The sequence below is a fragment of the Aotus nancymaae genome, unplaced genomic scaffold (genome assembly GCF_030222135.1).
Source record: "Aotus nancymaae isolate 86718 unplaced genomic scaffold, 86718_ANA_hifiasm-v0.15.2.pri h1tg000012l, whole genome shotgun sequence".
NCBI lineage: Eukaryota > Metazoa > Chordata > Mammalia > Primates > Aotidae > Aotus > Aotus nancymaae.
This window is the reverse complement of record NW_026988423.1, coordinates 34,931,294-35,003,382: the sequence shown is the minus strand read 5'-3', so window position 1 is coordinate 35,003,382 and position 72,089 is coordinate 34,931,294.

The window sequence follows — 72,089 nt, the reverse complement described above, 5'->3', positions numbered from 1 at the left end:
CTTTCCCCTCTCGTGCCCTTCCTCCTGCCTGATTTCATGCTGTGGTCACCCATTGCTGTCCCTGGATACCCCACAGGCCCTACCACTGAGTTATCTGCCCTACCGTCCACTTAGGAAATTGGAGAGAAAGGAATGCCCTTGTCTACCTTGTCTACCTCACAGAGACTCTTTTCAGTAGGAAAAGTGACAGATTACTATATGCAGACTATAAAATTTAGCCTACAAGAATTTATTACAAATGTACATTGTCTGGTATGCCTTATAATTACTTTTCAGATGGTACATATGTTTTATACACTCTTCTAGATATATGATACATTTCACAATTATTTAAAATGTTTTAACTGTTTGCCTGCCACGCTAAGCCCTCAGTCTACTTCCCCTGAAGCAACCACTTCGAACAGCTTCTCATGTATCCTTCTGATATGGCTTGGATCTGTGTCTGTGCCCAAATCCCATGGCAAATTGTAATCTCCGGTGTCAGAGGTGGGACCTAATGGGAGGTAATTGGATCACGGGGGTGGCTTCTCATGAATGGGTTAGTGTTGTTCTCATTCATAAGAACAACACCATCCCCCTAGTGCTGTTCTCATAATAGTTCTCAGGAGATCTGATTGTTTTAAAAATGTGTGGCACTTTCCCCCACCCGCTTCCTCCTGCTCCGGCCAGGTAAGACCTGCCTGCCCCTCCTCTGCCTTCCACCATGACTGTAAGTTTCCTGAGGCCTCCTCAGAAGCAGAAGCTACTATGCTTCCTGTACAGCCTGCAGAACCATCAGCCAATTTAACCTCTTTTCTTTACAAATTACCCAGTCTCTGGTATTTATTTATAGCAGTGTGAGAACAGACTAATACACCTTCTGAAAATTCTCTGTTCCAATTATAAAAACATACACACCCAATTGTCACTCAAATGAAAGATAACTGTACACATCATTCTTTGCCTTCTTTTATTTTTTACTCAACATGGTATCTCGGAGATATCGTTTCATACCAACACATAGTTACCATATTCTTTGTAGTGACTGCACAGCTTCCATTGCTTGGATAACTTGTAATTCTTTGATGCCTATTGATGAACACTTAGGTTGTTTTCAGTCTTTCGTTGCTAGTAACATTGTTATAGTGAGTATCTTGTCCTTGTATATCTGCCCATATGTATCAGTATGTTTGTAGCATAAATTCCTAGAATTTTGAATTCTGAATGTCAAACTGCTTCCCACATAAGTTAAATTCATTTATACTCTCAACACTAGCAGTGGATTAGCACTTTTTCTCTGCCTTGCCAACATTTGCTACCATAATATTGTGTATCAAAATAATGTATGCCAAAGTGTAAACTAAAGTTCCATCTCTATGCAAAATGGCACGTCGATGGTCACCTCTTCCATGAAGCCCTTCCTGATTGCTCACTCTCAAGCCCAAGATGACTGCTTCCCTCCTCCCATCCCCACAGCACCAGTCGGTCCATTTCTTGCCACTTCTGTGTCCTTCCACATACTATAGTTCCATATGTACTGCTTCTGTCCTACCAAACAGGCTGAACTGCCTCGCTCAGTGTCTGCCTACTGCAGCTCATGGTACAGCCCTTGCACATTAAGACTTGCGGGGTTAAACTCAGCTCCTACCCAAGCAGTTTCTCAGTTTCTGACTGAGCTCTGGCCATGCTGACCAGGGGAGGACACTTGCCATCACACCTATGCAGTGTGTTATTGGTGTGTGGTTATGTCTCCCATTACCTTGTGTGTTTCAGGACAGCAGGCTATTTCTGATGTTTTTAAATGGAGCCAGAGTGTGCTTCCTGGGTATGTGAGCCTCATCAGGAGTGACAAGTTTCATTGTGGACTTGTGCTTAGCAGGTGGCAGCTTCACTCCAGGGAAGGGAAAACAAAGCGGGTGGGTGCTTTTCTTCCTTTATTCCATGATGCCCCACAGGTAATGTGGACAGACTTTTTTATATTATTATTGCACTTTAGGTTCTAGGGTACATGTGCAGAACATGCTGGATTGTTGCATAGGTACACACATGGCAATGTGGTTTGCTGCCTCCATCCCCCCATCACCTATATCTGGCATTTCTCTCCATGTTATCCCTCCCCAACTCCCCACCCCACACTGTCCCTCCCCTAGCTCCCCACTACACAGACCCCAGTGTGTGATGCTCCCTCCCTGCATCCGTGTAGTTCTCATTGTTCAACACCCATCTATGAGTGAGAACATGCAGTGTTTGATTTTCTGTTCTTTTGTCGGTTTGCTGAGAATGATGGTTTCCAGGTTCATCCATGTCCCCACAAAGGACACAAACTCATCGTTTTTTATGGCTGCATAGTAATCCATGGTGTATATATGCCACATTTTCCTTGTCCAGTCTCTCATCGATGGGCATTTGGATTGGTTCCAGGTCTTTGCAATTGTAAACACTTTTAAAGGGAGTGAAAGCCAAGTCCTGCCCACGCCTTTGGCCCCAGCCATCAACGGCCTGGGGCTAACTGGTCCTAAGCCTTCAAGAGAGTAGCTGCTATTACACTACAGTGGACAGAGCACCAGTTCTGGAGTCTCATGAGTAGCCTTTGAGCTGCTCCCGCACAGGGCTCCTCTTCTCTAATACAGTGACACGTTCCTCGTTGGCTCCTGGTGAGGATGGGGATAGTAATATAAAGCTTTGCAGGCTTTAGAAAAGATTTTCCCAATCAAGTTTCACTGATAAAAATTTAATTTTTTTCCGAGACAAGGTCTCAGAAAGTTGCCTGGCTGGAGCACAGTGGTGCAGTCGTGGCTCACTGCAGCCTCCAACTGCTGGGTTCAAGCCACCCTGCTGCCTCAGCCTCCCGAGTAGCTGGGACCACAGGCACAGGCCAGCACTTCCAGACAATTTGTTTTATTTTTAGGAGAGACGGGGTCTTGCCATATTGCCCCGGCTGATCTTGAACTTCTAGGTTCAAATCATCCACCCACCTCCGCCTCCCAAAGTGCTGGGGTTACAGGCGTGAGCCACCGCACCCAGCCCACTGATGAAAACTTGAAAGCAGAGCAGAAAGCATGACCACCCCGCAGCCTAGTTGGACCCGGGTCTGCCCCTACATGCCCCGCCTGCGTCTGTCCTGCCTAGGATGACCCCTCTCCTCACTCACGCGCATTCTGCGCATGCGCACTGCTCTCTGCTCTCCTCTCCATCCCGGGGGCCCTGGGGGACCAGCCCCGCATGGGGCTCCAGAGGCGGGCACGTGGCAGCCGCAGGGCCCAGCAGGGAGGCCCTCAGCTCCTGTCAGCCTCCCTGCCAGCGAAAGCAGGGTGACTGCCAAATAGCAGCACTCAGCGGCTCTGTCCAGGTCCAGCCCACCCAGCACCCATCTTCCTGTAGCTGTCGGGGCACCCTGAGCTTTCAGGGCTGGGCCTCAAGATCCTGTCGGGAGACTGGGAATTCCCACAGCGCTCCTGGTCCAACCACCTCCCTAACCCCGACCCCCACCAGGTTTCCCAGTCCAGTGGCCCACGAGCAGAAGCAATGGGGGACCCCAGAGTCCAGAGCCGCCACACATTACAGAGGCTGCTGCTTGCTCCAGCCCTCCCTGGTAAATCCCCACTCTCCCTTCCCTGCTCTCTCAACTCTTCATTTTTCTTCCTCTCTGTCCATACTCCTTGTCAGTTTCTCAGTGCCTCTTCCTCCTCCTCTCTCTCCCACACACACACCCTCCCACTGCCTCTCCCTTCCTCTTTCTCCCCACTGCTCCATCTCTTTTCTCCTGGTCACTTTCTGAGCTTCTGAGCATTGGAAATAACTGTTCTGGAGCCAAAGCAAAGCCGGGAAAACCCTCAAGGGGGAAGCTCAAACTCTTGCTGGAAACTGGCTATGTCTTCAAAGGGTAGTTGGATGAATGTGTCTCACTCATCAGACCAGGAGACGCAGTGCACACCGCTAGCAGCAGGCATCTCACTGTCTCCTCCTTGGTGGCTTTCCACCATCCCCTGCCTCCCTCTCTTCCTTCTACACAGGGAAATGCAGCAAACCCTTTCTCACTCATTCACCAGGCACACGTTCTTGACCTCCAAGCCCTACTCCCAATTCTCTAACTCTTATTTATTCTGGAGCATAGTGGATCAGGGAAAGTGGTGATGGTAACATGGTGCAAGGAAGGACATGCTGGCAGACCTGCCCAAGGAGGGAAAGCTACATCTCAGAATAGAGTCTGTTCACCATCACTGGGTGTGTGCAGCCAGAAGGTAGAAGGCAAATTGAGTTGTCAAAGGCAAACAAGCATCAGATGGAAAGAGAAGGCAGGAACAGGTGAGGGTTGATCTAGGTAGCCTTTTAGCCAGTACACTCCCTTCTGTACCCAAGGCTTCAAGATCAGAAGTTGCAAGGAGCTCAGCTTGGTGTGGCTATAGACTCTCAGAGGTCTTGATTTCAGATTCACCATGGTCCCTAATTAATCTGGCCTTTAGTAGAAGGGCTACTTCTAAATTAGAAATTTCCATCTCTTCCCCAGTTACTTGCAAACACCTCTACTTTTTCTAGCCAATCTGGTTGTCTTTACTTCTGTTAAATGCCCACATGGCATGGGGCATGAGGACAGCAGTGCTCTGTTCTTGTTGTTACTGATGGCGGTGGTGTCTTCTCTCTCTCTCTCTCTCTCTCTCTCTCTCCCCCCCATCCCGTCTCTCTCTCTCTCCTCTCTCTCTCCTCTCTCTCTCTCTCTCCTATCTCTTTCTTCTCAATAAACTGTGTAATTTGAAGATGAGAAGCTTCCAACCCAGAAATGAGGATGAATTCCTCAGAGATGGCGTTAGAAAGTTGACTGCAAGACATGCTGAGCTGGGGAGTTGACACAGCCTGAGTGAGGTAGGGATTATGGAGCAGAGACGAAGAAAATGTAGAACTAATTGCCACCGCAGGCTGGCTGGAGGTTTTCTGCTTGGGTTGCTGTATACAGATGGCCTGAGACCCCAAATAAAACTTCAGAAAGGGACTCCCTGGGCCTTTTATTAACTGGAAAATAAATCGCTCACCAACCCTCCTCCTGTGACCCCTTGCCTGTCTGGCAATGCAGAGCCTCCTTGAGCAGCATTTACTGGAAGGGCCGAGAGGAAAAGGAGCATCTGGCTGTGGTGACTCTCTCCCTTTCCGTTGTCACTGGTGCTTCCTCACATGGAGTCACTGGGGCAAGTACTCTTGGCAAGCTTAGTAACCAAGCCTCATCAAGCTGCTATACTTCCTAACAGAGACGCAATGTTAGGCTAAAGCAAAACATCCCAATGCTGTTCACTCCTCCTGATAGTTGTCTACAGTCAGATTCTTGTGAATTAGGAGTTTCTTTGATTCCATTGGATCATAAGGATTTCTTGGGCAGTAGAGACGTCTCTGTTTTAATGGACGAGTAACTAGAGGCAGAATTCAAACAAAGGCAATATTGCTAAGGATGAGAGTACTGGCTTTGGAGTCAGATAAGTACAAGCTCACGTCTCTTTGACTTTCCTGTGAGGTGTGGGACATATTCTTCTACATCCAGAAGAGATGATGACGATGGTAATAACAATACCAGTCTCATGGCATCATGGTGAAAATTCAACATAATAGTGTATTTAAAGCACTGAACACAGCACTTGGCACAGCCAGGTCTGTGGTCCATAAGTGATGTTTAAAAGGACAGAGCAACTGTATACCAGAAAGCAAGCTCTTGTCTGCCTGTTCCTGGGCCAAAGACTGCGTAGAGTTCTAGGGTTTTAGAGGGATTCACCTGGAGTCCTAAGGGAACATGTGTAGAATGTCGATAGGAACACATGCTTCTCAAGGCATATAAAGTGCAGACCATCTCTTTATCTACAATATTAGACAATTAATAGAGACTTAAAGAGTAGCTGAAAGTAACCTCACAAGTGTTTTCAAAAATTAGCCTTCTGGTTTCAGGAAAATTTAAATTTCTTCTACTTCAAAAATCTTTGAAAATGAAATTGACCTCCACACCATAAAATGGAAACACGGTTTGCAACCATGATAGTAAGTAAGGAGCAACCATGACAGATGGTAAGGGTAAAGAAAGTATTGTTCAGATATATCAATAGCCATGTGTCACCTAATGAACGGAATACATTCTGAGAAATCCACAAATAGGAATATCATTGTGCTAACATGAAAGCGTAGATTTGAACAAAACTATATGGTACAGCCTACTACAGACTGTAGGCTATACGGTATAGCCTATTGCTCCTAGGCTACAAACCTGTGCATCATGTTACTGTACCGAATATTGTAAGCAATTGTAACATGGTAGTGTTGCAATTACTATTGGCAATGGTAATTGCTGTAGGCAATTGTAACACAATGACTTTCAGCTTGGCCACATGACTTGTTTTGACCACTGGAATGTTGCCAAATACAAAGTAACCAAAGGCTTAGAACACGATTAAGGGATTTGCCTTCTGTGATCATCTTGAAAAGAACAGTCAAGCTGTCCTGCTGGTCCCATGAGAAAAATGAGACACACCAGGAGCAGAAATACCTTTGCTGGGTACAGCCTGAACCTGCTAACCCAGGGAGGCATGAGTTAAATAAATGCTTTGCATGTCATTAGATCTTGTGTTTATTTGTTAAGCACTATTGCTAAAACAATAATTAAATCACCTTCTGAGTAGAATCAGAAGGTGATACTACTCACGGAGAAATTAGGTTTTGCTACCACAGAAGGCTCAGCTATATGGCATTGGGCTTTGAAACAGGACAGTAGGTAGAAGCAAAAAAAAAAAAAAAAAAAAAAAAAAAAAAAAAAAACAAGGAAATTGTTACAGAGGTCAGGAAAAAAATGTCACCTTGTGTTATAAGGTGGTGAAGTATTTGGTTAAAATGTACCCAGCAGTAACTTGGAAAATGTATCTAATGAACTTGTAAACTTGGACAGTGTTGAAAACCTGAGTTGACTTCTTTTAGCTATATATGCAAGTATAAAAAGAGAGAGAGAGAGAGAGACAAACTTGAGAAAGAACTGATCAATCTGAACTCATAATCAGAAGAAATATAAACAAAACAATTGTTATCTTCAGTCTCTTTACCCAGTAAAAATTCTCAAATATAGCCCAGACCAAATTAAATTATAGCAGAGACCAAATACAGGGATTTGCCAATAAAGCATGGGGACCCCAGGATGAAGACCAAGTTAAGGACGAACCTCTCTGTTAGGGCCTCTAGGAGAATTAAGGTAGTGCTAGTAGAACCTCTGATCTGCACAAAACATATTCTAGGAATCTTAAAGGCATGGTTTCTCTAGAAACCATAGAAATGGACATCACATGTCTCCAACTGTACAACACTGACCACCCCAGCTACTGCCCTCTGAACTCAGGCCACATATACTTTCCACAGCTGTTCCAGGCTAAGGACCAAGCACACCAGGCTCCTGAGTAGTCCTGTACCCAGAAGACATGGGGCACCCTAACAAGCTACTTTGGCTTGATCATCCCCTGCAGCCTTGTGGGGCATTCTTAGAACTTTAATGTAGACTATCAGCCTTCTACCCAAACTTCCTTCCTTTCCTCTCACCTTCAGCGGGGATAGACCTGTAGAACAGGCTGATGGCTCTCGAAGCCCTTCCTACCTCCTTCCTCATTTTCTCTAACCCCATCTTGGCTTCTGCTTCTCAGCACTGCTAACACAAGTGGTCCAGGAGTGGTCCAAGAAAAAAGAGGACGTTATTTAGGGATTTAAGATTTGAGCTGGTCTATCCAGACACTCTTGTTGGTGGATGAAACTCAGATAGTCTCTGGAACAAAGTGGTGGCTCAGATTCCTAAACGTTTCACGAGTGGTACCATAGGGAATGTTGCGGCTAAGGGGAATGCTATAGAGTTTTTAAAATATGTAAAGGTCAATACCTATAAAGACAACAGAGTTGGCTAATTATTGTTACATTACATAGAGCCCCTTTATAAATGTATAAATTATAGAGAATGTAAAGACTGAGGGCCATTAACCATTAGTGGCTGTGTGAGAGCCACTAGTCCTCTTTGTGAGCTATGAAACCCTTATCTCCGGCAGTGGAAAAACAGACGAAGCTTAATGGCAGGGCAAATATCTAACTCTCAGAGTCACAGAGCTCCAGCCATATTTAAGTACTTAGCCAATATGGATTTCTTATGCAAAAGTAGAGCCCTGGTGGACAAAACCTGGTCTCTGAATATGGTAGAGGAACTTCCTGATGGAAGATATTAATGCTACAGGCATCTCCTCCTCCCCAAACTCTCTGGGCTTGTAGAGATGGCTCACCCTACTAGCAAGAGCTGGCATTTTAGTAAGGCAAGATGCTCCAACAAGGTGACAGGTGCAGATGCTGCAGGGGCCCCTCCCCACTCCCCAACAAGGCGACAGGTGCAGATGCTGCAGGGGCGCCTCCCCACTCCCCAACAAGGCGACAGGTGCAGATGCTGCAGGGGCGCCTCCCCACTCCCCAACAAGGCGACAGGTGCAGATGCTGCAGGGGTGCCTCCCCACTCCCCAACAAGGCGACAGGTGCAGATGCTGCAGGGGCCCCTCCCCACTCCCCAACAAGGCGACAGGTGCAGATGCTGCAGGGGCCCCTCCCCACTCCCCAACAAGGCGACAGGTGCAGATGCTGCAGGGGCGCCTCCCCACTCCCCAACAAGGCGACAGGTGCAGATGCTGCAGGGGAGCCTCCCCACTCCCCAACAAGGCGACAGGTGCAGATGCTGCAGGGGCCCCTCCCCACTCCCCAACAAGGCGACAGGTACAGATGCTGCAGGGGCGCCTCCCCACTCCCCAACAAGGCGACAGGTGCAGATGCTGCAGGGGCGCCTCCCCACTCCCCAACAAGACGACAGGTGCAGATGCTGCAGGGGCGCCTCCCCACTCCCCAACAAGGCGACAGGTGCAGATGCTGCAGGGGCGCCTCCCCACTCCCCAACAAGGCAACAGGTGCAGATGCTGCAGGGGCGCCTCCTCACTACCAACAAGGCAACAGGTGCCCCCTCAGAAGCTGATCCTATTGCCTTTCCTGAGTGCTTGGCCAAAACCTAAAGCATAGCCCAGTAAATTTCAGGATAACTCAACTGGGCATACACTGTACTTACTAGGGGAGGAAAGAAGATATACACTGAAAGACTTGCAAAATTTAGCCTCCATGTGCCAGCAGGAGCAGGGAGTGCTCCCGGGGTTGCATTTTGAAAGCACTTGGTGGCCAGAATGAAAGACTTAGTAAGCAAATGTTAATTGACTTCAGGGAATTCTCTGATTGATGGATTTAACACCCTTGGAAAAACCTCCAGTGATGGCACAAACAGCTGCTGGATGGCTTTTAAAACCCTGGAAAAATGATGGTCACTCATCAACTTGGACATGCCTGAGTTCCCCTGGCAGTAGAGGAAGGCATGAAGAGGCTGAGAGAAGTGGTCCCGCTGGAGTGGATGTATGATATGAGGCTGGAAGACCCACCAGAGTACTGTGTTCCATAGGAGGGCCCCCAAGACCCACTCTCTATCTGGGCCACCAAAAGAAGGTTGGTGGGGATGATGGCTGCCAGATTTAGCAAATAAAAATTCAGGATTCCCAGTTAACTTTGAATTTCAAATAAACAATAGTTTTTGTATAAGTGTATTCTATGAAGATTTTGAATTATACTTTTGAAAATGGCACTGTTTATCTGAAATTCAAAGTTAATTGGGCATCTTGTATTTTTTCTGGCAACCTTCATGGTGGCTTTCCTCTGCATGACTCACGGTAGGAAAGACAGGAACAAAGCTGAGCTTGTTAATATCCACAAAAATGAAGGGGCTCCAGAGAAATAAAGGCAAAGAGTGCTACTGAGACATCCAAACTGAAAAGGGGAAGTCTTATTGCCCCTCTTTGCTGATATTATGATCTTATAGCTAGCCAAACCTAAAGACTCCACCAAAAAAAAAAAAACCTTCTTTGATTTGATAAATAAATTCAGTAAAGTTGCAGCATACAAAGTCAACATACAAAAATCAGTAGTGTTTCTATACACCAATAACGATCTAGCCAAGAAAGAAATCAGGAAGACAATCCCATTTACAATAACTGCAAAAATATATAAAATACCTAGCAATAAATTCAACCAAGGAAGTGAAAGATTTCTACAAGGAAAACTAAAAAACACTGATTAAAGAAATTGATGTTTAAAAAATATTCCATGCTCATAGATCAGAAGAATTAATATAGTTAAAATGGCCATATTGCCCAATGAACTCTATAGTTTCAATGCAAGCCCTATCAAAATACAAAGGTCATTCTTCATAAAATCAGAAAAACAAATTTCTAAAATTACTATAGAACCAAAAGAAAGCCTAAATAGTCAAAGCAATCCTGAGCAAAAAGAAAAAGCTGGAGGGATCGCATTACCTGACTTCAAAAATATGACAAGGCTATAGTAACCAAAACAGCATGATATTGCTAGAAACATGGACACAAAGATCAATGAAACAGAATAGAGAACCCAGTAATAAAGCCACACATTCACAGCCAACTGATCTTCAAGAAAGCTGACAGGAATTTGCATTGGAGAAAGAGCACTCTCTTTAATAAATTTTCCTGGGAAATTTGTTTTGTTTTCGGTTTGGTGTTTTGGGGTTGTTTTGTTTTGTTTTGTTTTGAGACGGAGTCTCGCTCTGTCACTCAGGCTGGAGGGCAGTGGTATAATCTCAGCTCACTGCAACTTCCACCTCCTGGGTCAAGCAAATCTCTCTCCTCAGCCTCCTGAGTAGCTGGGATTACAGGCCCACACCACCGACCCCAGCTAATTTTTGTATTTTTATTAGGGTTTCACCATGTTGGTCAGGCTGGTCTCCAGCTCCTGACCTTAAGTGATCCACCCACCTCTGCCTCCCAAAGTGCTGGGATTACAGGTGTGAGCCACCCCACGCAGCTGGTGCTGGAAATTTGTATACCACATACTGAAGAATGAAACTGGACCTGTATATCTCGCCAGTTTTATACTCATTTCGAGTATATATTTATACAAATATAAACTCAAAACAGATCAAATACTTACATAGAAGACCCAAAACTATAAAAGTATTAGAAAAAAACTTAGGGAAAACTCTCCTGGACATTGGTCTAGGCAAAGATTGCATGACTAAAACTTCAAAAGCATAGGCAATAAAAACAAAAATAGACAAATGGGACTTAATTAAACTAAAAAGCTCTGCACAGCAAATAAATAGTCAACAAAGTGAAGAGACAACCTGTTGAATAGGAGAAAATATCTGCAAACTGTTCACTTGACATATGACTAATAACCAGAATATATAAGGAACCCAAACAACTCAACAGGAAAAAAATAATAATAGTCTCATTAAAAAGTAGGCAAAGGACTTGAATAGACATTTCTCAAAAGAAGACATACAAATGGCCAATAGGTATATTTAAAAACATTCAACATCACTAACCATCAGAAAATGCAAATCACGACCAAAATGAGATAACATCTTACCCCAGTCAGAATGGCTATTAGTAAAAAGACAAAAAGTAACAGATGTTGACAAAGATGAGGAGAAAAGGGAACTCTTACACACCACTGGTAGGAATGTAAACTAGTACAGTCACTGTGGAAAACAGTATGAAAATTTCTCCAAAAAACTAAAAATAGAGCCCTATGATCCAGGAATTTCACTACTATTTATCCAAAGGAAAACAAAACAATATATCAAATGGGTACTTACATTCAATTGTTTATTGCACCAATATTCACAATAGGAAAGATATAGAATCAACCTCATGTTCATCAACAGATGAATGGATAAAAAAATGTGGTATATACTCACAATGGAATATTATTTGGTCATTTTAAAAGAATGAAATCATGTTGTTTGCAGCAATATGGACAGACCTGAAGGTCATTATCTTAAATGAAATAAGACAGGCACAAAAAACAAAAACAAAAACAAATATCACATGTTCTCACTTATATATAGAAGCTAAAATCTTTAATCACACAGAGGTAGAGCACAGAAAGATAGATAACAAAGACTGGGGAAGGTGAAAGGAAGGAGGGAGGAGGATGAGGAGAAGTGGATTGAAGGATACAAACACACAGTAAGATAGAAGAAGTAACTCAATGTGCAATAGCAAAGAAAGGTGTCTAGAATTAGGAAAAGTGCATTGTACTTGGGTGATGGATGCCCTAAATACTCTGACTTGATCACTATGCATTATATACATGTAACAAAATTTCTCATGTGCCCCATAAATTTGGACAAATAAAAAAAAAAATTTAAGAGTGCTGCTTAATATTTATAATCCAAAAGGGGCAAAATTGGAGGAGCAGAAGGCTGAAGCCATAAGAAGTTTACCCCAATCAAAATATTATCCCTTGCTCATTTCTCAGACCTGACTGAGACCCATTGACTGGAGACATAACTGGATTCCTAAGAGGAAACACCTTACCCACTATGGCAAATGTGTCATGATAGATACCATGTGATTCTCAGAGGGTGCTACAGCCATCTTCTCATGTGACTGTATACCAGGGAAATGGAATAACCAGAATTTTCCAGGACAATTGAATGTAGGCTCTAAGTTTACATTGACACCCAGAGACCCACAGCATGGGACTGGCCCATGATACGGTTTGGATTTATGTCTCTAACCAAATGTTATGTCAAATTGTAATTCCCAGTGTTGGAGAAGGAGCTTGGTAGGAGGTGATTGGACTGTGGGAGTGGATTTCCCCCTTGCTGTTTTCATGACAGTGAGTGAGTTCTCATGAGATCTATTTGTTGAGAAGTGTGTAATACCACCATCACCCCCCAACCTTCACTCTGTTCCTTCTTCTCAGGTCATGTAAGGTGTGATTCCTTCCTCTTCACCTTCATCATGATTGTAAGTTTCCTGAGGCCTCCCCAGCCATGCTTCTTGTATAGCCTGCAGAACTGAGTCAAATAAACCTCTTTTCTTTATAAATTACCCAGTCTCCAGTAGTTCTTTATAACAATAAGAGAACAGACTAATACAGCCCACCTGTTAGAACTAAGACCTCTGGAGCCAGGTAATAAGTGTGGTCCTGGCTCACAACAGGTCTACTTCACAGCACAGCTCACAGTGGGCCCACAGGGTCCACAGATGCACACTGTCCACATGCATATTATTGGAATTGTCCTGCTTGCCAGCTGGAGTAATCCTGATGGGTCCCTGGCTTATGAGATAGGAGCTATCATAGTAGGAAAGGTTAATTGGTAACTTCTGAATTGTTACCCCAACTCCCTCAGCCAGTGTCACATCCCTTGAGGGGGTGGCATGGTATGCATTACCATTAACAACCTATAAAATGCTGGGTCTGTAGTCTCTATGATATCTCCCATTAATCTACCAGTCTGGCCCCTGCAAAAGCCAATGAACCCTGGAGAATGACTGTACACAACCACAGGCCCAAGCAGGTAAGAACTCCCAATTGTAGCTGATGTAACCAAAAAGATTTTATTGCTAGAGTAGATGAATAAGGTATCAGAGTATGTGACCATTGATTTTGCAAATATGTTTTTTCCATTCCAATTAAAAATAGAGAATCAGCTGGGTGTGGTGGCATGCACCTATAGTCCCAAATTCTTGGGAGACCGAGGCGGGAAGATCACTTGAGTCCAGGAGTTCAAGGTTGCAGTGAGCCATGATCACACTTGTGAATAGCCACTGCACTCCAGCTGAGGCAACAGAGTGAGACTTTGTCTCTTAAAATAATTAATTAATTAACTAATTTAAAAATGAATAGAATCAGAAACAGTTTGCATTTGTGTGGGCCAGAATATGACATTCCCTTACAGATTTTCCATGGGGCCACATTAACTCTCCTTCTCCCTGTCACAATAAAATCCAAAGATATCTGACTGCCTAGATAGCTCACAGAACATGGCACTGACCCTTACATCACAAGCTCATATTGATTGGGAAGAATGGGCTTTGGGAAAACACATGTGCTCCAGAAGTAGGTTATAAACCCTATGAAGATTCAGGGGTCAGCCACTTTAATGAAGTTTTTAGGGGTTCAGTAGTAAGAGGTATACTAGGATATGCCTTCCAGAGTAAAAGACAAATTACTGCATCTTACATCCACTACCACAAAGATGGAAGCACAGAGCCTGGCTGGCTTCTTTGGGTTTTGGAGCCCACACAGTCCTCACTTAGAAATATTGCTCTTCTCCATATACTGGATGACATAGGAGGCTACCAGCCTTGAGAAGGGTCCAGATTAGGAAACGTCTCTGCAGTAGGTCCAGACCATGGTGCCAAAAGTTTTGACACTCAGGCCATGTGATATGGCAGACTCTGTGGTGCTGGTAGTGTCCATTTTGGGGAAAGACATAGCACGGAGATTTTGATGAGCCCCAGTAGAAAATCATGATATACGCCTCTGTGATTCTGGTGCAAGGCCATCTGAGAACAGCTCTTCGCTTATTATTGACCCCTGGTAGAGACAGAATGCTTGACCACAGGACACCAAGTGAGCCTTTCTACCACTTGGAACCCCCATTATGAGGTGAGCTGTGCTCCATCAGATATAAGCCACAAAGCTGATAAGCCAACATAAAATGGAAGTGTATTTCTGAGACTGATCCTCAGTAGGACTGGAGGGCATGAGTAAGCTGCATAAGCAGGTGACCCCAACTAACTCAAGCCACTAAGTTTGTGGCAATTTGTTACAGCAGCAAAACCCTTCTCACTGTCCCATGGATTCTAACCGCCATGTTGTGAGGCAACCCAGGCCATGTGGGGAGGCTACATGTAGGGGCTGTAGCTGACAGCCCCGGCTAAACATCCATGCCAGTCATGCCAGCGAGCCTTCAGGTGATTCCAGCCCCCACACTCCCAGTCTCCCAGATGAAGCCCCAGACATTAGGGAGCAGAGACAAGCCACCACCCAGCTGTACCCTGTCCAAATTTCTGACCCACAGAAACTAGATTACATTGCTATTGTTGTTTTCAGTTACATAATATTTATTTAGCTTGGGGATGATTTGTTGTATGGCAGTATATAACTAACACATTATAATTAAAATTTTATCTTAAGTAAATAGTCTAAAAGCAGACAAGATCTTGGAAACTACACAAATGTCCAACCATGAAATGGCGGCTAAATGAATTTTGATACTCCATATTATGAAACATTGTGCAGCCAGTAATAGCACATTTTTGATAAATGATTCATGATGAGATAATTTTCATTTTAGTAGTACCCTGAAAAATAGATATGTACTGACGTTTTTGAAAGCCAAGAATGTAAAGGAGTGTTTATTTTCCTATATGCTCACTCATCCAAATCTTTTACTTTTGCCATTTTAATTGTTAATTCATTTTATATTTTATATTTTTATTGCTGAGAGGTTAAAGACTTTTTCAAATAAATTTTTCCCATTTCTAGTGCAACATTCATCGCTTTTCTTACTGATATACAAAGTTTTTTCCATGTTCGAGGTATTATTCCTCTGTATATGTTGCACATTTTTTCCAGTTTTGCAATTTGCTTTTTCATTTTGTTTCTGGTTGTTCTTCTTGCCCTTTAATTAGAGTCCAATATGAGGGACACATAGGGTTTGCTGTGTGCTATGAGGATTGTAAATGAAGCAGAATGTCTTCACCACCGACTCACTTAGGATGTAACTGGGGAGTGCCAGTCACACATACACAGATCAGCAAGTAAGAAAGTCTCTAACCCAGCATGTGACATATTCTTTAAGTCAGATTTCATAATCAAACTGATTTAGAATCTATTAGGATAAACAAAGTTCAAAACATGTCTCTATCATAGGACAGCACAGAGTCTTTCATCTGCAAAACTGCATTATGGTTTTTCGAAGTAAATGGGGGTGGGAGAGGGTAATGACAGTGTGTGTCATGCGAGGTCGGGATGGGCTTCATGGAGGAGGTGAAGGAGGAACTGGGCTGCAAAGGCCATATAGGCTTTGGCTTCATAAAATAGGAAGATAGGATAGAGAGGGAGACAAGAGAAGGTGGAATAAGTCAGGACTAACAGATAACACTGATCCCTGAAACCAACTGGAACAGGCAATGGGAAGACAGCGCAGGGCTATTCTATTCATTTTGTTCTCATTGTCTGTCTTTCCTTACACTTACTGCCCAAATTTCTTACAGGAAAATGATCTGGGCCTATTTCTCTGGCCCACATGGCCAGAGAAAACCCCACATCCTGGGATCAGTCATAGCCCTTAAGCCCTGTGCCAGGGGGAGATGCCTAGACAGACAGCAGTCCCTGAGGATCGAGGCCCTGCCCCTGGTGGCTCTGAGCAAGATTTCTTGACAGCCTTAGCTTTGCGCTCCCTCCCTGCCCTTCCACCCAGTTTCAGTGATTGAGTTCTCTGGCATCCATGCCTCTTAAATATTTGCAGAATGCTCTCCCACGCCCCTCAGTTGGTGTTGAGGTCAGGCCAGCAAGTTCTGCTCATTTAGGTTTTACTCATAAATCATTCTGTCCCTTCCCTTTCAGTGCTTTGGTGGTTCTTCCCTCCCATGCCTGTGGCGCCTCCTCAAATCTCAGTGCTCCTTCTAGTCTTTAGGGAAGAACCTGTTCCCACCACTGGCCTCCGAGAAACCCCAGCAGCAAAGCCCGTCCCGTGGAGCACTGATACCACTTTTCTCCATCCAAACCAGGGCAACACCATGAGCTCACCAAGGCCCTGGCATCACTCCCTTGGCCCTAGAGAGGTCCAGCCCCAGATACAGAGTGGCACGGGGCCTTATCAGTAGGCATTGGGTGGGGACTTAAGATACCTGGGTTGTATTCCCGGCTCAGCTTGCAGTTTGCACAAGTCACTCACTGTTTCCTGCTGGGACATGACTTCAGTAACCACCCACTGCCAGCCCTCAGGCTTCCTATCACAGAGTCTAAATGGGCATCTGTCAGTGGTGTCCAAGCACAAGGCAGCATGATGAGGAAGCTGAGATCCAGGAGGAACTGACGCGTGACAATCCATCTTTATCCCCATCGTCTTTATTCTGAGGATCACATTTCTTTGAGACTGAAATTCCTTGATCCCAGAATCCTACATAGGAAACAACTAGGAAATAATAGAAAGAATTAGATACCAAGTCCTAAACTCTGAACTGGTCTAACCCAGAGCTGATTCCAATAATAATTTCCATTTAGCATACACCTACTCTCTGACAGAGACTTGCTAAATCCTCCCACTAAAACTAAGCAAAGTAGATATTATATCTACGCAGAACAAAATCCAGAGAAACGCACTAATTTACCCGAAGTCACATGCTAGGAAGTGGCAGAGAAAGGGTTCCAGGGCACAGCTGTGCAGCCCAACCATCCTGACCTCGGGGACACGACAGGCAGCCAGAGAGAGGTCTTTTTCAATAGTTGGGTGTTTTGGAAGGTGAATAAGAAGCTATTCAACTCTGTTGGGGACTATATTTCCCTAATCTACTTTGTAGACCTCCTTGCACACTATTTTTATGGGTACTATTAGGAGATGGAAACAAAACTCACTGAAAGAATTTTGGAATGTCCTAGATGCGCAGAATCATTCTGCTCAGTCTAGATATACGTGAGAAGATACGTCTCAATATAGCTACAGCCTATCTATCAGTTGGTCCACGTGTTTTAACCTATTTGTCATATTTGTTCAAGAGTCCAGTTGGTAAGACTAAACCTTCAAAATAAAGATAGATGATGAGTCTCAATGGCCAAGAGAAGGACAAACCATAATTGTTAAAGGACCCCAGAGATCAAGGTTTCTCTAAGGGTCACTAGGAGCTGGAATGATGTAGGGGACCCGGCTCTGCCTTTCAGCCAGGCTCAGTCCTCCAAAGCTGTGGCCCCTGGGTCTCCCTCTGCCATAAGAAACCTTCAGCATCTGCCCCCATTCCAATGGCCAACATAAGGGCCCTTCCACTCTCCTGGGGACAGTGGCCTGAGTCTAGATCAGCTGGAGCAGGCCCCAGAGCCAAGCCTGCTCATCACCCCTTCAGGCCCCTAGCTGTGAATGCACAAAAGAGTCCCTTTGTTGCTGTTACACTGGGACTTTTCATTCTCCCCAAGACCCAGGAGCTGCTGTGTGCACAGGGCCCGCCTCCTCCCTTCCCAAGACACTTTGATCCTCCTCCCATTTGAAATCTTGCTGGCTTTTCTACACCCTCCCATACAATCAGGTTCTTTTCTTTTCAGTAACCAAGCTGTTCCCCTTATTTCGCCTCAGTTCTCTCCAACAACTCTGACCAAGAAGAGTTCAAGGGGGCAGATCCCAAGAAAACAACAGAATCATCACGTTCAGTTAGTGACTGGCTGGGGTGAATATGGAACGCCTTGCAAAGGGTTCAAAAAACATTTGTTAGATGAAAGAATGAATAAGTGAATGAAGTGCTAAGGGGAAGTGACAGCAAAAGCCTGGGGAAAAAAACAAAACCGTTTCTAAGAAATCGTATCAGATGGTCTCCTCTGTAGGCAACTGGTCAACTCTGAATTTCCAGAGTTGTCTTTGACTCCCCTATGCCATGACTATGCCATGACTCTCCTGTAGCCTTTGGTTATGTCTGTGTCATATTCAACCTTTTCTCTCTGTTTTCTCTTCCACCACCGTAGTTAGTAAATTCTTAGAGCTGGTCCAGTTCTGGAGCCTCTTTAACTGGTCTTTCTGCTTTTCCTTTCAATCTTGTCCATTCATACTAGATACCATCACTCAAAACTGGACCCAAGCTCCATCCTTATTAGTACCACTCTGAACACGTTTCACTTCCCAGTCCAAAAAGAGTCAAAGGTCTTCAGTGCTTAATGTACAAACATCTTGAATCTGATGCAAGGTGCTCTGTGGTCCTTCTGTCTCTGTCATCACCTCCCTAAGGTCAGCAGTGTGTAGTGGAAAAGGATCTGGATAAGGGGTCACGGGCAGGGGTTCTAATCCAACCTCCCAAGCTTAGTCATATAACCCTGGACAAGCCAGTCAAAACTTCTGGATCTAATATTCTCAACAGTAAAACGAGGAGATTGAACTTGGTGATCTGTGACGTCTCTCTCAATTCTAATTTTTTTTTCTTTTTTTCTTGAGACGGAGTCTCACTCTGTCACCCAGGCTGGAGTGCAGTGGTGCAATCTCAGCTCACTGCAACCTCCAGCTCCCGGGTTCAAGTGATTCTCCTGCCTCAGCCTCCCAAGTAGCTGGGATTACAGACGTGCACCACCATGCCCAGATGATTTTTTGTATTTTTAGTAGAAACAGAGTTTCACCATGTCAGCCAGGATCGTCTCAATTTGTTGACCTTGTGATCTGCCTGCCTCAGTACAGGCATGAGCCACGGCACCTGGCTGAAAATTACCTTTTCTGCCAAAATGTCGCTGACTCACAAATATTCCTCTTACTTTCCTACCCTTGCTCTTCTGCAGATGTCTTTTTCTTACTTAGATGGTCTTTCTCTCCTCTTACCCAAATAACATGCATCTTTCCTGACCCCCTCTGAAGCCCTATCTCTCAGTAAAGCTTCTCTGAGCTATCACAAATTAGATACCCGCTTCTTCTGCCTCAACTCCACCACAGGCATGGTGCTCATCACATGTGACTCCAATTCACACGTGCCTTGTTTGTCTAACTACATAGTCAGCTTCATGCTGTAAGGTAGAGTGTCTTACATCTTCCATACCCTTGTACACAGCAGACAACTCACACATAGGTGATGACTGGTTTTCAGTGGAAAGTGCACCGGACCAGCAGCAGGACACCTGGGCCCTGGCGTCCACTGACCTTAAGCGTCTCACCTCTCTGTAAAATCAGTGCTTTGGACTAGGGTACTAGCTCATCTATGAGGTCCCTCCCAGAGCTGTGGTTTTCTGATAAAGAATGGTACCAGAATGGTTTTCTGATTAAAAAAAAAAAAAAACTTCTTGGTGTTTGAGTTTTCTTGTTCTTAGACTGAGCAATGGAAGTTGGAACTTTCAGATAAGGTATATCAGTCTCTCTCACCCAGCCCAGGCCATCTCTGGAATGCAATTGAGAGTTCAGCTGTAACGAAGACTGTGACATGGATTTCCAGATCATCTCAGCTAGCTGGATTACTCCTCAGGCGCAGACTGTTTACCCAGAAAAGATGCGCTGTTTGGCATGAAAGGCTTCTCACTGTATTCTTCACCCTTAAAATCACCTACTGTTAGCCACAACTCCAATGCCAGCATTCTAAGGACAGGAGTTTAATAAAGTCTCAGAATATTTCCCTTCACAGATGGGCTAGAGACCAAGTCAAGATCACAGGCTCTTACACGGAAACCAGCATTCAGTTCCTGTTGGTGTTTCCAGGAATGTAATTATTTCTATAGTTACCGGTTTCAATTAAGGCTGGAAAGATGCCTGGGACCTTTAAAAACCTTTACATCTTTATCTAGAAAACAGAAGAAAAACAGATCATCACAATGGCAAATTTCACCTCCGGTAGGACTGTCACAATAATGCAATTACCAAAGAATTAATAAACTTATTCTTATTCTCCAATTCAGCACCACATATTCACCCACACACACACACACACACACACACACACACACACACACCCCATCCCTCACCACATTCCATCAATGGCTTCATTATTATATCATTTTAGGCAAGACACCATACTGTGTCAAGATTTTAAAGATATTAGCAAAATGTGCCATGGGGGAAGAGGCAATAGGATGAAATAAGAATTTCTTCTCTAAATGCCTAGTTCTGTGCTGAGTCATCCACCTCTACTCTTTCCCACCCTAGGGAATAATAACTGCTATCATTTATTGAGTGCTTCAGAGACTCCAGTCTGGGAGACTGGGCTGAGAGCTTCGATGCCCACATCTTTCAGTTAACCCTCATGGGAGGTGGGCACTACCATTGTCCACTTTTAGAGATGGGAACCGAGGTTTAAAGAGGGCTCAGTGCCCAGAATCACAGGATAAATAGCACAGCTATGAGTCAAACCCAAATCTTTGTGGCTCCAGAGCCCATGATCATAGTCACCTTGAAATACAGCCATATTCATATCTTTTTGGCCTTACAGGGTGTCCCAATTTATTTCATTTGCTTGGATAAGTACAGATGGCAAGGATCACCCTAAGCTTGTCTTAAGTAGTTTCTCAGCTATTCCTGGGAACTTAGCAAGAAATGATAGCCAAGGTTCCTCAAGGCCACGTAGGAATATGAAGTTTGAATCCTTTCTTAATTTGGGGAGATTACTTCCCAACACTAATACCTGCCTATTCCCACTCCCCTGCCTGGTTCCCATGATGAAAAAGAAGGAGAGCACTGAGTATCTAGGGTGGGATGAGAAACTGGGCCCAAGCCCGGCAGGTTCAAATACCTTCTGTCTGTACAGCATCCTGTGAAGTGATAAAGGGAGGCGTGGCTGGGAAGGGGAGTGAATCATCTCACCAAATGTTCTTTTGTCTTCGGAATGAATGTGGCCATTAATGCTGCTGCAGCCTTCCTCTTCCAGAAAACAATAGAACCTGACTGAATCACTGACTCCCTTTCAGGCATCTCCTTTTGGCTGTCTGAACCAGCCCCATAATTGAGACTCAAGCTGTTGTCCCTGGTTCAGCAATTGGCACCCATGCCAGTCCAGAGAATGGATCTGGTCCCATAGCCTGTGGCTGTCTACGGTGCTCTGAGCTAACCCTTTTATGAAGAAATCAGAAAACCAAGGTTTCCTGCTCTGGTAGGACAACATCTCCTGGCATAGAACAGACAGTACTACCTTTTAGATGCCCCAGGTTCCCACATTAATACCTAATGCCCTGCGGGTACAGGGTAGTCCTGAATCCAGATTTAAAGCCCAAGTAGAAATCTTCATTTTGGCCTCCCAAGACAAGGGCTCTGTGTATTTTGATTAGAGTTATCAGTGCTGACAGCCATGTGATGCTTCCACTCCTAGCCAACTACTCTTCCTTGGGTGGGTCTTGCCTCGGGAACCATGGAAGGCTTGGTGGGAATGTGATTAGTGAGGCAGGCCTTAGGCCTTTCTGGGTACCTCCCTTCATGTGACCCCCATCAAAATGTCATCACAGCCTTACCTAGCGCCAGGATGATATTATAGAGGAAATGTGGTTTTTAATGTCTAAGCCAAAAAGTAATTCAGAAAAGTAAGACTCCGAATGTGAGAATGTTTCGGGAATACTTTATTCGATCTATTTTACTCATAGCTTCTTTTCTTAGGCATGTACATGAGTGAGCTATCAGTTTTCTAAAACTTATGACTAAGTAAGTCTAGAGGGACATTTTAAAGAGAATTTTTTAAAAATTTTAAGCAATGAGAGGAAAAGACCTCAATTCATAGTTTCTGGGGTCTGAATGTTTTTGTACCCCCAAAATTTATATGTTGAAACCTAATCCCCAATGGGATCGTATTAGAAGGTAGGGCCTTTGGGAGGTGATTAGATTTTGAGGGTGAAGCCCTCATTAATGGGATTAGTGCTTTATAAAAGAGACCCCAAAGAGCTGCTTTCATCATTTGAGGACATCGCCAGAGGGCTCCGTATATGAACCAGGAAGCCAGAGAGAAGGTGCTGCCTGTGAAACAGAAAGCAAACCTCCACCAGATACCCAATCAGCTGGCACTTGAGCTTGGACTTCCCACCCTCTAGAACTGTAAGAAATAAATTTCTTTGTTTGTAAGTTATGCAGTCTGAGGCATTTCGTTATAGCATCCTTAATGGACTAAGACAAAATCCTAGCTTAAAATCCCACAGCCAGTCAAAGGCAGAGCCAAGACAGGAATCAAGGAGCCATCCCCAGTGCCAGAATTATTTTGCTGTGGCTCCAGTACCCTGCTGGCTGGTATTGAGCCCCGTCAGGTGTCCCCTCAATGCTGCCATCTGCTGGAAGTCTTCCCCTCTCTGCCAGCACGACCCATCCCCGCATCCCAGCACAGGAGACAATGAATTTCTATGAAGGCATCAAAAACACTTCTACTTCCATCTCAAGTGACCACTGAGGGTGCATAAAAATAAGCCCGCCAGCTGCCTGAACACGGCAAAGTAGCCTCAGCCACCTGGCCCAGTCATCAGAGCCTGAGACCTCAATTCCCATTCCCTTCCTAGGAAGGTGTGAGTCACGAGCCACACGGGGACTTGGCAGTGGGAGCAGATCTCACTGGGCAAACAGAAAAGAAGGCAGAGAAGAGTGGGAGGCAGAAATGCTCATGTCTCTAGCTGTTGGAGGGCCTCCTGGAGAGGGAAGGAGGCCCAAAGATCTCAGCTGAGTTCAGGACTCGAACTCTGCAAGCCTGACCTGGGACCTGGACCCAAGGCTGTGGCTGTAACTCTTAGGCTTGCCCTGGACATGCTTCTATCATGAAAATCTTTGGAGATCTTCACTAGATTTTTTGGTGGCTTAAAAAATATTAGGGGAAGGGACCTAGGGAAAGATAATTGCTTTTGAGCCTGTGGTTGCCAGGACAATATTAGAAGTTTTGGTAGTCAGAGTGAAGATGTGAGGAGACTGGTTCATTATTCAGAGACCCTGGAAATAAACCCTCGAAAGCCATGGGAACTGGCACCATGGAAGGATGGTGCGTTTTGCAAACAATCTTAAAATCTCATCCCAGCTTCACCATATATTTGCCATGTGGCTTCTGCTTTCTCATTTGAATATGGAGATAAAAATAAGCACTTTGAAGGGGTGTTGAAGGACACACAAAGTACTTGACTCATAGCAGGTGCCCCCCAAATATTTGTTCATTCTTCTAAGCTTTAAAGATTCCACCAGTCAGTATTATGTTTAAAAACATCTCTTTAAACAATAGAAGCCTTTGTAAAATAGTCAAGAGTTTTCCCTCAGAAGCTGTGGGATTTGCAGGATGCAATCGGATATCATTTTCATAACGGCATGAGCTGTGTGGTCCTACTGGTCAGGGAGAATATGGAAAGAAGATAGAATTCCATCAGTGTCAAAGATCACTGCAGCTAGGTGGGAAAGAAATTAATACATCCTAGACAAAGGAAAGCAAAGTCAAGTCATGTAGCAGCCTGGGTTGAAGACAGAATTCCCTTGACTAGCCTCAGATGAGGCTTGGTGGTATAAAATGGAAGTAAGCAGAAAAGGATGCCCTAAATCCTTAAAACCCTGTATGGTGCAGGTCCCAGCAGACAAGGCAGAAGCGAGAGGTAAAGAGCCCTGCAGCCCTGCCAGGGGGCACAGCCTTTGTGTAAGACAGAGCACTCCTGACCTGTGGGCTACAAGGAGGGCTGACAAGAATCCAGGCTAAAATCTCAGAATTTTCTCAAAATTGCTTGGGATAGCATCATTATGTCCCAAGTGAGTAAGCATTTTTGACTCAGGGAAGATTTAGAATTAAGAATAGAGGGTGGGCACGTGCCTGTAATCCCAGCACTTTGGGAGGCTGAGGTGGGTGGATCACCTGAGGTCTGGAGTCTGAGACCAGTCTGACCAACATGGTGAAACCCCGTCTCTACTAATACAAAAAATTAGCTGGGCATGGTGGCGCGTGCCTGTAATCCCAGCTACTCAGGAGGCTGAGGCAGGAGAATTGCCTGAACCCAGGAGGCGGAGGTTGCGGTGAGCCGAGATCGCGCCATTGCACTCCAGCCTGGGTAACAAGAGCAAAACTCCGTCTCAAAAAGAAAAAAAAAAAGAATAGAAATGTTTGAGAGAACCAAACTCAGAGCATTAATATTTATGCATTAAGAAGGAATCTGTGTATACTTAGAAGTATCAGTATTTGTAATATTCAAGAGAACTTTGAATATTAAAAATGCACCTGCATTGAATATTTCTATTTGAAATGTGTGATTAACTGATTTAGATCTGTATATTTAAGTGTAATCTTACTAAGTTTACACACAGTACTGGAACAGTTAAGAGTACTTAATCATCACATATGTAAGTTTATTTTATTACATTTCTGAGTTACTTAAGAAGTTGGGAAGGTTTATTTTGTTAAGATATTGGAAGACTTCAAAATGAGATTAAAATATTCAATTTACGAATGCAGTTTAAAAGGCTTAGAGGCATTTAAATGGCTATAAATAGGCCCACTTAGTAATTAAGGGTCCCTTTAAAAGTAATTGCCAACATTTGCTAAACTTAGAATAATAAAAATTTTAAAGTATAACTTTAATAAATTTAATTTTCCAAAACCAAAGAAGCACTGTATAATTCTACACATAAAATCTCTTGCTGGGAGGAGAAAAAAAAAAAAAGAAAAACTTCTACTTGTAAAAGAAAAAAAAATGAAATCTTAAGAAAAAAAAAAATCTCAAAAAATAAAGCAGACTGCTGTAACCACACAGGGGTGGGCCTGAATCCAGCATGCTGGTCTACCTCTTGGCTTATCTCTAAACCCAGACATGTAAGTCCCACCACCATTACCACCACCACTCACTCCCCATCCACGCCTGTCTCAGTCTCTATTCAGGGAGGAGACAAACTGAATAGCACCAGGGCATGTCAAGGCAGATGATACACCAGGTATCACCAGCTTTGAATTCACACAGATCTGGATTTCAATTACAATCTGTGAGATTATGGATTCTCTCCATGTTACATAGTCGACGTTCCTATGGAGAGTTCTTCTTGACCCTACTCTGCCGCACAAGGATTGACACCAGGTCAACGTCTTGTCAACCTCTGAGCACAGGGAGAATTCTGGAATTGCTGCTGGACAAGAAGCCTAGCATTCTATCCTTCACCCATGGCCCTGCCTGACCCTGAGGACCCAGTCATTGGCCTGGAACAGATAAACCATCATCTGGTTGCATTCAACACTTATGTCTCCTTCACCTCCTCAGAAGTGTATATAAAATGCTGCAGCAATATCTGCCCACTGCTAACCCCAGCTCCTTTTCTCTTCTTTCGCAATTTCCTAGCGGAGATATTGGCCTGTGACCCTCCAGTTCGCACTTCATTTCTCTGGACACCTACAGAACTCTTCACCTACCACGTTTAAGAGCTTTCTTTTTGAGAGAGCTTTAGGGGTCGAGTGATGACTGGCAAGTCCAAAACTCACACCAAACCTCAGCAAGACACTCTTGGTATCAGCAAGGTCCTCTCCAGCAAAGGTACTCCTTCTTAGAGCTCCCATTCCTGGGCACAAGCTCTTCACCCAAGTAGCCACATTTGAACCCTGAGACTCAAAATTCCCAGCAGTGCTTTGTGCCAGAAGTGCCTTGGCATTCTCTGTGGAGGGGTGCAAGACCCCAAATCACAGAGCTACTCGGACTGTAGTTACCCCTAATCTTTCACCCTTCCTTCGTCTGTATTTCCCCTGTTGCACAAAATGAATGATCCAGTCATATTCCTGGAAAGGTTTCTCTGATACCAAAACTGTCTAAGTCAGAAAGCTATTCCCCTGTCCAGAGAGAGAGATCTTGCAATGGATATTTGCGTTGCTGTCTACATCTATTCACCCTTCTGATAATCAGCCCCTCTCTACTCTCAGACCAGGTACTTGGGGTGAAACTGAGTCTATCCCAGCTGCCAAAGTGAGCCTTGCCAAGGAGAGCCTTGCACTTTCCCGGCTGCGGCACGTAGTTCAGGGACAAACATGAACAAGATGACAAGCATGAGGCCAAGCACTGCTCCTTCTCTGCCAAACTGAAACCTAGGAGGATGAGAAGGCTAAGCTGGGGCAAGCATCTGACACCATGCAGAGGATAGAAAAGCAGAGAGATAATAGGTCCTAATGACACATGTCATGAAGCCAGACCTCTCCTACCCTTCTGTATGTCTTAAATCTTGTGACATAAAATAATCCCTCTTGGCTTAAACAAGTTTAGGCTAAACTTTGATTACCTGCAACCAAAAAAGTCCTAATTTCTGCAGATCATACCAATTTTTAAAGGTTCAGGAGTTACATAAGCCAGGTGCTAAACACAGCCATTATTAATAATCAAATTATGTAAACTTACAATCAAATGAATTATATTAAAAACAAACATAGTAAGTACTCAAAACTCATCAAGTGTTTTCCAATGATTTGTGCTTTGAGGTTATTTACATCTAGTGTCTCTGCCTGGTGGGAATACTACATAATGGTGAACTACTGTACCTTTCTTCCTAACTCTGTATTCAGTTGCATCATGTCATTGGCTTGAAATTGGCCAGGGTGGGAGTATTTACACCACAGAAATTGGCAGATGCTGCAAATCAAGGCCTAGTATATTGGTTTGTTGATTGCCTAGACTTAAGAAACTAATGAGGAAAGTTACTATACAGATTAAATTTAATTAAAAGTGCACCGTATTTGTGGTCTTTACTTTATGACCAGCATAAAACTTGAGAGAATAATTGAAAATTATTATTATTTGATTGAGCAAAGAATATTTGCAGCCATGCCATACCCTGGCACCACTGTGCTAGTCCTAAGAACTAAAAATGAAGAGGACACCTGCGCTCAAGTAGCTCAAAGTGATTTGCTCAAGGCCAAGTTTCATTAGAAGATATGGCAATAAAAGACATTGTACTTGTCATTAAGAAGTGTATAATTTTTTTGGAAAGACATGCCCAGCACATGTGAAATACAGAAGAGCACGTGAAGTCCCACCCCGGGTTACCACTGCTGTGTTCTTCATAAATGCCATTATGCAAAAATACAACCGAGGGGACATTCCAGTTGGGGAATCCCAGTTCAGAGGAGAGAGAGAGCAGCTAAAACTCCAGTACTTAAAGAAGTCTTCATAAGAAAATGTAGTATATATCTCCAATGGAATATTACCCAGCCTTAAAAAATAAGGAAATCCTGCCATTTGCAGCAATAGGGATGAACCTAGAGGACATTATGCTGAGTGAAATAAGCCAGTCACAGAAGGACAAAAGCAGTATTGCGTGATTCCACTTATATAAGGCATCTAAGATAGCCAAACCCATGAAAAGGAAGAATAGACTGGTGACTGCCAAGAGCTAGGGAAGGGAGAAATGCGTAACTGATGCTCAGTAGGTATAAAGTCTCTGTTTTGCAATATTAAAAAGTTATAGAGGCCAGGTACGGTGGCTCACACCTGTAATCTCAGCGCTTTGGAAGGCCGAGGCAAGTGGATCACCTGAGGTCAGAAGTTCAAGACCGGACTGACCAACATAGTGAAACCCCATCTCTATTAAAAATACAAAAAATTAGCTGGGAGTGGTAGCAGGTGCCTGTAATCCCAGCTACTTGGGAGGCTGAGTCAGGAGAATTGCTTGAACCTGGGAGGCAGTGGTTGCAGTGAGCCAAGATCACACTATTGCACTCCAGCCTAAATGACAGAGCGAGAATGTCTTAAAAAAAAAAAAAAATTATGGATCTGCTGTACAACGTAGTGCCTATAGTTAATAATAAAATGTTATGCATTTTAAAGTATCTTAAGAGGATGGATCTCATGTTAAGTATTCTTACCAAAAAAAAAGAAAAAAGCAAGAAAACTTTTGGAGCTTTGTTTATTACCTTGGTTGTGATAGTATCATGGCTATATGCATAGGTCCAAAATCATTAAAATAAATACATTAAATGAGCGTGATTTTTCATGTATCAATTATATCTCAATACAACTACGTTTTTTAACTTTTAAATTTTTAATAAAAAAGAAGGCTTTGTGGAAAAGAAATTTGAAAAGGTCCTTGGAGCATGAGGAAACGCACATTCCCAGGCCCTACCCTAGATTTCCTGAATGAGGAAGTCTGGAGTGGCCCAGAACTCTGCTTTCCTGCCCTCTGGTGACTTCTGTCTACCCTGATGTGAAGACTGGACTGTGTCCTGCTTGTTCCCAGGGCTTCCTTTCACGTGGCACTCAGGTCGATCCTTAACAACTGCACTGTGTGGTAGGCAGCAAGCAAGAATGTTTATCCTTCTCACACAGGTAAGAAGAGCAATTCCAAGATATTACAGGACTCACCCAGGGCCATACTGACGTGTTCTAAGCCTGGGCTACAGCCACGTCTCCAGGTACCAGAGCAGTGCCATTTCCATCAGACCCCAGAAAAGAGAGAATGGGGATGGCACCATTCCCTCCAGCTCCCAGCCTTTCAGTTTCCTCTTTCACCTTCCCAAGGAGCTGGCCAGCCTCCTGGCAACAGGCTGTGAAGAAAAGGCCTGTGGGGTGATGACAGCTGCCTGTCAGAAGGAAGGCGACAGCGCCTGGTGTTGAACCCCACCACACCTTTCCAGTTCTTCCACTGGACTGGGAATAAGTGTTCACCTGCAAGGATGAAAACTCATTCCCAGTCCAGTGTAAGAGCTGGAACGTTGAATGTACCACAGCCAGCACCATGAGGCCCGGCACGTGGACCAAAAACTCATCAGATGCCATAGCCCAGAGCTGGTTGATGGCAAGAATATGGAAATTCAGCCTCCAATAACCCCTAGGAACATAGCCACAGGAACTGGTCCAGGGTCCAACTCCTTTGCCAAGCCCTTTCAGGCAGAAACAACCAGAGTTTAAAGAAGAGCTATTTGCAATTCAAAGCCCAGAGCCTGACAGGTCAGCTTTCAGTAGTGAAAAGGCCTGGGCTTTGGAGTCAGACACATCTGGGTTTGAAATCAATGCCACGGTGTATGTGCACTGCAAGCCAAGAAAGACATGGCCCTTACCTTCTCTGAGATGAGACTCTCCCCATCTGCAAAATGGGGATGAGAATATCCACAATGTTGTGAGAATTAAGTGCACACCATATGCAAAGGTCCTGGCAGTCCTGGGCCCTCAGGATTGCTCAATAATGTTCATTTCCTCCCTTCATGCTTCCCCTTGGGAGCCCTCTTTCTCCATCTCCATGGGTCCTAGAAAGGGCATGCCAAAGTGACCAAAGGGAAGTAACTCTGCCCAGGGCAGAAGACAACTTCTAAAAGTGCCTTCCAGTATGAGACCATAAATTAGTCCTGTGCTGAAACCGTGTTTGTGGGCTGTTAGCTCTGTTAGGAGTGTGTCTTACTGGCCTTATCTAGCATTCAGTACTCATCATACATAATAATGAGTTGCTCTGTGATTTATGCAAAATTGAGCATGAAGAAATTAATCAGGAATTGTTCAGAATTCTCCTGTTCTCTGAAATTAATCAGTAATTCGAAACCAGTAACCCTCTGGCAAACTCCACACACAGCCCACCAATTATTTTATAAATAAAGTTTTATTTACAATCCAGCCCACTAATTATTTTTGTAAATAAAGTTTTATTGGAACACTGTGCTCACTCATTTACACATTGCCTATGGTTGCTTTCATGCTACAAAGGCAGAGCGGGACTGCAAGGCCTAAAATATTTATTCTCTGGCTCTTTGCAGAAAAGTTTACAGAACTCTGCTCCAAAAAAATAAAAAACATAGCTAGATCCAGCTGTTGCAGTTTGAGTTCTCCAAGAAGGAGACCCTGAGAAAGAGTTTAGGGTTCAGATTTTAAATAGAAAACACCTTCCTCTCCCTTCCACCCCTCTAAAAGGGAGAGGAAGAGCTGGATGCAGTGCAGGTCATGCAGCCTTCCTGACTCCACAGGGAGCTCCTCCGAAGCAAATGGCTCTTCAGATTGGGCTGCATTGGCTCAAGCAGTCACTGGCTGTGGGCCACCCTCAGAATGGCGACCCTGGAGAGCTGGGCAAGGCAGCTATCTCAGCGGCTGACTGCTAATGGTTGACAGTGCCTACACTCCCAGCACCTGGGTCCTGAATCCTCCCTCACTGCAGCACGTCTCCATGTCCAAACACAACCGCACCTTCGTTAGGCTTTCTCTCACCACCCTGTCTCTATGCCACCAAGCCAGTTGTCATCTGAGTTATCTGTTAGTGGGGTGGGGTGGGCCAGGGGACACAAACATGGAAGTAACAACTAAGATATCGCCTTAAATGTATTTCCAGTAACAGTCTTGAAAAATGTTGTGTCCACAATCTGTAGCGGAAATCACAAAAAGAGAAATGGTCTATGAACATACTTTCTATTTCTGTCAGAATTACGCCCAATTATTTGATTGATTGGTACAATCTAAGATATGTAATGTATATGAGATATAAATAAAATGTTTTACATAAAAGATATAAAAAGAGATATAAGGTATAAAGTGTACCTTATGCACTTTGGTTCCACTGTGTTTCCCTTTAAGATCATGCAGCATACAGGTTTAACGTGATTTCTTCTTGTTTCTCAGTCGACAGATGTGTTCTCTCAATAGGTCATGATCCAACATATCATAGCTATATGATTGCATACACACACACACACACAGGCACACGTGTGTGTATATATATGTGTATATATTAGTCAGTCTGTTGTAGCCAAGGGAGGAGTGCCCAAGGGCCGGATAGCCAGCCTTCCTCAGGCTCTGCCCGCTTCTGTTCAACCCTTCAGAATTGCCAGTTTCCATTAACAGTCCCCCACCACTGGCCATAACTAGTGGGGTTCATAGGTGATGCTCTGACTTTCCTGTATTCCCAGCCCTCTTGGCTACCATGAGGCACCTGCCACCTGCTTCCTCAAGCTGTGCGAAGGTGGCTTGGTTTGCCCATGGTTGTCTGTTGCAGTTCTGCTGGGCTAGCATCACCCATCTGGAGTGATGTCAGTAACACTGGACACTCAGTGTCAGAGAATCTCTTGCCTCGCCGGCCGCCAGAACTGAACAGTGTGCTCTTCCCCAAGTCCCTGGAGACTTTTCTGCAAACCACATTTTCTCTTTGACTCACAGTCCCCTCTTCCCTCTCCCCTCTCCTTACACTCAGAGACAGGTCTTTGGATTGGAGGGACCAGCCTGTGGGGTTCTCTGGATTTCAAACTCTATCCAGTCCTAAGAACCAAGCTCCTCCCAGAGGAAGGGCACGGTCAGCAGCTCGGCTTCCCAAATGGTCACCTGCTTCCCTCACAAGGACACTGTGTCCCCGCTGTCAGATGTACCACCCAAGCAAAAAGCATCTGTGGGGCAATAGCACAGGCAGGGCCAGTGTCCGCCAAGGCACACACCATGCCCAAGGGCAATGGCCCAGCCACAGAACCTACTCTGGGGCCTCTGCCTTCACTTAGACCTTCAGTCACTCAACAAGTATTTACTTAGCACCTACTATGTGTGAGACACTAAACTGTGGCAGAAGCTGCGTAGGACATAGTTGTTGCCCTCAGAGGGCTAAGAATCTAATAAGAGATATAAGAAGTTCACAAATAACCATAAGTCAAAGTAAAATACAAATAAGTGTTACAAGAGAGGTACAAAGTGTTTCCAGCATTCAGGGAAGGAAAAGTGCACTTACTAAGCACTTTCTATAACCCAGGCATTGGAATATACACATATATGTATATATATGTGTGTGTATATATATATATATCTTGTGTGTGTGTATATACATATAATATATATAAAATATATATATAATGAGTGTGTATATATATATAATATATATGTATATATATACATATATATGTGGGTGTATATATATATCTTGTGTGTGTGTATATATATAGTATATATTATATATATACACACAAACACAAGAGTATATATATATTGTGAGAAAATATATATATGTAGGAATATATATATATAGTGGGAGAGAGAAAATTGTGTGTGTGTACACACAATACATATTTTTATATGCAATATAGTATATTGGAGCAAGCTAGGTCTCAGAGTGATTCAGTAACTTGCTCACAGAGGGATCCCTGCCAATGGGAAGATTGGAAAGTTTTAATAAAAGAGGTATTATTTCAGCTGGTCCTTAAAAGTTCAGTGGAATTTTAATTAATTAATATTTATAGTTTTTAGTTACAACAGTGATACAGGTTCATTGTGGAAATTAAAAAATATGGAGAAAGGCACAAAGAGGAAAGTTTTGTATAAAAGTCCATAAATCCCACCACCCTAATATTAAAAATCATTAACATTTTGATGTATATCTTTACGGACTTTTTTCTGCTAATCACCATATCAAAAAAAAAGTGAGACTACACTGTTTAGTCACCTGCGTTTTTATAAGTGTTATTCCATTTAATCCTCACAACAGTCCTGCAAAGTAAAAAGTATGATCATCTTCATTTTATAAAAATAACTTGAGAAGCAGAAGTGTGAGCTTGCCCCAGGTACAGGACAGAGCCAAGACGCATGTCCAGAGCGTCCTTCTCTAGAGCTACACATGCCTTCCCCGCTGCCTCCTGGACAGGATCCACCTCCTGCATGGAGATGGCCAGGCATGGAAAGGCCAGAGAGTGCCAGGAAGGATCATTTAGAATGTGGGATTTGGTGACTGCTTCTGTGTAGGGCGTAAAGGATAGAGAGAAATTTCTTCAAGTCTCTACCTGTGGATAATGAAGATTCCACAAATGATACTGATGTCATCATCTGTGCAATAATACATGCAACTTGTACCAGGCAAAAAATATTCTCTTAATTCAGACTCGCCTCTAACTCGGGTAGGGAGGGTTCTATGCATCATGCAATCCAATGAGATCTTATCAGATCTGCAATCCAGCCACTTTGTACTAAGCAAACCCAGGCCTGCCTGAGAATGTCGTGGGAGCTAGCGTGGGGGTGCTGGAGCACCTAGTTTGTCCAAGCCCCAGATCTACCCACACTGCTTTCTCACGGTGGCTCCTCTGTCACCACTCAGTCTCTGGAACAGGCAGCAGGCCTGTTCGCTCAAGAATGGCCCCCTCCCACCTCCATACCAAGTGGACTTTATTTCTGCCCTCGCAGGAATGGGAACAACAAGTCTTTGCCAAAAGAAAAACAGAAATCAAAACATCTAATGCTCTTCTACCCTGGGCTGCATGTTCCTGGCCTGACTTATATCACTTACACAACATAATGTTATTTATCAGAACAGGACAGAGAGTTTCAGGAAAGGGCAGAAATGCCAGCCTGGAATTTGGTCCCCCTCGATTCAACACAACAAGAGGGAACAGTCAGTATCTATGGGTCAGGAGTGGCTTCTCATTCAGGCCTCCAGACCCAGGCCAACCCTGCTCCCACGGATAAGGAAAGGTAGCTATGTAGACAATAGAGTTAAAAGGAGTCTTGAGATGAAGAAGGAAAAGTGGGCACATTCTTCTAGGACGCTGGGGATCCTCAGACTCTTTGAAAGTCTGCCTGACAAATCCATCTTTGATGAGGGAAACAGTGACTCATTCGACAAACAGTCACAGTTCTACTATTGGCTGTATGCACAGCACCCAATTCCACCACCCGCATGCCCCCACCCCCAAGCACAACATAATAATTTACTCTGTTTCTCTTTGTCTCTCGGGTTTTCTAACTTTGACCACTTTCAAGAAATCCACCTTCTGGGAGCTAATTTTCACATGATGGTTCGCTGGTTCCGCTTTCCCTTCATCAACACCTGTTTCCAGGTGGTGTTCTGATGAGCTGCATGAGCAGCAAACATTAGCCTGGTCCTCTTCAACTCTGGAAGCCTGGCCACAAAGACAAATTCCCTCCTGGTCTCTGTAGTGTGAAACTTACTGCAATCCTTTTCCCCAGTGTCACTCTCATGGTGCTCCAGAGAGAAGGCCATGGCGTCCATGTATCTTACAGATAGCCTTCTTCAGGACTCTTCCTTCTAAAAGTTCCCACAATTTCTGATCCCCCTTTGCTGTTCCCTCTACATCTTATCACACTGAAGCCCACCGCCGTACCTCTGTTATGTATGGCGACAGATCGAATGCCCAACAGATATTCCACAAAGGGTCCATTGTGAATGAATCCCTCTCCCATCTTTTCCCTTTATCTTCTTTTTCTTTGCATTTTCTCATCACCGATGCCATATCCTACAGTCTTCCAACTGAGATCTCTTCCCTTTACCTGAAGTTTTGCAACTTATCACTTCCCTGTACCAGTGTCTGTCACCTCTTTATCAAAAACTTCTTAAACAGGACAAACTTCATTGCATTCATAGCCATAAAAGCTCATTTTTTTCTCTTTCATTCAATGGTAGATATTCATTGACTCCCTACTGTGGTCCAGGCATTGTTGTAACAAAATAGATAAAGTCCTGACTTCAGTGGGATTTAATAATATGTCAAGAAGAAAAATGAAGCAGAGTCAGGGGACAGAGTGATGGGGCCTCGGCTAGGCCTTTCCCAAGCCCATGGAAGGAGTCTTTTGCTATCTTCACATTTATTGAATGCCTGTGCCTCCCACACTTTTGGCAGCAGAGTAGAGCTGATCTACAACATCTGCTTCTATCAATCAGCCCTTAAATACAAGTGTCCACCCTGTGAGGACTGCACGATGGGTAATCCACAGGGTGTGCTGAGTGCAGTGATGTGAATTTGCTCTCCATATCATTTGTACTTTCTTCAGGCAGCCTCTAGTTTTACAAGCAGTTGACCCTTGAACTGAGAAGCTGCTCCAGATAAAGACCTTAGCTGAAAGTGACATGATAAACAAACAGTGGGGTTTGAGGGGAAGGCAGGCTTAACTTGACAGTAGCTGGTGTCTCTCACTGTCTTCCCTGGGGCATCTCTCCATGCAGATGGCTCATAGGCATCTGACCTGGGGGCAAACCTGCAAGGGAGGAACGCAGGAGCCCATTCGGCAACGCTTGATCAATGGGCTCTGGGCTCTGGAGCCGGTAGGTAAACACACTATTCTCCTGTGCTGGAGGCAGTTACTGACGTGTGCTCTACAGCTTCTAACAGGCTTTCCCAGCAGAACTGGGTCCCAGTTGCCCAAAGCAGTGACCAGCTCAATGACACGTCTTTGAATTTCCTACATTTATATTCGATGTCCCCATCCCAACTCCCGTTGGTTGGAATCATTCCCTAAATAATTATCATCACAAGCCTTCATATCAGGCTGTTTGTTTGAAGAACCCAGGATAATACCATCAAGCTGTATGTACTTGTCTTTCCTTTCAGATCCTACTTCCCTATCCAATACCATTCATTATATGTGTGTGCATGTGCATATAATAATCCATAATCCCTTCCCTTCTTCATATCTTCTCCAAGTCTTCATCATCAGAAATCAATTATCACAAAGTTTTACTATCAAGGATATCTTAGACTATTTTTTCAAAGTATATATTTGGCTCTAGCTTGGCCAGGCTGATCATAACTGTTTCTGTACATATAAGCAAAATCCAGGAATTACAGTGCTTACTACAGAAATTCCTTATAATCCAAGATGTTTACATTGACTCCTCTAAATCTAATGGGCCACTTGGTGGAAATGAGATCTTAAATTTTTTCAAGTTAGAAAACTGTTGTTTGGAAGATTGCAATCAACTTTGCATTTTAGGGTAGAAACTGTCCTTTAATTTTGGAAGGCAATACATTGACGAACCTTTCAGTAATGCCAATGCTAGGGCACCTACCATGCCCCACTCCTTCATTATGTATGTATATATGCATATGTTCTATGCTGAGATGTTAAATATTTTGTTTGGACATGTAAATTGAGTATAACAACAGAAATGTTGCAACTTTTTTTCCTAAATCTAGATGTAAGCTGCCTTACAACTACACTTTTTTATTTGTCCTTGGGAAGAAGCAGAAAGAAAACAGGCTTGAAAAACAACTATAAGGTGGCAAGGAGCAGCCAGTGGACCGGAGCATTGTCCCAGAGCCAGAGGCCATATGAATTGCCCAGCTAAAATGGGAGGATTTAGGCAACAATTTCCTTAAGGGTTCCTGTCTTAGTCCATTTCGTGCTGCTATAACAGAACAGCACAGACTGGTTCATTTATAAAGAACAGACATTTATTTGGCTCATGGTTCTGGAGGCTGAAAAATCCAAGATTCAGGGGTGGCATCTGGTGAGGGCCTTCTTGCTGCATCATAATAAGGTGGACGGCATCACAAGGTGAGAAATTACATGCCTGAGTGTACACATAAGAGAAAGAGAGAGAGGAGGAAGGCCAAACTCATCCTTTTAACAGAAACCAACTCCTGTGATAACTAACCCACTCCTATAATAAAGGCTTTAACCCATTGATGAGGACATTATTACCTCTGAAATGTCCCACTTCTCAATACTGTTGCATTGGAGCCTAGGTTTCTAGCACATGAACTTTGAAGAATATATTCAAACCGTAACAGTTTCCAAAAATTACTTGAGGAGGAAACCCTAATAAAATACTGAACTCCTTGATGGTGATAAGTAGAGATTTAAGCTATTGTTATTTGGGCATGAATAACTTGATGGCTGGAGATATAGTGACATGTTAATTAGGTATGATTCCCAACACTGCTGCACACCTATCTCCCCAACCCCTTCTTCTTCCCTTCTTCGTGAGACAAACAGAAATCAAGAATCTACTAACTTAGAGAATGTATCACTATGTCTTATGCTTTATAGGTATTTGGTAAATATTTATTGAATGAACACATGAAATAAGCCAATCTCCATCAGCAAACACAAAAACGTGAATAAGAAGGTAAGAAAAGGAGAAAAAATGATTTTTTTTAGCTACCACTTAGTTTCTTTCCTAGCATTTCTCAGTGCTCTGATGACCACTAGTTCCTTGGCACATAAATAAGTGGTGAAATGGGAGGGGCTATGGGTAAAGATAAGTGTCAACTATATTTAGGAATACTCGTTAAATAAAGTTAAAACTGACATTTGGAAGAATCCAGTCAACTTCTCTATTTTAGGATACAGACTGTTCTTTAATTTTGGAAAGCAACATTTTGATGAATCTTTTAGTAGTGTCAATCCTAAGGCACCTACCACACCCCAATCCACCCCACTCCTTTTATTGGATTCTTTTTGGGGGGCGGTTAGGATTTTCTTTTATTGTTAGGGGTTTTTTTATTATAAGGATTCTCAGTCTTTAATGTGTTAATTTATACCACATGAGTATACAGATTACCCTTAAACAACACAGGTTTGAACTGTGCGAGTCTACTTACATGTAGAGTTTCTTCTTCTACCTCTGCCATCCCTGAAACAGCAAAACAAACCCCTCCTCTTCCTCCTTCTCCTTAGCCCACTCAATGTGAAGACAAGGAGGAAGAAGACCCTTATGATGACCCACTTCTACCTAATGGATAGTAAATATATTTTCTCTTCCTTACGATTTCCTTAATAACATTTTCTTTTCTCTAGCTTACTTTATTGTAAGAATCTAATATTATTCCATATAACATACAAAATATGTGTTAATCAACTACTTACATTATCCGTAAGGCTTTCAGTCAACAGTAGCCTATTAGTAGGTAAGTTCTGGGGGAGTAAAAAATTATATGCAGGCTGGGCATGGTGGCTCACATTGTAATCCCAGCACTTTAGGAGGCCACAATGGGAGGATTGCTTGAGGCCAGGAGTTTGAGACCAGCCTGGACAATATAGTGAGACTGTGTCTCTACTAAAAATTTTTTTAAAAAATTTAGCCAGACCTGGTGGTATACTACTGTAGTCCCAGCTACTTGGGAGGCTGAGGTAGAAGGATGGCTCAAGCCCAGGAGACTGAGGTTGCAATGAGCTGTAATCACAACACTGCACTCTAGCCTGGGCAACAGAGAGAGACTCTGTCTCAAGAAAAAAGTTACAAGCAGATTTTTGTCTGCACAAGGGTCAATGCCCCTAACCCCTATATTGTTCAAATACCAATAGAACTATGTCATGTTTCCTTATATATTAAATTATCACCTCTTTTTAGAGAAGTCTCTGCAGGATAGTGTTCCTTGGGTGTGTAGTTACGTGGAACACACTTTGAGAAACACTGCTTTAGTATCATGTTGATTTCCTTTTGGCTGTTAACCTGTGCTGCTTTCTCTGGCCATCACACAGCTCTTAAGCAAAGATCAGTCTGTATTCATCTCCTTATGAAGTTTCTTATGTAAATATAAATGATGGGATGTTTCCAAACATCCTCCTTATCTCTGCATCCCAACTTGGAAGTTTAATTTAGAATTAGACCTCCAAGAAGTTCTCAATCTTAGTCTTCTCAGATACCTTAATTACTTTTCAAGAGTCCTGTAGATTTTCTCTATTTTAAAACCATAACCTATAAAACAGGACGCTATTATTTGCACAACATCATTTACCAAAAAAATATGTACTAAGTACCTCTTATGGGCAAGCTACTATGGGAATAAGTGATTAAGCAACACCAATCCTGCCTTAAGAAACGCAGTTTGATAACGACTGTAAGTTGAAATTAATAGGCTTGGGAGTAAAATAAACCTGAGTTTGTCTCCTGGGTTTGAATTTTTGTAATTTTCAAAAAGACCTAATTTTGTGGTCTTGAGTAAGTTACTAAACCTTTCTATCAGTGACCACATTTGTAAAATGAGGACAATGATACCCGCTTTCTATCTTTGTCATGTTGGTTGAAGTAGGCAAAAATATCTGGCACGATATAGACGCCGGCACTACGTGTACTAATGGCATTAATAGAAGAGACCCCTTTAGAATGTGCATAGCAGCATCATCCTGAGGTCAGCCGTGTCCTCAGCTGCATCACTGAAACCTGCCAAAATCACTGAATTTGGGCTTGCGCTGGGGAGATGCGTCCACTTGTGTCTTCTGTCTCCTTGCCTTGCTTGCAGGCGGAGGCAAAAGCAAAAAGGAAGTCACCACAGCCAAGTCTGCCTGGTTGGCTTCTCCAGTCCTCTAGCCTGGCCCAGGCTTTGTGGTCTGGCCTGGTTCACACAGACATTTCAGACAACTTTTCACAATATTAGTAGGGCATGTTTCGTCATTATCTACTTTTGACAAATGAGTAAAGTCAGGCTCAGGAAAAAAAAAATGCCTTTGCCAAAGTTGCCCTGATAATAAGTGGCAATGCTAAGATAACTCTACCTCGTGAGGTCAATAACATATAAACAAGGCACAGGTGAAAGGTTGGGAGGTTTTTGCACTGGTCCAGGCAAGGGGTGAGTAGCTATTAGTAGAATGGAATGGAGAAGAGAGCACAGATATAAGAGATAATGAAAAAGTAAAGTTGGCATTTTTAACAGTGGAAGACCCTGGGAATACTGTGATACCTGTTAATTTCCAGTCTTTCTTTGACTACCTTTTCCCTTATTCCAAAAGGAAAGCACATTCATGCTTAAGAAATGGGCACCCTTGTGTACACAGACATCCATCTTTAATCCGGTCTTCCACTGCCAAAAAACAGATCTAATTGTGTTTATTTTACACAGTCCTGCCTTCAACGAGTTAAAAATCTGGAAGAGAGGCCACAAAAAGAAAGTAAAGCCAAAGTTCTTATCACTGTCAGGTAGCCTATATTCCAGGGTTCCCTTTGTCATTCAACAGTTACGTGACCGTGGGCCATCACGGAACGTCATTGGCTCTTACTGTCTTCATTCATTGCTGATTCATTCACATGTTCAATACATATTTATCAGTTGATTACTATCTGCCAATCACTGTGGGGGGCACTGACAAATCAGATGTCCCTGAATCCCAGGAGGTTAGAGTCAAATATCCAGACAACTCCAAATCTACAGCAGATCCCTCTTTCCCATCCCCCAAGACCAATCACCAGCCCTGTCTATGCTGCCTTCAAAACATAGCTTGAATCCACTCACCTCTCAGCCCCTCACCACCATCACCCTAGTCACAGTCATGGTGCCTATATACATGATCCACTCCCTGGATGAATGCAGGTTTGACTGACTTCATCACCTGAGCCGAAGGCAGGTGTGTTAGCAAAGCCCTTACCTGTGGCAGTTGTCCTGCCCAGATTCTTGCCTGCTAGAGGAGTGGGAACGAGTGTTTTCAGGAACAGGCATCTTGTATGTAAAGGCAGAGGGGCCACAGGCTCAGAAGAGGGGTCTGCAGTGCTCCAACATGACATCTGCATTCCAAAGAAACCACAGATTATTAAAAGTCACATTATGCACATAATTGCTTCAAAGGGAGGGGAAGTTAAAAGCTAAAGAGTTTGAGTATCACAATAACAAAGTTTTGTTTCCCGCAGGAATTTTAATAATAAAAGTGTTTTTAATAGCTGTAAGTGTTTAGCTGTAAAACCAGTACATCATTTAGTAAATCCAGGCTTTGCTGATTCTGGCTTTTCAGCTCCAGAGGATTGGCTGTTCTTTTTCTATCACCCACAGCGATATCATACCATAGCTCATTCTTGTATTGAAAACAAAACCCAGACCTCTCAAACAAAGCGGCAGGATTGCACATCACTTTTCCACCATGCAAATCCAGTTTCCCGGCAGATACGGAAACTTGCCTCAGTTTCCTGATCTATAAAATGAAGGTAGAAATAAGTTCTTTTTCAAAAAATTATAAATAGGATTGCATCAATTAATATTTATAATGTGTTTGGGGCAGCATCTGGCACACAGTATTGCAATATAAGGAATGTTAAATAAATTAATAAATAACTGCATTATATCATTCCTATTGTGAAAATACTTTAAGTGGAAAAACTGTCAAAAACAAAGGAAAGGAAAGGGCAGAACATGAGTCTATCACAGCAAGCAAGACACAAAAACAGGAGTCAGGCTAAGGTTTTCTCCAGCTATAAAGTGTGCTAGACCAAATATGCATATTCCTGAATAAATGTGTATATGTGCATATATACCTTCATCTACATGCATAAAGATATGACAACTAGCTGTCCCACTTAAAAAACAGAGTCTGAATCAGAGGGAAAAACAAGAAATTCATTCATTGTGCCCTACTTCTCTCTGTAATAACACACAAGAGGTTACAAACCTCAAATTGGGTCCAGTCCCAGAATTTGGTCAGTAAATTGAAAACAATAAGAACATAAAATGACTGAGATTCTCCATCTGCAGAAATAAACCACTCAGGAGATAGTTGTAAATGTGCTGTTGATGGGAGCAAGGATTCTCCCCATTTTCTGTCAAGGAGAACAGGATGCCTTACAAATTCAGTTAAGGACACCAGGGTCTCCCCTAGGTCCAATCAGGGTGACCCCAGGGTGTCTCCCCAAGAACACACATTGGAATGTGGTTTATGGGAACCTACTCAGTTGAATTGCAATGAATCTGAGCTAATGTTGTGTTGTCATAACAGAGGGTGGGGGTCCGCAGGAGTCTGGAAACTGAAAGCCAAGCCGCGAGGCTCTCAGGGCGTCTCCACCGCTGCCCAGAGGTCTGTTTCTATTTGAAACACCCCTTGAAGACAGCCAATAACCTCTGGTCAGATTCCAGGATATCCAAGGGAAGTCTTACCTGTCACTTGGTGTCTTCAATGGAGTGACTAAGCAAGAAGGCAGGTCTCACAAAGATGAGTGCCCTCACTCAGCTCTCCAACCAGAACCTCACCCACTGTCAATCCGTACACTGGTTGTCTGGCTTTTAATTAGCAAAAGAAACATTTCCACATAATTGTTGCTGGTGTTGGCAGCCCAGGTCTAGCCTTTACTGGGTGCAAGACACTGAGCAAATCATTTAGTTCCCTTGCTGTCAGCTCCTCACCGACAAGGGGATAATAACAGTACCGATCTCATTCATTGTTAGGGGAGGCTAAAATAGAATGATCCAGGAAAAATGCTTTGCATTTTATGTGTTCAATAAATGCTAGCAATTTTTATTATTTTTGGTCTGGTTAAATCTGGACTTATTATTATTATTATCCTATTTGAACACCTCTGAGTGAACCACTGAAGTCAAAATTTTGGATTGAAAGTTGACCAAGTACCTGAATCTTGAGTGACCCCATTAAAGTTCAGCTGTCCCTGCCTTAAGCAGACGATCCTTTTTTATAACTATTAACAGCTAGACCAACGTTAAGATTGATTATGTATGTCTAGGAATAAATAACTTTTCAAATAAACACATTAGTGTATGAAATAAAATATTGAATGTTATAGAATTATGTTAGCCCATTGGGACTGCTATAACAAAATACCTTAGATTGGGTAATGTATAAACAACAGAAATGTATTGCTTCCAGTTCTGGAGGCTGGGAAATTCAAAATCAAGTCACCATCAGATTCAGTGTCTGGTGAAGTCTTTTTCTCTGCCTCATGGGTGGCACCTTCTAGCTATATTCTCACATGGTAGATGGGACAAAGCAGTATCCTTCAACCCCCTTTATAAGGGCATTAATACCATCCATGAGGACAGTGCCGTCCTGACTTAATAACTTCCCAAAAGGTCCCACCTCTTAACACTGTCACACTGGGTTCCAACATATAAATTTTGGAGGGCACCAACCTTCAACTTTATATACTTAAATATATATATATGATGTACAACTTGATATTTTGATATATGTCTACACTATGGAAATGATTACCACACTCAAGTTAATTAACATACTCCTCACCTTTCATCATTATCATTTTATTTTGTGTGTGTGTGATGAGAGCACTTATGATCTATATTCCTAGTAAATTTAAGTATTCATCACAGTGTTGTTACCTGTATCCTCACACTTACATTAAACTCCCTTTGTGACTTTCATTTTACAGTTGAGAAGACCAAGACCAGAGAGACACAGTTGTTTTTCTCCTCTGATTCACAGTCAGATGCTCGTCCCACTATGGCCTCTGAGTTCACAAATCATTGACAACACAGCTAGATCGTAAAGAACATTGCTGCATCATGGACTTGAATTCAGAAGACTCGGGCTTATGCTCACTCCTGTGTGAGTGACCGTGGGCAAGTCCTTTCCCTTTCCCTTGGCCTTCACTCCTGTTCTCGCAAATAAGAGATACTTACGGTAACTACAGCCATTGCTACTGTGCAAGATTGCTGAAGGTGAGACAAAATGAAACGTGAAGATGCTCTGTAACTCTCAAGCCCCATGTAAACAGAGTGGTTTATTTGTTGTGGACTTCAGAGCACCCTTTCACAAGGGTTTTCTAATAACCCCTAAGAGAGAGGTACTTAAGTGGATATCATGAGGTGAGTGGTAGAAACAGGGAGAGAGAGGACAACAGATAAAGCAGGGCCACAGGATTGGTCTAAGAAAGCTTTCTAAGGGAAAACAGGGAATTTACTCATTTGGTCAACTTTCCCTACTTTCTCTGCCCCCAAGCATTCTTTTTTTTTTTTTTTTTTTTTTTGAGACGGAGTTTCGCTCTTGTTACCCAGGCTGGAGTGCAATGGCGCGATCTCGGCTCACCGCAACCTCCGCCTCCTGGGTTCAGGCAATTCTCCTGCCTCAGCCTCCTGAGTAGCTGGGATTACAGGCACGCGCCACCATGCCCAGCTAATTTTTTGTATTTTTAGTAGAGACGGGGTTTCACCATGTTGACCAGGATGGTCTCGATCTCTCGACCTCGTGATCCACCCGCCTCGGCCTCCCAAAGTGCTGGGATTACAGGCTTGAGCCACCGCGCCCGGCCAGCATTCTTAACACATTCAAGAAAGGAGAACTGAGAATGAGGGCTAACGTGTTGCTTAGAAAAACAGGTGATAAATCATAAAGCAATCGAATCTGTGGCAGGGAATGGGAAACACATGGCAGGTCCTTCTAATTAACTCTTTGATATGTTGCTCCGGGTTGGGTGTTGTTTCTAACGTTTTCCATTGACTTGTCCCAGGCCACTCTCTCACCATAGCAACTCAAGTTTACCAGAAAGTAGGAAAGTCTGCATTCGAGAGAGTTAAGGGAGTTTGATACAGTCCAGCTAACCACAAATGAAGAAGAAGAATGAGGAGGAGGAGGAAGGAGAGGAGGGGACACAGGACAGGAGAGGGGGAGGAGACAGCCAAATATTTCCCTCCCTGTAAATATTCTTTGGGATATATCCTCTCCTTCTCTCCTTCTGACACACCTCATTCTCTCTCTTCCGCCCTATCTCTCCACCTCCCTAAAAACTTCTTTCCTATGCATCTTTTTCTCACCAACTTAAGAAAGTGAGAGAAGAGCAAGAGAACTAAGCCCACATAGGTTCTTTGCAAACATTTGGTACTGTTAGCCCCATGAGGTGAGGGCAGGGCCTCATCAGTCTTGTTTCTTATGCCCAAGGGCAGCTCAATACAATTTTTTGAATAGGTGAATAAATGAATGTCCTCCCTTCTTTTGCTGTGAACAGTGGATTTTAACAAGAAATCCCTGTTTTACAGAGGCAACAGGACACAGTGCAGCAAACTGTAAACCTACCGGCCTGAGAACCTGAAGACCAGAGGTTCAGCTCAGCCCTGCCCCTACCCTGGCATGTCGACTCTGAGTTCCTCACGTAGCCTTTCTGAACTTTATTTGCTTCCCTTGAAAACATAGACATTGAGCAAGACATTCTTTAAGGATTCTTGAGGGCTCTAACCTTTAAGTATTTCACCAATAAGCCTGCAAAGAAATAACCCTCCCTTCATGGATGAATAAGCTAGACTCAGTCTGCTGCTCTTTTCTAACTACAGGGATAGGCCAAACTAGAGTAAAAGGCAAAGAATGTCCACTCTGTCTGCATATCTTAACCAAATTTGCATCTACTAAGGTGGGACGGTGAAGCTAGAAACAGGGTCAACTGTCTGAATAATCCCAGCCTGACTTCCCCCATGTACACTGGCTGCCCATATTAATTCAGTTCATGTCGCCCTTTACTTTGCGCTTGCAGGCAAAACTCTGAACTCGCAAAGCCAAGAGATGAAAGAGGGCACTCATTTCATCCTCTAACTCTAAGAAAGGGCTCACCTAAATTACCCCAGAGAGATTATTAGATCCTGCCCTTAAGCATTGTCAAAGAACACTTGGCAGCTTCTCTAGGCACATGTTGTACCATCTTCTGAAACTGAATTACACAGGGGTTCTCTATGTCATACACCAGGAAGCTACACGTGCAAGAAAGCCTGAGCTACGCCTTCAGTGCTTTGAAAACTGACTCTGATTTGCAGAGAACACTGGGTTTGGGGCTCCTCCCTTGGGCAGTGGCAGCTTCTCAGATAGAGACTGAAACAGGGAATGAAAGATTTCCATTTATTTCAAGTCCCTTCTTGGGTATCTCTTCCACCACTATTTGAAGCTGGACTATTTGAGAAATCAGGGTGGCCAGGTTACAGATGTACCCAATGGCTGGGGATCAACCTAGACTCAAGCTCTTTTGGGGTCATGAGTTGAATGGAAAGGACTGCTTTCCCTATACCTGGCTTATGTCCATGAACTCCAAACTTTAGGAGAATTGCTTTATATTAGCCAAGTTAATGTCTAAAGCACTAAATAAATAAATAGGTAATCTCTGGGGCCAAATTGCCAAAAGCTGCTTATACCTTCCTGCCTCCTGGAAGCATTACAAAGAGGACATCAACAAACAGGTCATTAGGAAAAGCGAAATGTGGCTCACTTTGCAAATCTCATTTTTCCTTCAATGCTTCTTTGTCCCTATGGATTTCAACTCACTCCATTTGACATTCTCAGTTCCTTTGATAAGAAGTTCTTAGAAGCTTATGGCAAACCAGACCCCCTGAATGTGAAAGCAGATCTGTAGGAATTCTAGTAATTAAACAACCTTGAACGAGTTTTTTCACTTCTCTGAGTCTCAGTTTCTCATTCAAAAGTGGTGAGTAATTTGTAAGACTTCCCTAATAACCTGTGACTCTGCAAGAGGCAGTAGGGTACTGTGGACAGAGAACCCGCTTTGGAAACAAACAAGACTGGGTTTAGATTCCTACCCAGTGTGTGACTTGGCCAACCTTCTTCACTTCTCTAAACCCGCATCTGTGTAACTGTAGAGGAATGAATGAATGAGTATGTGTGGCCAAGCTATGGAAACTCAGGGTTAAAATACTGCTTTGGGTTTTATAGTAAATTATTCAAGCCCGTCACATTCTAGCAGAAAAAGCCTAGTGTCACTTTCTTAAGGTTATTGTGTCCATGTGTTTTCCAGGAACTCCAGGGTTTACTCAATCCAAAGTCACCCTGCCCTTGACCAAATAGCTCACCAGTTTCACAGGGTGCTGCTCTGATGACACACCCTGCAGTCAGCATTTGCCCCTTCAGCCAAGATAGATTTCTGAGTGGGCATCAGCTGGGGGATACTACATGGGCACCAATGTCGCAGATCTGTCACAGTCCACCCTGAACCATTGCTTCCCAAGTCACAATCCCTCGGCAGAACATCTAGGCGCAGGGACACACAGGACACAAACACCAGCTCTTGCCCACAACCTCAGCCGTTATCTTGAGTCTGAGCAACCAGTCTAGTGGCAGCTGGGCCCTCCCTTTTCAAGAGAGTTCTGGGATCAGATCCTTTTACAGACAGATCCCTTCCCATCTCCCTGTTGTCCAGGTCTGTACACCAAAAGGTAAGAAAGCATTTGCCAAGCCATATTTCAGTAAGTATAGTTATACCCTTATCTCAGGGCAACAAGTGCCTGCTTAAGTGCCTTATGTTTGTGTAAGGTATTTTTTTCTCCTGAACTTCCAAGGCCTAATCTGCTTTCTCCCTCCCTAGCTAAACAAAAGAGGAGTTGAAATAATTTTAACTACCCTTTCAGTAAGCAGCCTATTTGATCTTTACCTGAGCCACAGCCTTTATGTGACCATACTAGCATAACAGTACCTTGCAGTACCTGAGGCACAATACATTGTTTGAAGAGTGACAATGAGATTTAAAGAGTGACATTGTTTAGAGTGGCAGTGAGTGACAGTGACATTCCAATGAGAACCACACTCAAAGCAAAGGTTCCTTTGCCTGTGTAGAGAATGACCCATGGTAGAAATTTTGCAGACCTCATTACCTCTTCACCGGTTGAGAAATCTTATTTATTTATTTATATTATACTTTCCCTACCTGAGCCAGAGATAGTCAAACATTTTCTACAAAGGGCCAGGTAGTATCATAAATATGTTAGGCTCTGCAGGCCACTTACATTTTTGTCATGTATTCTTCTTTGCTCTTTACTTGTTTATAATACTTTAAAAATGTAAAACACATTCTTAGCTATAAGCTACTTGCAGGGGTAAAGACAGGACAATTAATGGACAAAAACAAACAGTTAGAGAGAAGAAATAAGTCCTGGCCAGGAGCGGTGGCTCACACCTCTAACTCTAGCACTTTAGGAGACCAAAGCAGGAGGATCACTTGAGCCCAGGAGATCAAGACCAGCCTGGGCAACATAAGGAGACCTTATCTCTAAGACAGAAAGTGTTTTTAAAAAATAGCTGGGAATGGTGGCACATGCCTGCAAACCCGGCCACTTGGGGGGCAAAGGTGGGAGATTCCTTGAACCCAGGAATTCAGTTTGAGGTTGCAGTGAGCTATGATTGTACCACTGCACTCAGATTGGGTAACTGGGTGAGACCTTGTCTCAAATAAAAAGAAGGAATAAGTTCCAGTTTTCAATAGCACAATAGGGTGAGTACAGTTAGCAACAACATATTGTATATTTCAAAATGCTAGAAGAGAGGATTTGAAGTGTTCCCAAAACAAGGAAGTGATAAATGTTCGAGGTGATGGATGCCTTAAATACCCTGATTTGATCATTATAAATTTCATGCATGTATCAAAATAGCACATGTACCCAGTGAATTTGTACAAATATTATGTATCTATTTTTTTAAAGTTGGCAGAGCCCAAAAGTACTACTATGGCTTCCAGTGGTCACTGTGAGCCCTGCTGGCTCAGCAAATGTAGCACCCAAAATTCTGAACAATGTGGGAGATTGGCTCCAGGGCAGCTATGGCTTTGCCACTGATAGGAATGATTTCCAGAGAAACTTAATCCTCAACTTGGGACTGTTTGCTGCAGGAGTTTGGCTGGCCAGGAACATGAGTGACAGTGACCTCCCAGCACTTCAGTTGGGGGTATAGCCAAATAGACAAATGGAATCTTGTGCTGAACCCAAACCTTCTAGAAACAGAGCCTGTGAGCATCATAAGATAGGCCCTGATGGAAGCTGAAGTTTGATTCAGCTGAGTGTTGAGTGCTTGGTCCCAACCTGGTTTCTTTTTGTTCCTTGAGTCCACTCAGAACACCATTCCCTGGCCAGTAGCCAGCCTTTAGTGATTGTCTCTGTTCTGCAAAGCTCTGTACATAGTTACTGAATTTCTGCAGGGGGTGATCTTCACTCTTGTCCTAAGGAATAACTATGGTGTTTTAAGAAATATTTTAAATAAAGACTGAACATAAAGATAAAACAAAGTTTATAAAGTTAAAAAATAAAAACCAGACTCCAGGCTGAATTTGGCTCAGGGGCTATAGGTCACAGACCTCCAGCCAATGACTTTATAAATCTGGATGTTAATCAGCCTCACCTGGGAATTGGGAGAGGGGATTCATTTTAAAACAGATTTCTAGATTCTAACTCAACCCAGAAAATCAGACTCTTCGAGCTAAATTCTTAAGCTCCCTGGTAATGATGACGAACTGAGTCTGCAGCTGAACCCAGTGTCAAGTCTGAAAGACCTGACACATCCCTCCATCACCAGCCTCCCCTCCTCCTCCATTCCCCGGGGGTGATTCTTTTACTTGCTTCAATGCTATTGTTGAGCAACCTCCATCATGCTGTAGCCTTCTCTCTTCTAATACATTCTTGTCTACCTGCCTACCAATTAATCACAGCTACTTTATATTTTAATACTCCTTTTAAACAATGCTTGAGAATTTTGTTAGTAGTCCTTTCCCTTTACAGCTTGCTGGAAGGAGCCGTGTTTCTACTCCCTTTAAAAAAAAAAAAAAACAACTTCAGATAAATTAAACTCAGCAGTTTCCCTGAGCAAAAAACAATTTATGAATCGGGCAGCACTCAGAACTGGAAGAGGTTCTGCAAGTTCTACACTAGTGTGTGAGCAGAAGCTTTTACAGGCTGAATGCAAAAACAAAATCCTTGATCAGTTGATTAGCTAAAGCCAGGTGTTTGTCTTATCAACCAATGGAAAGCCTTCCAGTTGAGTTTAGCTGATGGTTTCTGAGTGATAAAGCTTGTGTCTTATTTTATCGTTTGCATTGGACTTCAGTCTGCTTACATGTGAACCCAAGGCACTGGCGCCATCCCAGCTTAATGGCATCCCAATTACTTTTTTTTCTTTTTGAGGCAGAGTCTTGCTCTGTTGCCCAGGCTGGAGTGCAGTGGCAAAATCTTGGCTTGCTCTAACCTCCACATCCCAGGTTCAAGCAATTCTCATGCCTCAGCCTCCCAAGTAGGTGGAATTACAGATGTGCAACACCATGCCCAGCTAATTTTTGTATTTTTAGTAGAGATGGGGTTTTGCCATGTTGGCCAGGCTGGTCTCAAACTCCTGGCTTCATGTGACCTCCCTGCCTTGGTCTCCCAAAGTGCTGGGATTACAGACATGAGCCACTGCACCCAGCCCCAGTTAAATTTTTTAACACCCCAAAGCACTGCTTTCACTACTCCTCCATCCTGGCTCATACCATAATTCCTCTTCAACTCCATCCTTTCAGCTAAGCATGCACCAGCTTCTACCAAGTCATGTTTGGGTTGAGAGATAGAGTAGTTATCTTGAACCTTGCCTTGCGGGGATGAATATTCTGTTCTTTAGAAGTTTTTCATTGTTGCATTAATGTGTTTCTGGTTCCTCAGCACCACAGTGCATAAATAGGCTATTTACTCACATGAGCCAAAGTTAAACCTTTGGAATCCTAAAAAAAGTTTTAAGCACAGCACATAGCAAAAGCAAAGCCAAAAATCAAGACGACTGGAAATAAAAGCCAAATTTTCTTGGTTTTATGCAGTTAGCCCAGGATTTTGAAAGAAATTGGCAATCAGTCCCTAGATGCAAACTGGATCAAAATGACGCTAAGATCACTCAGGCATAATCCATAACTTAGTGTAGGTACAGAGGGATGGAGATTTTCATGGAACTATTGCTCACAGTTTCTTCAGAACTTTACCCTGAAACATAGTACATGAGTCAACTTCAGAGCTGTGATTTCCAGAACTTTGTCAACATTGGACAAGAAGTCTTGACCAAAAGGTTCAAAAGTCAGCTCTGTTTGAGTTGATTCCTGACTCAAACAGAATGGGAGAGAAGCCAAGAGTAAGGTTAGGGGTGGGCAGGGCATGGATGGCAGACACAGTGATAAGAAAACCTCTTCTGAAGAAAACAGTCCAGAAAATAAGGACTGGCCCGTTGGTCTTGGTCTCCCAGCAGCTCCCAGCAGACTTAATCAGAGTTAAATATTCTCCTTTTATATCTGTTGTTGTATAGGAATTTACATCTGTTGGGAGTTGAGATGCAATCTGTACTCTTTACTTGGGTGGGATGGGGTATTAAACAAGAGGCCAGAAAGAGGAGACACTGGGGAAAATAAGTCAAGTTTCAGAAGCCATAGGAAGTTTTTAAAGTGCATCAATAAAATGCAAAACTGTAAAACACTTAGGATGTAACATAGGAGAAATCCTATGACCTTGGTTTTGGCAATGACTTTTTAACTACAACACCAAAGTCATGATCCATGAAAGAAAGAATTGATGAGCTGGACTTCATCAAAATTAAAAACTTCTGCTCTGTATAACACTCTGTAGAGAGAATGAAGACAAGCCACAGACTGGGAGAAAAGATTTGCAAAAGATATATCAGATAAAGGACTGTTATCCAACATATATAAAGAACTCTTAAAACTCAACAATAAGAAAATGAACAACCTGATTAAAAGATAGGCAAAAGATCTAAACAGACACCTCACCAACGAACATATACAGATGGCAAATAAGTATATAGAAAGATGCTCAATGTCATGTAATTAGGTAATTGCAAATTAAAATAATGAGATACCACTAAACACCTATTAAAACGGTGAATAATCCAGAACACTGACAACACCAAATACTGGCAAGGATGTGAAGCAACGGGAAATCTCATTCATTCCTGGTGGGAAGGCAAAACAGTACCGCAACTGTGGAAGACAGTTTGGCAGAAAGCTAAACATACTTTTACCATATAATTGCTGGATTATATGGTAAAAGTATGTTATACTCTTTGGTATTTACTCAAATGAGTTAAATACTTTATGTCCACTCAGAAACCTGTTTACAGCAGCTTTATTCAGAATTGCCAAAACTTGGAAACATCCAAGATATCCTTTGGTAGTTGAAGGGATAAAAATTCTGTGATACATCCTGACAATGGAATATTATTCAGCACTAAAGGAAATGAGCTATCAAGCCAGAAAAAGATATGAAGGCCCTTAAGTGTATTAAGTGAAACAGCTAATCTGCAAAGGCTACATTCTATATGATTCCAATATATGACATTCTGGAAAATGAAAAACTATAAATACAGTAAAAAGATAAGTGTTTGCAAGGGATTAATGGGAGGGAAGGATTAATAGGCAGAGCACAGGGGATATTTGGGGCAATGAAGCCATTCTTTTTGATACTGTAATGATGGGTACACATCATTATACATTTATCCAAACCCATGGATTGCATGACTCCAAGAGTGAATTCTAATGCAAACTGTCTACTTTGAGTGATAATGACGTGTCATTGTAGGTTTCTCAATTTCTTTTTATTAAAAAAAAAAAAGTGCCAGTCTAGTGGTTGCTGATAGTGGGGAAGGCTGTGCATGTGTGGGGACAGTGGCTATATGAGAAATCTGCATCTTCCCCTCAGTCTGTGACCTAAAATCAATCTAAAAAGTGGCACCTATTTAAAATGCACTGGGAAGTGAAGAGACAGGACACAAAAACCCTTCAAATATCAACAAATTCAGGAGCTTTTTTTTTTTTTGAAAATTTAATAAAATAAACCACTAGCTAGATTAATAAAGAAGAAAAGAGAGAATAATCAAATATAGACAATAAAAAATGATAAAGGGGAGGGATATCACCACTGACCCCACAGAAATACAACAACCATCAGAGAATGCTACAAACACCCGTATGCACATAAACTAGAAAATCTAGAATAAATGGATAAATTTTTGGACACTACACCCTCTTAAGACTGAACCAGGAAGAAATTAAATCCCTGAATAAACCAATGAGTTCTGAAATTGAGCCAGTAATAAATAGCCTACCAACCAAAAAAATAAAAAGCCCAGGACCAGGCAGATTCCCAGCTGAATTCTATGACAGGTACAAAGAGAGGATGATACCATTTACTCTGAAAGTATTCCAAACAACTGAAAGGGAGGCACTTCTCCCTAACTCACTTTATGAGGCCAGCATCATCCTGATACCAAAACCTGGCAGAGATACAACAAAAAAAGAAAACTTCAGGCCAATATCCCTGATGAACATCAATGCAAAAATCCTCAATAAAATATTGCCAAACCAAATCCAGCAGCACATTAAAAAGCTTATCTACCACAATCAAATCAGCTTCATCCCCAGGATGCAAGGCTGGTTCAACATATGCAAATCAATAAATGTAACTCATCACATAAACAGAACTAAAAACCAAATGATTATCTCAATAGATGCACAAAAAGCCTTCGATAAAATTCAACATCACTTCATGTTAAAAATTCTCAGTAAACTAGGTATTGAAGGTACACCTAGGTATAGCTCAAAATAATAAGAGCCATTTATGACAAATCTACACCAATATCATACTAAATGGCAAAAGTTAGAATCATTCCCCTTTGAAAACCAGCACAAGACAAGGATGCCCTCTCCCACCATTCCTATTCAATGTACTATTGGAAGTTCTGGCCAAGGCAATCAAGCAAGAAAAAGAAATAAAGGGTATTCACATAGGAAGAGATGAAGTACATGATTCTAATCTAGAAAATCCCCATCATGTCAGCCTAGAAACTTCTTAACCTGATAAGCAATTTCAGCAAAGTCTCAGGATACAAAATCAATGTGCAAAAATCACAAGCTTTCCTATACACCAACAATAGACAAGCAGAGAGCCAAATCATGAATGAGCTCTTACTCACAATTGCCACAAAAGGAATAAAATACTGCAACACAGCTAACAAGGAAAGTGAAGGACCTCTCCAAAAAGAACTACAAACCACTGCTCAAGGAAATAACAGAGGACACAAACAAATGGAAAAGCATTCCATGCTCATGGATAGGGAGAATCAATATCATGAAAATGGCCATATTTCCCAAAGTAATTTATAGATCAATGCCATTCCTATCAAAAACTACCATTGATATTTTTCACAGAATTAGAAAAAAGACTATTTTAAAATTTATATGGAACCAAAAAAGAACAAAGCTGGAGTCATCATGCTACTCAACTTCAAACTATACTATAAGGCTACAGTAACCAAAACAGCATGCTACTAGTACAAAAACAGACACATAGACAATGGAATGGTATTGAGAACTCAGAAATAATACCACACATCTACAACTATCTGACTTTCAACAAACCTGACAAAAACAAGCAATGGAGAAAGGAGTCCCTGTTTAATAAGTGATGCTGGGAGAACTGGCTAGTCATATGCAGAATATTGAAACTGGACCCCCTTCATTAAACCTTTTACAAAAATGAACTCAAGATGGATTGAAGACTTAAACATTAAACACAAAACTATAATAATAAAAAAAAAACCTAGAAGAAAATCTAGGCACTATCATTCAGGACACAGGCACAGGCAAAGATTTCATGAAAAATGTCAAAGGCAGTTGCAACAAAAGCCAAAATTGACAAATGGGATCTAATTAAACTAAAGAGCTTTTTTCTACACAGCAAAGGAAACTATCATCAGAGCAAATAGACAACCTACAGAATGGGAGAAAATGTTTGCAACCTATGCATCTGACAAAGGTCTAATATCCAGAGTCTACAGGGAACTTAAACAAATTTACAAGAAGAAAAAAACTCATTAAAGAGTGGGGAAAGGACATGGACATGAATGGACACTTCTCAAAAGAAGGCATTTATGTGACCAACAAACATATGAAGAAAACCTTAACATCACTGATCGTTAGAGAAATGCAAATAAAAACCACAGTGAGATACCATCTCACACCAGTCAGAAAGGCAATTATTAATAAGTCAAGAAATAACAGATGCTGGTGAGGCTGTGGAGAGATAGGAAAGCTTTTACACTGTTGGTGGGAATGTAAATTAGTTCAACCATTATGGAAGACAGTGTGGCAATTCCTCAAAAACCTAGAACCAGAAATACCATCTGACCCAGCAATCCCATTACTGGGTGTATACCCAAAGGAATATAAATTATTCTGTTATAAAGATATATGCACACATATATTCACTGCAGTACTATTTACAATAGCAAAGATGTGGAATCAACTCAAATGCCCATCAATGATAGACTGGATGAAGAAAATGTGGCACATATACATCATGGAATACCATGCAGTTATAAAAACAAATGAGATCATGTCCTTTGCAGGGATATGGATGGAGCTGGAAGCCATTATCCTCAGCAAACTAATGCAGGAGCAGGAAACCAAACACCACACGTTCTCACTCATAAGTGGGAGCTGAACAATGAGAACACATGGACACAGGGAGGGGAACAACACACTCTGGGGCCTGTTAGGGGGATGGCAGGGGGCCGGGGGAGGGAGAACCTCAGGAAAAACAGCTAATGCATGCAGGACTTCATACTTAGGTGTCGGGTTGATAGGTGCAGCAAACCACCACGGCACACGTTTATCTATGTAACAAACTTGTACATCCTGCACATGTACCCTAGAACTCAACATAAAGTGCCCTGACCACCCTGCAGTAACAATGAAGTGGAATTGGATTAGACTTTTTTTTTTTTACTCAGAATGAGTTCTGGTACCAATACAATAGCGGACTGTATCTGGATAAAGGAGGCAAAACAATCTAAATACCATCTACAGCCCTGCTATGATGAACACTGTAGACACGTTTGTGGGGTGAATAACTCCTCCGAGGCACTTACCTCGGCATCCTCGTCTGACCTGAGGCATAGTTTGGCAACAACCACGTATGTACACACCGTTTCAGCAAGTCACTGAGGAAATCGAGGTGTAGGCTCACTCCAGTGCTTCCTTCGCTCAACAACTCATCCAAAGCTCAAGCTAAACGCATCTTCTGACAAGACCAAAAACCCTGAGTCATCCTCAATTTCCCTCCTTTCATTCCTCAGATGGGTGAATGTTGCCAGCTCCATTTTCCAAAAAGATTCAGAATCCAACCACTTGTTTCATTTCAGCCACTCCCACCTGGCCCAAGCCACAGCCTGTTCCTGCCTCTCAACTCTTTCAGCCCCAGTGGTCTCAGTGCCATCCTCCACCCAGAAGCTTTTACCTCTCTCAGAATAGGATCCTATATCCTCACTTTCTGTGGCTACAAGAACTGGAGTTGTCCAGCCCCTGTTCCCTCTCTGATCTCATCCACCCCTCCTGACTCCGCTCCAGCCCACAGCCTCCTCCCTGTCCTCTGAGCACACGGCCACCTTTATCCTCAGCGCCTCACTGCTCCCTTGGGCATGGCTCCTCCACCAAAGAGCATCCCATTTAATTCAGGTCTCCAAGCAAGCATCATTTACGTTGAAAAGAAAAAGGACATTCCCTGTACCCAGTGTAAACTGCAGTCACACAGCCTCTCCTGAAGCCCCTTGGCTATCTCTTCACTCCTCACCCTGGTAGCACTGACCCCTGCACGGAGCATTTGTGTGCGTGTTCCTTCTGCTGTCCTTCCTTTCTCTCCCACTTACACAGAAGCTTCACCACATCTGTCTGTTGACTGCTTGTGTCCAGGGCCTAGAACAGTGCATAGCACACAGTATGTGTTCAATAAATATGGGAAGGAAGTGGGGGTGGGAGGGGGTAGGCTGGCTGACTGGTTTTCTCCTACAGAGTCCTCATTTACCTCACTGTCCATTGCTAAAAGAAAAACTTCAGACAAGTCAAATGTAAGAGTTCAATTAAGCAAAGAACAATTCACAAACCTAGCAGCCCCCAGAACCAGAACAGGTTCCGAGCAAACCCAGGGTTGCCGCAGGGTCGGATACCATTTACAGACAGGAAACAGCAGGTGATGTACAGAAAATGGAAGTGAGGTGCAGAAACAGCCAGATTGGTTATAGCTCAGTGTTTGTCTTAGCTGAGCACGGTTTGGAAAGTTGCTGTCTGTGAGTGGCTGAGACTCAGTGACTTGTTACTAGGAGGTTACAGTCTGTTTACACATCCCCTTAGGCGGCAGTTCGCTGGGTATGCAGAAACCTTCAGGCCAAACCTGAACTATGTAGGAGGCAGCTTTAGGCCCAATTTAATTTCACAATCTTTACACCTACCCTTTCCTTATCACTCTGCAAGATTGTGAATAACACGAAAGAAATACAAGACACGCTCCTTGTCCCTAAAAATCTCAGACTTGTAAGGAATGAGAAAATGCACTAAAAAGAACTGAGCGAATAATAGAAATAACTCACTATGCTGAATAGAATATCAAGGGGTAAATATATTTGAACACAGACAAGCGTTATGGGAACCAGGAAAGAAAGAGAACTCCGTGGAAACTGGATATAGCTGTAAAGGCTCAGCTGTGCGCATTTCTCTGGTCCTACAGGGCACGTCTCCCCATAAAGAGTCAAGACACACTGTATCATGTTCTCGGAATTGGTTCTGCGGAAATTCGCCCAAATCTTTCTGCAATGCACATTACCCACAGCTTCAAGGGTGTCCAATGACCTCAGCATCCCTAAGCTCCTTTTTCTTATTCTGTTTCTTCCACTGACCTACAAATTCGAACTGCCTGGTCAACCCCTCCCCAACCTTCTCTCTGCTTCTACATTTCAGGCAAGGAGCAAAGTCGCCCCTGAGCTTTCCTTGACTCCATTGCTGATGTTTTTCTTGCCTTCTCAGAACTCTCACTCTCTCCCATTCGGTGTCAACACGGCTTCGTTGTTCTTCTCTTTGCCTATTTTTAAACTTTTCTTTCTCCCCGCAGTCTCCACTCCATCGCCTTGTCCCTACTCATTTCTTCTGGATTTTCCTGTATGGAGGTTTGCATTTATAGCTCACCTCATTGCCCCGTTTTTTAATAACTGGGAAATGTCTCTGCCAAAAGCATTCTGTTACAGAAAAAAAGTGCATTCCATCATCTCCCGGCACCATCCATGAGAGGTGAGGAAGCACCTAGTAAATCATTCTTTTGCATTCTCCTGTGGCCAAACCCACAGAGGTGGCCAGCGCAGCACTGTCTGCCGGCCCGCTCTCCACCCGGCTGTTGTTTCCTGAACCCCAGGCCTCCTACTCGTCCACCCATACACTTAGGGAACGATTTTAACTCCGTGCCCCTCCTCCAGAGAAAAGGCAGCTGGAGATACCCTAATGCATCAGCACGTATGAAGGAATGCTCTCCCCAGCCAAAATCACGGGCCCAGCTTGGACCTGGAGTTGAAGTTATATGCAGCAGGCAGGAAAGTTTGGTCTCGCTCCAGACTCAAGCTGAATGGGGCCACGTTTCCCGGGGTGTGGAGGTCCCCTCCATGTCCACTCCTATGAATGACAGGGGAGAAGCCCCACATTTCTCCTCCACAAATCAAAAGCGCCTCTGGGTTCCACAAGTACAGAAGGAGAGGAAGTGTCCATCAACCCACGAGCAAGGACTGAAGGACTGAGAGATAAAGGGTGAAGCTCACTAGATTAAATGAGAAACATCCAAACACATGCAACCCCGGTAGCTTCAGTTTGTCCGTGAGGCTTTCCGTGGGAAGAGTAATGCACTTGTTGGAGAGGCAGCTGGTTTTCATTATGGGCGAAAGAAGTTCAAAAATAAATGCAGCCTCCCTTATACCCCCCCTCAAACTCTGCGCACATTCAATTCTAACAAAATGGGCACCCAGACTCCAAAGTCAAATTGTCTGAAGCCCATGCCACGACGATTGTTGCTATTGTTGCAGTTGTTACTCAAATGGTTTATTTCTTTGGAGACCACAAACTAAAACAATGACAACTTTCATGTCCAATTCCAGGAAATAAAAGATAGACAATAATGAGAGATTTTTTCCCCCCCAAATACAAACAAATGAATTGGGACTGAAGGGCTGAAGGGAAGCGGAACAAATTAGGCTTGAGGACTTCCACCAGCCTGCCCACCCCACTGAACAGCTCCTGGGCACATTCTCCCCGGAGAGCTCAGAAGTGGTCTGGATTCGGGGACAAGTATGTAACAAAAGACGCAGGCCCACCCAGAAGACCTGGGAGCCTGCTGTGAGGATTACAAACACTGGCAGAGGGCCAAAAGCTTCCCCTTCCCCGAGCTATGAAGCAGAGGTAAAGCAGCCGAGGCAGACATCACGGATCAGTTCCTTCACAGTCTGGGACGGTTTGAACACAAGAAGGATGTCTGGCATTGCCCCTCCAGAACCTTAGGTTGCTAACTACATTTCAAAATCATTAATTTCTGAAAACCACCCTGCATTACCATATCAGATCATCTCAATCAGTTAGGGCACTGCCTGCTATGCTCAATGCACAGTAAATATTTGTCATTGAAATTAATTAACTGTGCAAAGGAGGCCCCAGGCCAGGGATTATTACACCACAAACCTTTCTGTTTCCCACAGGGAAAAAGTCTATTCTCAAAACACAGTCTTAACTCCTCCTCCAACCAAGCAACTGAAAAAGTCATCTATGAGTTGCTCAGAGATGAGCCATCTAGAAAGCAGATGGCTTGGGGCAAATGCGTGGGCTTGAAATAGCAGCTTCTGAAGGTGAGGACATTTCCGGTGGCCCATTTTACAGATGTGTCCACTGAAAACCTGAGGCGTTCGAAGATTTCCCTAGAGTAAAAAGCAACAATCAGATGAGCCCCAAAGTCTCCTTCAGTGGTGTAGGAGTCCATTTGCATGGCTATAAAAGAATATCTGAGGCTGGGTAAGAAAAGCGGTTTAATTGCTCATGGCTCTGCAGGCTGTATCAGAAACATGGTGCCAGCATCTGCCTCTGGTGAAGGCCTCAGGAAGCTTCCAATTGTGGTCGGAGGCAGAATGGAGGCAGACATGTCACGTGGCTTGAGAGGAAGCAAGAGAGCCAGGGAGGAGGTCCCAGACTCTTAAACAATCAGATCTGGTGTGAACTAATTGAGACCACACTCAATCAAGGGGATGATGCTAAATCATTTATAAGGAGTCCACCCTATGATCCAACGCCTCCCCCACACCCCACCTTTAACACTGGGGACCACATTTCAACATGAGATTTCGAGGGGACAAACATCCAAAGCATATCAGGTAGTTTCAATTCAGAAATCTAATCGTTGGATTAAAAAATTAAAAATCTCTTTGCTCTCTAGTCTCCAGCTAGAACCACTTTCTTCAACCTCCACCTATGGAATTCCACGATTTCTTTGTGAATCTCCTCCCCAGGCCTGCCCTCGGGTCACTCAGGAATCCTGATTTCAGCATACAAACAGAATGTCCAAGCAAGGGCGAGGGGCCAGCTGACCTGATGGCCCCAGCAGTCCAGAAGCTGAGGATGCCACTGCCTGCCTGGGGGACAGGTGTAGAGTGGGGCCAGTGGAAGGAGACAGAGCCAGAGGCAGGGGCAAAAGGGCAAATTGTTAGACTCAGTGTCAGAAAATGAACATGAGGGCACTGGTGGTGACCTGAAGTCTTTCCATGCCACGTATAAACCAGCTTCATCCTGAGGGTTTGCTGGAGCTACTGCTAGCTGAATGCCTCAGGCAGCATTCAGCTTGGCTTCCTTGTGTTTCAGTGACACACTCACCCACTTTCACAATCATCGTCACCACAGGCCGTTCCCAGCAACCTGCCAATCCTAAATAGGCTGGCCCATCTACCCCTCTGCTTCTCAGGGGCTCCAACTATACTCCCTGATTAGAAACGCAGGTTCACCATCTCCCTAAAGTATGTCTTCATGCAGTCTGTTTACAGTTTGCAGCCAAATACACAGCCAATGCACAGAGGGCCCCCTTAGGCAAATGAGATGTTCATTCATCTGCAAAGACCCCACTTACACACAACGTTTTCTATACATACCCGTCATCTAGAGTAGTGGCTTCCATGCTGTGTCCCCTGAAATCCTGAAGTTATATAAAGGATCTGAGAAGACTAAGGGAAGCAAAGGTGACAGGGCCCTGACCCCCACCCTTTCTTCCATCAGGCCCATCCTGGTTTTACCTATTTTCTATATTTTATTTCTCACATATAATATATAATATAAATAATGTATATACAACCAGAAGATCTTGTGCAGAAAAAAAATAATTCCATTGCTATATAAAAGCTTGAAAACCATGACTTAATCAAGAGTAAGGTCGCTTGCAGCAGTGCCTGTGGTTTACAAAGCTCTACCAGGCCAGTGTACTGTGAGTCTCTCTCTCTCTCTCTTTCTCTCTCTCTCTCTCTCTCCACTCTCACCCCGGAGAACAGTTTGCAACCACTGAACCAGAGAATCTGTGTGGTTCCTCCAAATTCTATGTCAAAAGTTTCCTAGATTCCAATAATTTTTGAACAGTGAAGAAAATTGCTATGGCTCGAATGTCTCTCCCCTCCAAAACTTATATTGAAACTTACAAATTACCATTGTAACAGTGTTGAGAGGTGGGACTCTTAAGAAGTGATTAGACCATGAGGACTCAGTCCTGTGAATGCCATTACTAGAGTGATTTCCTTATAAAGCATGAGTTCAGCTCTCTCTCTTGCCCTCTCTCAATCTCCCCTTGCCCTTCTGCCATACTATGACTTCTGTCACATTTTGACCCAGTAAGAAGGCCCTCATCAGATGCTGGCACCCTAGAATTGGACTTCCCAACAAATTCTACTTGTTATAATTGTCCAATCTGTGGCATTCTGTTATAGCAGCACAGATGGACTAAAAATTAATGAAAGGTAGAATAGATGATAGATAGATAGATAGATAGATAGATAGATAGATAGATAGATGGAATGGATGAGCAGAATGGTGATATTCTCTGGGGTCTAAAATTTAAGGAATTCTCAATTGTTTCAAGTCGTTGCTGAGAAATATTAGAATATGTTGAATATTAGAATATGTTGAAATTAGATTTCACTGCACAGTTGCATAGATGAGCTTCAAAGAAGATTCTCTGTTTGTTTTGTTTTGTTTAAAATATGGCTACCCATCCCCTCTCTTGGAGACCAAGTGAGATCTTTCAGTTGAGAATCACAACAGCCAAGTATTTCTAGCATAGAAGAACAGATAGTGGGAAATAACACCAGGTGATCACCAAACCCTTCTTTCACCAGTTTGTCATCCCAGACTTACTTTCAACACCCAAAGAAAATCACTTGTCCCTAATGAAGTTGTTTAATCATCAGCCTTAACATTGGTATTCAACATTTAAACCTTATCTTCTGTGACTATGTCACCACCGTTTACGGTTTGGTTTGGGTTGGGTTGGTTTTTTGTTTTTGGTTTTGAGACAGTCTGGCTCTGTCATTCAGCCTGGAGTGCAGTGGCATAACCTAGGCTTACTGCAACCTCCATCTCCCAGGCTCAAGTGATCCTCCCTACTCAGGCTCCTGAGTAGTGGGACTACAGGCGCGCACCACCACACCTGGCTAATTTTGTTGTTATCGTTGTTTGTTTGTTTGGTAGACACAGAGTTTCATCATGTTGCCCAGGCTGATCTCAAACTCCTGGGCTCAAGCAATCCACCCTCCTCAGCCTCCCAAAGTGCTGGAATTACAGGCAAGAGCCACTGCACCCAGCCTATGTTCTTAAGATATAAAAAACGAAGCATGTCCTATGCTTTGTTCATTTATGGAATGACAATCTTCTCTTAACAATCTGCCCCCAAAAAAAGCATTTTACATAAAAACTTCAAAAGGTTTTCCCCCGGAATTAGGTAAAGCATTTCCAATTCTTGTTTTGATCAATATCACCTAAATATTCAAATATTAGGGCTTGAGTTTTGGTATTCTTTTAAGTAGTGAAGAAGTAAGTAGGGTTCTTGATTGAAAATGTTTGTTTCTGGTATTTTTTTCTCTTAATTGACTGATTTATTTTACTCATCTTTTAAATATGAAAGGTGCATGAAATATACTAGATGGGTTCCCTACTTACCAAAGCTCAAGCTATAAAATCAGTAAACGCAGAGCTACCCTGATTGGAGTAGAGTGGGTAACCTCTGAGGGGCTTCTCCACATCACTGTTTAAAGACCCCTATATGCTCATGCTCTTTAAGCATCCCTCCAACTATAAAATTTTATGATTCTACTGTCCCTGAGTAGCTAAAATTGGGTAAGAAAATGAAATAAGTGTTCCAAGAACCAAATGAGGAGTCAGAAAGCCACATTCATTCCTGGTTGGTTAAAGCAGCCATTCAGCTTACCTTGGACCCCGTAACTCAGTGATCTACACCTGCAAAATAGAAGAAGTGTGGGGCAAACGAGGGTCTGAATGGGAAAACACCACCCTTTCTGTCAGTAGTTCTGCTGTGCCTCTCTCAAAGCACCACACCCACTCCAATACCAAACGCCAGGCAGAGTTACACAGTGGAAAGCCAATAAAGCATGACGTCAGTAGGGGCCGGGTGAGCTGGGGACAGAAGACAGGATGGGATAGGAAGCAGAAATCCCAGAATTCGATAGGCAAAGTAATGGGATGGCTCCAAACCATCTTCCCGAACCTCAGATGTGCCAGTTTGATTGGATGCAGTTAAAAGGAACAGAAGAATATGCGAATAAAAACCAAAACAAAAGATGAAGCCACAGCACGGCTTTCCCAAAGGGCTGCCCTGGCCGCGGGGGCAAGAGGGGGGCCACAGCCCCAAGAGCAGGTCCAGAGTCCGCCGAGTGCCCCCCTCCTCCACCCCTGCTCCCCACAGCTCAGCTGTGTCTCCTGCACCTTGAACCCATTCAAGGGACTGTTGGGTTTTTCTGGTTTTGTTTTTGAAGGAGTTCGACAAATTGTTATATGAAAAGAACCAAAGAAGAAAAAGGGAAAAATTATTTATTCAGCATTAAAGACAAAAGGATTTATCCTTTTAATTGAGCCAGACAAAGACCTTTCAAACTCCATTCAGCACACAGCATCAGCTCTCATGCCACCCATGTTCCAAATGCCTCCCCTGTTCCTGCTGCAGCCACTTCACTCCCCCGGCTCACGCCCACCCCTCCCTGCCGCCAGGGCTGCCCCAACTCACCATTCCCCTGGCCTCAAACCCACACACATCCATCTAAAAACACGTGTATAAAGACCCAGCAAACACACACTCTCTCACAGATACACACACAGATACAGCTACCCCATCCCTCATTCAACTTTCTGACAGCTAGCAGAGATGTCAGCCAGGATACCCAGCTTGTCCCACATCCTCTTCCAATGAAGAGGGTGGGGCTCAGCCCCTGTGGAAGGGCAGCTGTGGGTGACCATTATTCCACCTGGCAGCCCCACCTGAGCCGCAGCCAACTGGGCTACAGCCAATGACCCTGAGTGTGGCTGGGTGAGAGGGAGGGTGAGCAGATTAGTTTATCTCTTACACGCTGCAGGTGAGAGACTTAGGCCATATTCACTCCCTCCTCACTCCCTCCCTGGGCTGAGATGCATGGAACTGGCTCTGTCTCACACACTCTTGGATTGCCTCTTTTATCCTCCTGCCACAACCTTTTTCTTTGGAAGAGCAAGTGCCAGAAGATAAGCTTCTGAAACAAGTCAGATTCTTTCTGGGAGTGGCGTTCCCACCAGCCTGGAGAGCTTTCACACAGCTCAGTGTCCTGAACAGGCCTGTGCAGTCCATGGAAGGAAGTGCGATAACAAAGGAATGCAGCTCTGGGCCACAGGCCCCAGGGAAGGGGAGAGAGGAAGAGAAAGGAGGAAGAGAAGAGTCACAGGTCAGGAATTATTATGCCTCGGTGACACCATCTGCCTGTGGCACTGAAGTCACACATTGACAGTAGGCTTTGAATGCAGGACTCCATAGAACCCACCGAGTCTTGAGTTGAAAATCAGTTACAGTGCTCATCCCCAGTGTCCAAGAAAGTCCCCTGTGATACTATTATAGGGTAACCAGTGATTATGGGACCAAAGTCCTACTCCCTGCAGCCTCCCCAAATTCCAGCCCTCCCACTGGATTGGCCTTGGGAATGTGGTCTGTTAAAATGTTATCCCTTCCTCTCATTGTCTATGAAGCAAGTTTGATTCCATAAAGATCTTGAGAGTGAGTCTTAACTCACCTTTGGAGAAATTCGAAACACAAGAAATTACCTCCTTTCTGTTTTTGGAAGAGCTATAATTTCTGCTGGTGAAATCTCAGATCTTTGGGGTTTCCTAAAGACCCTGGTTATGCAGTTCTTGACAAAGTTCCTAGGCTTCAATGAAGAGACTACATGGAGAGGGAAAAAATTTGCAGGGTAGCAGAAAGACATGGATAGTAAACTGTGTATTGATTTCATTTTAACTTACCACATCTTCAGCCATTCCCATGCAAACTTTCTCTGGAGAGCTCATAACATGTAAAGGCAATGGGACAAGTTTAATCTTCCTTCATCCCCAGTGGCAGGATTAGAAAGCCATGAACTGGCCGAAGATCAGAGAGCAACAAAGGGAAGGAAGCAAAGCAAATGGCCTGAGTTATCCCTCCCTGGACCATTCTAGTACCCTAACTAATCGAGAACTGACCTCTTTTAAAAAGATGAACTTTCTCAGCCTGTATCGGGGCCAGAGCCAAATTTTCTTGTTCTGGTAAATAAGTATTGTTTGAATTCCAGAGGGGCTCAAAACTCACATCTCCATCCAGGTTCTCCAATCATCCCCTCTGACTCTACAAGATAAACCCATAGACTAGACGGAGGAGTTCCTAGCCAACCCAAAGTAAATGAACCAAAGGATCAAGAAAATAATGTTTTTTAATTTGCAATCCTACTACTGAGTATATACCCAAAAGAATTGAAAACAGGATCTTGAAAAGATATCTGCACTCCCGTGTTCACTGCAGCAAGATTAAGAAGAGTCAAGTTATAGAAACAACCCAAATGTCCATCAAGAGATGAATGGATTAAAAAAATGTGGTTTACACACACAAGAGAATATTTTCAGCCTTAGAAAAGAAGGAAATCCTGCCATTTTCGACAACATAAATCAACCTGGAAGACATTATGCTAAGTGAAATAAGCCAGGCACAGACGGACAAAGACGACATGATTCCACTTACATGAGGTATCTAAAATAGGATCATAGAAGCAAAGACTACAATAGTGGTTGCCAGGGGCCGAGGGGAAGGTAAATGGGGAGTTGTTGCTCAATGGGTGTAAAGTTACAGTTATACAAGGGAATTAGTTCTAGAGATCTGCTGTATAGCACTGCACAGTCAACATACTAAAAATGTATTAAGAGGGTATATCTCCTGTTAAGTGTTCTTTCCATTTAAAACAAAGGAATGGGGGATACAAGTGAACTTTTGAGATGATTGCTACATCTATCACCTTGGTTGTGGTAATGGTGCCAAAAGGGCGTGCATATGTCCAAACTCATCAAATTAGATACATTAAGAAGTATGTGCAGTTTTTGTATATCAATTACAAAGCTGTTTAAAAAGAAAAGAATAGTCTAGGTGGCCCTGAGTGTTTTCACTTGAGCCCTAATCATGAGACGGTATGATTTCTGCCATTTGTCAAAGCAGGAAAAAATTGAAGCAGTCAGAGACTAAGTGGCCCCTTTCCTCCTGCTCAGCTCATTGCCTCTGTGTACACAGTCTAGGACAAGAAGAGGCTACTGACAGGACCCTCTCTCAGAGGAAGTGGGAATCCCCTTAACAGATAGGCAGTACTTCTCTTTTCACTCAAAGAGAAATGGTATTGGCTTTACAGGGAAGGGGCTGAAAAGACTGATCAAGAATTTAAAAGATGGTTTCTCCCAAAGGTGGCCAGAAAAACTCCTTGGTTTCTCAGGCCTCAGAACTGCTGTGAAACCAAAGGTGGGCAGCGCTGGGGAACAAAATGTCTCTGAAGGTCGGGTCTGGAAGGTCACAAAACACGGTAGTTACTTGGTATTTGGGGCCATTCAGCATTCAAACATTCTCCTATTCTAGGAGGAAATCTCAAATTAGGCAGGAGACAGGTTCCCTTAGACCCAAACAGGGCACATGATTTCCTTCCCTCCTTCCTCAGCAAGGGCATGTGACCTGAGCACAGCCAATCAGAGACTTCTACTCAGGTTTTAATTCCGTGTCCATGCTGCAAAGTCAAGGATCAGGTAGAGGTTGCCAGGAGGCCATTCACATGATAAAAGTTTCCAGGGCAGTAGCCGCCAAGGCTGAAACCCCAGAAGCAACACCCTAAGCAGAGAGCGCCCAAGGTAGGATGTCACTGGGCCTTGCCAACCTTTATTTGTGCTAAGACGGGTGCACTCATCTTCCCACAGACAGTAAAGAGCTACCAAATACCCTTCCAATCAATTTGCCCTCTGCTTCAGTTTTTTTTTTAATTCACAGTCAAGAATCCTAAAGCTGAATTATACAGGGAATGTATCAGAAAAGAACCCTCTGCTTATTGCGAGGTGACCATCTAACCCGTGAAGTGCCGAGAAGTTCTTTTCTCAGATGACACTTGCCGTGTCCTCTCTGGGCAGTGAGCAGGTAACTGAGAAAAATGTGATGCTTATATCAACTGCGCAGGCCATGTAAACTGTCCTCAGGTCTTCCGCCCTCTGGGAGATGACACACTCACTCAGCCACACACTGTGCACACTCAAAGAGGATCTGGTTTCCCTTCCCCTTTCATCTAGTGCCCTGCTTCCTTACCCCTTTCACCTAGTGTTTGTTTATTTATTTATTTATTTTAGCAAATGCATGTTTGAGAGATGTAATTGCTCTTCTGTAATCCACGGGGAATTCTGTAATCTGACAAGGACTAGAGCTCAAAACCCACTGCCAGTTTCCACCAGTCATCTGACCAAGGCCTCGCAACCTCAACCCAATTGCCATGCCCCATGAGGCCTTCAAGGCCCCATTCAGGAGGAAAACTTCACTCTACCAATTAACTTTTTTTTTTCTTTTTTCTTTTTTTTTTTTTTTTTTTTTTTTGAGACAGAGTCTCACTTACTCTGTTGCCCAGGCTGGAGAGCAGTGGCGCCATCTTGGCTCACAGCAACCTCTGCCTCTCGGGTTCAAGCGATTTCTCTTGCCTCAGCCTCCCAAGTAGCTGGGATTACAGCCCATTAACTTTTTTCAATTTTTTTCTAAACTTATACTCAAGATCTACTTCTCTGGAATCCAGGTGCAGCAGCCAGGAAGCCATTTAGTTCTCTGAATATACGTGTGTTTGTCTCCCCCACCAGAAATACCAAACCTACCCACCGTGGCCTCACACCCAGCAACCTCCACATAGCCTGACCAGCTTCTGCTTCTTTAATATTTAGCTCAGACACCATCAGTTCCAGGAAGCACTTGCTGGCCTTTCAAGGGCATATGGGAGACTCCTTCTTTACGCTCTCCAAAAGCCCCCAACACTGACATTGTTGCACTTACCCCGGGGCACTGCATCCCATAGGTGTCTGTCCCCGCAAGTAGACCGTGAATTCCTTGGCAGCCAGCATTGTGTCATATACTAACACTCGGTTCGGCAAGTACACACAACAGGTGCTCAATAAATGTGGTGAAATAAATGAATGAATCAGGTGGGACTGGGATTTATTCCCAGATGTGAAGTGACTCTGCCTCTGAGACCGCATCTGCAAAAAGAGGAAACAGAGAAGAACGATGGCAAAAGTCCCTTCCAGCCCCAAGACTTTGTGAGTCATTGAAGTTTTCCCTCATGCATCCTGCGTATCGTAGTCACAGTTAACATGCACTGAACAGGCCTGCCACCGGGCTGCTGGAATTGTAGTTGTCTCATTCAAGCCTCTAGCCCCTACCAGCATGTTTGTGGGGACTGTGTGGCAGCCACGTGCTCAGTCTCATGAGTGACACTAGGAGGCTGGTTAAGAGTACCAACCGACGTGAACAAGAGGCAGCCAAGGCAAGGGAGAAGAAAAGGGCCGAGATTGGCTATGGTTTTTCTGCAAGGAGGGACTAGAGGAACAAGCCAGGGAGAAACGGGGAGGGAGGTTACGGTTGCTGAATGCTCACCCAGTGCGTCCTCACAAAACCTCAAGCACTATCATGTATTCTTTGCCCAGAGGAAAATCAGGGCTCAGAGAAGTTTAGGACCTGCCAAATGGAGGCAGTGCTCAAAAACACGCGTCTGTCAGATTCCTGCGCCTGGCTCATTTCCACACCCCAGCATGGTTGAGGTCTGAAACTACGAGGATCAGTTGTCCAGGTCCCCCCTGCCGCTCTGATTCAAACCCTCAGAAGTGTGTCCAATAGCTTCCCGAGTTTGTTCTCCTAAAGGAAGGAAGGGACATACAATCAGTGAAATCACAGTCAGTCCCCTAACAGCTCACAATTTCTGAGGGACTTCTAATGCTATCTAGGGTAACCCCCGAGGCTGTAAGTCTGCATTGGCCATGACTTGGAGTCCGAGACCTTGACTGCAGGCCCCAGTTAACTATTCGTTGGCTGATGATCTTGGGACTTTAAAAACAGTGCATCATTAAACACTAGTACATACCATCATTATGAAGAAGATGAGAACCTTGGCTTTAATGTAGGGTCAGATATGATCGGGTCCCGGATGCCGATCCTCTTAAGTACATCAACAGCTTTCAAAAGGGACAGCTTGTCTCAACTAAGCCTGACAACCTCTCCAAGACTTGCCAGCCTGTTTATTTGTTCTAAGCATCTGTTTAGCTAAAGGAACACAGCCAGAGCTGGGAGACAGGCATCCCTCTGCCTGCAAACCCCACCATCAGCTGGACAGGTGGGCCAAAGGTCAGGACACACAGGAGAAAGGATGCTACACAAGGCACATTTAGCAGCTGACCTAGGCAATCAGACTGCACGTGCCGGAGGTTGAGCAATGTCATGGACAGCTCCTTCCTCTCCCCCTCACCTTGCCTGTGCTGACCCTGCTGGCAGAGAGTTGGTGGCTGAAACGGCATCACTGCTGGGAAAGAGACTGGCTCCAAACCTCTACCCGCCCCTGATACCTTTCCCTCTCTCCTGCTCTCCCTCTGTCCCCACGCTGGCTAGATTCAGCCCTGCTGTCATCAGGAGGGCCTGGAGCCTGGCCGATAGCTGATGATAGGAGCTGTGACTCAGCCTTCTCTGACGTAGGGTGGGAGGGCCTGGGCTGGATCTTCTAGCAGCTGCTCTGCTCCCTGGGCCTGCCATGGGCCATCCTGAAATGAGGTGCTTTGCTTTCCCTCATTTTCACTCCCTGGGCAGTTCTACTCTCTTACTTAGAATATCTCCCACCGCACCTCCCACCCCCCAGCCCCAACATGGATGCAGACACAATTTGGGAACACTAGTCTTTACAAAATAATGCATCCTCTGTGAAGCCTCTCCTGACTCACTGAAGAGGGGTTAAATATAGTCATCCCTTAAAATCTGCAGGAGACTGGACCAGGATATCAAAACCGCAGGACCCCTCAGATACCAAAATCCACAGGTGCTCAAGAAGTCGGCCCTGTGAACCTTCATATGGAAACAATCTGCCCTCTGCATCCATGAGCTCTCCATGGCAAGAATACTATATTTTAGATTTGCCAATGGTTGAATCCATGAATGGGGAACCCGTTATATTTCTAATCTCCTCTTGCACCCAGTACCCACCCCTGTTGAGAGACTGTATGGTGGGAGTAGTTAAGAAATAGAGACTGGGCACAGTGGCTCATGCTTATAATCCTAGCACTTTGGGAGGCCAACGCAAGTGGATCCTTTGAGCCCAGGGGTTCAAGACCAGCCTGGGCAATGTAGTGAGATCCCATATCTATTAATTCTTAAAAATAAAAATAAATTAATTAATAAAAGAAATGAACCCTGGAGTAAGACCGCCTGGGTTCAATTCAGTTATGCCACTTATTAGCAGAGGTTGTTGCAGAGATTATCTGAATTAGTAGATGTCAACGACAATGGCAAAGTACTTGGAGATTACATGTGTATTCTATATTGCATATATCCAGGTACTGTATATATAATGTATATCTTACATACATACACATTCTATATTACATGTATCCAGGTACTGTATATATAATGTATATCTCACGTACATATGTATTCTATATTGCATATATCCAATTACTGTATATATAATGTATATCTTATGTGTTCTATATGACATCTATCCAACAACTGTATATATAATGTATATCTTACATACATGTGTATTCTATATTACATATATCCAACTACTGTATATATAATGTATATCTTACACATATCTCCAAGTGCTTTGCCATTGTCCTTGATAGGGTTTGGATTAGTGTCCCCGCTCAAATCTCACGTTGAATTATAATCCCCAATGTTGGAGGAAGGGCCTGGTGGGAGTTAATTGGGTCATGGGGGCAAACTTCCCCCTCGCTGCTCTCCTAATAGTGAGTTCTCACAAGATCTGGTTGTTTAAAGGTGGGTAGCACTTCTCGCTTCACACTCTTCCTCCTCTGGCCATATAAGACGTGCCTGCTCCTGCTTCACCTCCCACCATGATTGTAAGTTTCCTGAGGCCTCCCCAGCCATGCTTCCCTTACGGCCTGCGGAATCATGAGCCAATTAAACCTCTTTTGCTTTATAAATTACCCAGTCTTAGGTAGTCCTTTATGGTAATGTGTCTAATAGAGTTATTTACCTTTATATTATATATATATGTACACACACACACACACATATATATATATACACACATATATATATAAAGGTAAATAACTCTACACACACACACACACACACACACATATATATAATGTCTCCAAGGATATTATATCAATAGTATATAAACTATTGCTTTTTTCCAGCATGAATAAATGAAGATGCTGTCATATCATATGGTCATCTGTTTGTGTGTCTGCATTCTCCACTAGACTGTGAGCTCTTTAAGAGCAGGGACCATGATTTCTATTTTACATATCCCTTAGGTCAGGGTTTAGGATACAACAGGTACCCAAAAACTAATTGATGAATGAATAAATACCAAAATTCTGTGTGACCCAACCCAGCAAATATACTATCAACTGAGGCAGGAAAATCCAACTCACCACTCACCCCTCCCCAGTCTTTTTAATTTCCCAGCAGAATCCCAAGTGGAATGTTCCAGTAGAGGCCTGGCTTTAATTTTAAGAGATAAAGAGAGCCAAGGGCTGGATAAATGCCTTATCCTGGTTTTCAAAACCCTTTCTCCTTATTCCCCAAGACTCCAACATCTGCCTCCCTCCCTGGCCCCTCCTAGGCAACACCCAAGCAGTCCTGTGCTCCACCCTGAGTGGCCCTCCTTTCCCACACAGCTTGTGACACCACTGCCCACCCCCAGGGATATGGAGGAAACCAGCCATGTCCAAGGCCAGGCAGGCAGTGCCATTCCCACAGTCATCACCCATAACCCTTCAACACCAACCAGCTCTGCTGGAAGCAGCCCAAAGGCCTCTAACGCTGAGAGTGACATCCAAACTAGAGCTTCCAGTGAGTGTGAGGCTGGAAAGACCACACACAGAA